This window comes from Cryptomeria japonica, chromosome 1, assembly GCF_030272615.1.
Source record: "Cryptomeria japonica chromosome 1, Sugi_1.0, whole genome shotgun sequence".
NCBI classification, from domain to species: Eukaryota; Viridiplantae; Streptophyta; class Pinopsida; order Cupressales; family Cupressaceae; genus Cryptomeria; species Cryptomeria japonica.
Genome location: NC_081405.1, coordinates 173,971,879 through 174,040,086, shown reverse-complemented (window position 1 = coordinate 174,040,086; position 68,208 = coordinate 173,971,879). Strand labels below are relative to the sequence as shown.

The 68,208-nt window shown below is 34.1% G+C and overlaps 1 protein-coding gene across 3 annotated transcripts; it reads right to left on the bottom strand.

Annotated features, from left to right (window-relative positions):
• Positions 1–27,326: 27,326 nt before the first annotated feature.
• On the bottom strand, positions 27,327–33,100 carry LOC131036083 (probable LRR receptor-like serine/threonine-protein kinase At5g48740). Of its 3 annotated transcripts, XM_057967884.2 has the most exons (15): positions 32,920–33,100; positions 32,274–32,814; positions 31,714–32,171; positions 31,481–31,607; positions 31,301–31,372; positions 30,296–30,364; positions 29,827–29,898; positions 29,661–29,729; positions 29,346–29,512; positions 29,035–29,243; positions 28,822–28,954; positions 28,660–28,731; positions 28,263–28,452; positions 28,039–28,171; positions 27,327–27,936 (listed from the first exon to the last, which is right to left on the bottom strand). In XM_057967884.2, the coding sequence occupies exons 1-15, from the start codon at positions 33,020–33,022 to the stop codon at positions 27,670–27,672; spliced, it is 2,682 nt and encodes an 893-aa protein (XP_057823867.2). In that variant the 5' UTR covers positions 33,023–33,100; the 3' UTR covers positions 27,327–27,669. The 3 variants fall into 3 exon arrangements, with proteins under 3 accessions (XP_057823867.2, XP_057823866.2, XP_057823868.2); XM_057967883.2 differs by having other exon boundaries at positions 29,035–29,512; XM_057967885.2 differs by lacking the exons at positions 29,661–29,729; positions 29,827–29,898 and having other exon boundaries at positions 29,035–29,512.
• Positions 33,101–68,208: the final 35,108 nt, after the last annotated feature.

The following is a 68,208-nucleotide window of genomic DNA, read 5'->3' as shown; positions in this document are numbered from 1 at the left end:
ATCTTGGATTTAAGATTAATGCTAAATTGAAGAATGTATAGGAGCATGTTTCAAAGGATGAGAGATAAGACATGCGAGGACGTGCAATGTGGCACGATTGTTGGAAGACGCAAAACAAAAAAGGGAGAGGCTTAAAAAGGCTTGCAATATATGGACATATGGAGAGTTGGTGCAAGCGTAAAAAGGAAATAGGAAGAGATCTTTGATTATGAGAAGAAGGAAAGTATAGGGTATGATGACAAATAAATCTTTTGAGATTTTATGACATCTTTTATTTTTGATGTTTTCTAATGATTGTGAGAATTTGCCAAGATCAAGGGCATAAAGAATAGCACAAATAAGAGAGACAGTAGTTTGACAAGAATGAACTGTATTCTCATCAATATGCAAATATGATCAACTGGATTAACCAATTCAAGGAAGATGAGCCTGTTTATAAAGGCAAGGCCAAATGGGTATGTGAGCACACAATCATGACATTGCTGGGATGTGAAGTCTGACTCTTCATTTCATCTTCTACATCTTTGTCCCTTCGTCTTCTAAGAGGTGCTTATACTTATGCATATTATGGATCGGGGTTGAATATTATTGTATGTATATGAGGGCAAGTCCTATGTATGTAAGTTAGAATACTAATAGAGATCTCTACCCTACTTTCTGTGGATGTAGCCAAATTAGTGAACCACGATAAATTCTTGTGTTTGTGTATAATTTCCAGTTTTCCAATTTGTGTAATTATTTTAAGAATTGGTATTAGATCTTGTGAGATCCAGGGAAGGGACAGGGCAGATGATAGTTGCATCCAAGGCAAAGAAGAAGCTTGTTAAAAAGAAGGTTGCAGAGAGGAAAACAATGGGGCAAGAGACTCCCACAACCATGACAGAAAATAAGGCCAAGAAGAAGGCCTTCACCAAGTATGTGAAGAAACATGAAGTTGAAGATTGAAAGAAAAATATTGAGGCCAAGCTTGAGAAGATGAAGAAGTATGCCTCTACACTCAATATCCCAAGATCGTGGGAAAAGAATCAATTCTAGCTCTTGTTGTCAGCTTAAATATGTTGTTGTTGTGGACATGTTAGTGGTAACTGATTTTAGATTTTTTGCCTACAAAATGAGCAAGGAGGAGTGCACTGGAAGAGACTATATGTGCTAGAAAGGACAAACTTGCTTTGATTATTACCAAATATTACCAAGCATGGCGTTATAAACCAAAAAGTCATAGTTAGTGATATATTTGATAGAGCATATGAATTGTTTGATAAAATTCCTTGAAGAAATAATAGAAATAGTGGGTCTATGGAGAAATTGGCTTGAAAGGTTTGAACGTTTAGTCGAAGCTAATTTTGGTCAAGATGTTAAAGACTATTATCATGAAATAAAGAAGTTGTAGTTGTAGTTGAAGAAGATGAAGCAACATTGCCAAAGCCAAATGATGGTTGAGATATAGTTGAGGACTGGGTTGTTGGGGTTCCAAAAGAAAGTGAAGTGTCAGGAGTATTCAAAGACATACTTGTATGAAAGATAGTTGGCGATGAAGTTGATGCCGAGGTTGCAAAAGAGAATGGTGAAGGGGTGCCAAAAAAATTGGAACTTGTTGTAGCCTTCACAACAAGATTTTTGGCAATTTCCCCTGAGAGAGAACATCGTGATGTTGATGAGCTCATGGCACCTATTTATTTCCCCACTGGGGCTTGTAGCACCCCTGGATATGGGTATGCAAGTGGTGAGATTGGTTATCATAGTAGAAATGTAATGGAGATACAAAGTACCTACACATGCCTCTTTAGGTTGGGATTGACTTCATTGGAGAAAAAGATACAGAGCAAGGGGTTCCACTACTCACCAACATTCCATTAGCTAGATGTTGCAAAGGTAATATTGATAATGGGGATGTGAAGTTTTTCTCGTGTCTTGATTGTGATGGTAGTCATACCCCTCGGTGATTTTACAGATTTTTGTTTATGATGTTTATGAACCTGACTACTCATTGTAGATTGGCAAATCGGATCGCAGATCTAGTGTTTGAGTTTTTAAGTCTACATATTATCTAAATGCATAATTAAGGTGTCTCCACTGGACTTGTAGCATGCTTAATATGATACCATGAGTAGTTGTGTGTCACACTGCAGTGGGATTTTTTGGTAGTAAGAGGTTTTTTTGTCAGGAGTTGGTTGTCTTCATGTGATTGGAGATGTTGGCATTTGTTATTGTGCCATGGTAGGCTCTTGATTCTAGATTAGAGCGTTGGCATGATACAATTTCTCTTGGCAGGTTATGCTCATTGGAGCATGTGGTCTTCATTTGTGAATATGTAAGATCAAGTTCTCATGTTGTGTTCCCAGGTAATGTAGACATGCAGTGGGAGTTTTGGTATTGCTTTTGTTAGTGCTCTTAGTATTGAGTATTGTAGACTACTAATTTTGCATTATACTGTAACAACCTTATGGGAAATTCAGTGATGGGGGACCTTTGTGCAAAGTTCACTGAATAACCTCTGAGTTTGAGAAGCCGACTCTTCATACTTTGTTGGGTGTACAACATGTTATTTGTAAATATTGGTTTTAGAGGAGTGTGTGCCAATTATCTAACTTATCAATCAGAATCATGCTTTGGTAGCTCATTCAACTATCTCAATGTACTACACAAAACTCAATTGTTCTCACCTATGATAAGGTATCAGCCAGGATAACATGAAAGTTAGGAACTTACCCACTAGAGAGAGGTTGAGTTCAATGATTGTTGCATTCAACAACACATCAGGAACCTCAACTTAGGTGAGAAAAATTAAGCTTCATGTAATCCTAAAAGAACAATTAAGGTATCGACCCACTAAGATAAAGTATGTACCATCACTTACCACGTCACTTCCACTATCTTTGAAAAATTCCATCTACTTTTCATCTATATTTCTCCATCAACCACTCATATCTACATATACTCCCATATATCACTCAGTATTATTATTTATGTAATGGTTTTCATCATTCAATATGGCTACAAATTGATATAATTTCAATAATGATATATTATTATATTTGTTTAGGATTTTATAAATAAGAAATATGAGATATTTCTTACAGATTTTGAGTTAATTTGTAGCATTTTCTAAGTTCCATTGTTTATTATTGAGAATTTATTAGATAGGATTTGCATGCTCCTTACATTAGTGGCATGAAAGTAGGAGTTCCTTGGTGTGTAGGCAGAAGCATCAATGGAGGCAATTTTGTACTAGGACTTGATGGTGTAGTGTGTGAATTGTGTTACATGTGTATTTGAAATTTACAAGAAAAGATACATAGAGAGTTTTTGAAATAGAAGTTCTTGAGTGTGTAAATGGATTTTTGAAGTGAGGTAGTTTGCACCAAAAATTGATGTTGTTAGTATAAGGATCTTCAAGAGGTTGAAGATGGAAAAAGGTGAAAAAGAGAACTTTTATTGGATGGATTCTACAAATTCCTAAACTTTAGGAAATTAGAAAAAGACTCAAAAAATTAGAGAGAGAGAGAGAGAGAGAGAGAGAGAGAGAGAGAGAGAGAGAGAGAGAGAGAGAGAGAGAGAGAGAGAGAGAGAGAGAGAGAGAGTAGTAGGTGGATGAAATAAGAGTAGAGATTGAAATGAGAAAAGAAAAGAAGAATAAAGGCGAGGGTAAAATAAATTATTTCTTGAATTATTTATTGAATTAAAAAAAAAACAAGGAATATGTATTAATGTAACTTGCATGAGGTACAAATGAAAATACTACAATAAAGGAGTTGGAAGGTTCAATATTTGAGGAAGGTGAAGATAGAGTTGCAACAAAAGATGAAGTTGCAATAGCATGTCAATATGAAGACACAAAGAGTATGGTGAGTGAGGTTGCAATGGGGACATGTCTTTGGGAAGGCATGAAAGAAAAAAAGAAAAATGAAGAAAGAGGTTGCAACTATGGGTCATGTTGCAGAAAAGATAGAAAAAACTAAAAATGAAGATGTGGAAAAAGTTGTGAAATGTGTCCTTTGGAGGGCACGAGGATGATGGAGACCATGAAGAAATAGAGTATAGACATATTGGTTATAGATGTTGTAAATAAGGATGTTGGAGAGATCTATGTTCAGGTGGAGAATGCAGAGGAGATTGTAGAATGGATTTGGTGGAGGTGGCTAGACTCGGGTGGGTTAAAACCCACAAAAAATAAAACAAGATTGTGCAGTGCTGAGATGAGGAGGAATATTTTGTGAAGTAAATTTTGGAGGAGGTTTTATTATGGTAGATTTTATTCCATGTTGTGAAAGATGATTGAAGAGAAAATTTGTTGGAGGAGAAGAATGCTCATTCTACCTTGGTGTGAAAAGAGGAGAAAGATGAAGCAATTAGAGATACCAAATTTAATGATGGAGTTTTTCTGAAGATTTCTTGCAATATAAAATGATATATTTACCATTCAACTGCATTTTGTGAATCTATATTCACAATTTTTTTTTATCTAGGTGTCTAATGTAAGAGCATCCATGGTGTAAGCACAATCCTGTATCACCAAAAAAATAAATTTATAGGTTTTCTATTGAATAATATTGTGGGATGAAAAAATTGCAATAAAGTGACAATATTTTATCAAATATTTGTGTTTATAGTTTTGGAGGCAAGTTTGACTAGGTGGTTCAATTTTGAATTTAGCATATTCTCTTTTAAACCTAAAATATCCCAGTCTGGGCATGATCTTTTTGGAGATACCATTTGTGACTACTCCTAATTTCTCTTATAAATTATAACTATTCAAATTAGATGTCAAGAATGAGTTATTGGCTTTGTTTCTATTTTGGGGGACCTATTAAGTGGAGTGGGTGGCCTAGTTGACTATCATTCTTAGCATGTTTGAGGGTGGAGTTGACAAAGCATCTAAACACATTTAATTCAATTTATAAAGAGATAAAATTATTCCCTCTTTTTTCTGGCAGCGAGAAATGGTTTAAAATATCCCATTGTTGATTGAAGAAGGGGTCTTTTGAAGAACTCCAGGTGGAGAAGCAAGTTTGTAGAGAAGAAGACCTATTTCAAGGAGAGATTTTTTGGTAGCTCTTGTTGGTGTAGCATCCTAAAATTGTGACACTTGCAATTTCTACTGCATTTCGGTCTTCACGATGGCGACGCAACACGCAACCTGAATGGAGACCCCGAAACCTGTTTTTGACACTAAAAACTACATTTTCTTGCACTCTGGCCTGAACCTCTTTTGCACCCTACTGTCCCGGGAGGTGGGACCAGAGCGCCCAGCGCCCTAGTCCCTGGGCCTATTTTGGGCCTGGTCTCCTATGGGGTCTCGGGTCTTTTCGTTTGCAAATTGGAAAATTAACTTTCCTGGTCGGCCTAAGGTCGAGAAAATCAGTCTTTTAACCCTAATTGGCAAGTATATAAACTACATTTTCCTCTCCCATTTGGGTAGATGAAAGAAGAAGGACATATGTGTACAAGCGTGGAAACTATACTCAAACATTCAAGCATTCCTTCTAAGTCTCCATTCAAGGCTAAGTGTTGCATTCAAGACAAGGATTCAACCATTGAAGAGGAGATCACTTACTACATGCTACATACAACATACAACAATACAACAAACAACAACATCTATACCTTCGCACATAAGGATACAAAAATCTTTACAACAAGGTATTAGTACTTGTTTTACATTACATACATTTACATTTTACAGCATTTCTCATTTCTTGGTTAATTCCAAAACCGGGGTTTGACCTAAAGGCAAACCCCTAATCCCTAACCCCCCAATCGTCTTCGCTTTTCTGTGTGTAGGTTGCAGGTACGTGGCTGAAATTGAAGATCTGGAATCCTTGTGCAGAGACGAACAGATCCCCCTTCGTTTCACAGATTTTTCGGAGGACCGTGGCGCTGGGCGCCATCGTCCTAACAACTTTTGCTCAAATTTGTAGGACAACACCGTATCGACATTTTACTGCTAATTCCAGGTCCGCAGCTTCATACTATATCCCTATCTCAGTTTATAAGCGAATCTTTGTCACTTTCTATGTATTCCTAGCTTAATTCTCCTATGCACATTCTTTACAAAAGAGGGTAGCCTTGCTGTCTTAACCCTTGAAACTCATTTAGCATCCAATCTTGCCTTGTGTGGGATTGGATCTTGTGGGTTTCAACCCGTTTTTTGAATGTAAAGTCTCCCCTAAGTGAAAACCATCAACCCTAGCAATCTCCCTTCTCTCTCCTTGGAGTTGGAAGAGGGGAGAGCAACTAGGGTTCGATCGCGATTTTCCGCTTTACATTTTGGTGAACTCGACGTGAACATCCTTTCTGATTATTCATGGTTAGATCTGAAAAATTTGATTCCTTGATTACATTTCCATGTTTGATCTTTTGCAAAATTTTAGAGGTTAATTGCATAAAAACCCTAAATTTTCTTTTTAGTAATTGAACTTGTGAAATATTTAATTGTTAATGCTTGTTTCAGATCTGCCCTTCTATTGCAAATTATCAAATCATATTTGTGCTTTAATTTTGAAAATTAAGTGGTTAAGTGTCAAAACCCTAATTTTTAAAACCCTCTTGATTCAACCTTTGTCCGACAATTTCACTGATCAAAACATCTCCAAATCAGCTGTAACTTTGGATTCTGCAATAAAATCACAATATCTTTCATCCCTGAAAATTTGGAAAAAAGTTGCGAGGACCGTGTGCACTCCGAGCGCCATCGTCCCCGACATTTTTTCCGAAATTTCGGGAGCAAGATCTTACTGTATTTTCCTGCTAAAATCCAGAATTTTGGCTGATTTTACCAAATCTAACACTTTCAAAATTACAGTCAAAGTTGGTCTTGTGATTGCTTGGTTTAGGGCTTCTAATTATTCAAAAATCATCGAAATTGAAATTTTGTGTCAAAATTGTGTTCTTACTGTCCTAAATCTGAAAAGTGTGTTTGCATTCATTCGAAATTTCAGTGCTTTATTCAAATTCTTGCAATTTGTGACTTTTGAAATTAAGTGCTTAATTACAACAACTTTGATTTCCGCTTTCAAAATTGAATTTTGCATGAAATTGAGTCAATTTTTAAATTTCAAAATTTGCATTGCTCTTGACATTCCCTCTAAAATCATAAAATTCAAAATTTCAGTTTCCCTCTCTTTTTCAAAATTCAAATTTTGCATTTTTCGACAATCTTGGTAGGGTTCAATTTTGAGATTGCAACTTTAATTTGGCCTATCTGCAGATCGTAAAATCACTCAATTTTTTCAGATTAGCTTTAAAATCATCATAACTTTCATCCCTGCAAATTTTGAAAAAAGTTGCAAGGACCGTGTGCACTCCGAGCACCACGGTCCCGGACATTTTTTCCGAAATTTCGGGAGACTGTCATGATTGCATTTAACACCTTAAATCTAGAAGATTGGCTGATTTTACTGAAAATTGCTACCTCTAAATTCAAAAATCTTCTCTCTCTTTCTAGTGCATGAGTTTTACAACAATAAGCCCTACTTACACTATTCCCGTTAGACGAAGCCTTAGAATTAAGTCTTTCCAAGGTTTAATTACTGAGGAGATGGAACCTAATTTGAATAGCCTTTTTAACGAGGACATGGGTAATTCCTCTAATCCTCCTAATGATGAAGAAGCTCTCCATGAGGTTTCTGTAGAAAAACTTTCGAAATTGGATAATCAATTTGATGATTTTCACCAATGGATGTCTCATGAGTATCCCGATAGTCAAGCTCTTCCTTTAATTGAGGGTCTAAAACATATGCTTCAAAGTGATAAGAATGGAATTGATAACTTTGCGTGGTATTGCACACATTGTGGATTCGAATGTGATGCCTATGAAGAGTTGTGCCGAAACTTTAGGTTATACACAACCTCCCACACAAGTTAATCATTCTATTCCTTCGACAACTTCTATTGCTAGCATACCTACCTTTACATCAAACATAATGACTACTTCTATACAAGATATTCCTCCTATGATCACCAGTCATGGGGGCAATCCTTCTTCTTCAATTAACTCTATTCCTTCATTCAATCCAACTTCTTCATTCATTCCTTCAATGAGTGTTCCTATTATATCTCCGCAAATGAACATGACGCAAGGGGGCAATTTGTTCAACCATTCCATTCCTCCTTGTAGTGTTCCTCCTGTCCAATCATCTCCTATGATTAACTATCATAGGGTCCTGCCACCTTACTCTCTACCTTCTTTCAATAACATAACACCTCCATCTCTATCTAACACACCCAATATGAACTCTTCGACTGAATCGACCATTAACAATCTTGCACAAACTGTCTCTTCTTTACAGCAACAAATTGCCTCTATGAATCAATCTAAGTTTAGTGTGCCCACATTTGATGTTGCGAGCCCACTTTCTCTTGACATTGTTCGAGCTATCCCTCCTAAACATGTTGAAATCCCGCATTTGGAGCTTTATAATGGTAAAGGTGATCCTCTAACACATGTTAAGAGTTTTCAAACAATATGTACCGATTTTGCTTATGACCAAAGGTTGCTTGCGAAACTATTCACTAGAACATTAAGAGACAAAGCCCTACAATGGTATTGCTCATTGCCTTCTTATTCTATTTCTTCTTTCGAACAACTTGCAAATGCTTTCATTCAACAATTTCAAAACAATATAAGTCCTAAAGTTACTTTGATTGATTTAATGCATTGTAAACAAGGTGTTAAAGAAAAAGTGACTAATTTCATTGGTAGATATAAGCATTTGTATGCTCAAATTTCTTTTCCAGTGCCTGACAATGATATTCAAAGAATCTTTATTTCTAATTTACAAAAAGATATTCGAGACAAACTTTTGTTTTCTGAGTTTACTTCTTTCCAACAGTTGTGTGCCACTCTTCACAATTATCAACTGACTGTGAGTGAAATGGAACAATCACATCCTTTGGCTTTGAGTGATAAGGGTGATAGCAGTCAGCAACCATTTGGGAAGTTTAAACCGAACAGAGATTCCATCAAATTCAATGAAAACATCATCAACAACAATGTGAATGCAGCATCAGGTGTGCCTCCTATTTCTAAGTTTTTCAAGAAAGAAAGAAAGTATACTCCTTTGAATGAATCATTGCATAGTATTATGAATAAGTTATTGGAACAAAATGTGCTTACTCTTCCTCCTATAAGGCAAATTGATCCTGCAAAGATTACTTCACCTTATTTTGATAACAAAGCTTTTTGTCAATTTCATCGTCAGCCTGGGCATGATACTGAAAAATGTTTTTCTTTAAAGGGAAAAATTCAAGATTTGATTGATAATAATACTATTTCTGTTTCTAGAGTGAATGATAAAGGCAACACATCTGTAGCTCCTCCTAACCAAAATCTTTAGATTTTTACTGATCCATTACCTTCCCATACCTCTAATGCGATTGAGACTAATGATTCTTCTTTATCATCTGATGGTCTTGTGTCTATGACTCCGAATGTGATTAACTTTGTAGAGCAGCAAGAAATCCCTAAAGAACCTTCCATCACATTTGATTCTAGTGAAACCATTAGAGCACCTGATGGTCCTTTATACATAGTTGCAAAAGTTAAGAATACACCTTGCCGTGGAGTGCTTATTGATCCCTCGTGCATGGTTAATGTTATTACTGAAGAATTTCTTTTTACTTTGCAATTGAATCAAGTGATCTATGACAAAACAGATGTGGTTGTGAAATTATTTGATGCATTTTCTTCTCCTGCAATTGGTTCTATTACATTGCCTATTGAGGTCCATAACAAATCCCTTGATGTGAACTTTTCTATTATTCCTTCATCCAAACAATTTCGTGTGAAGCTTGGTTATCCTTGGCTATCTTCCATGAAAGCTATTGCTTCTCCTATTCACAACTGTTTGAAATTTCCCCATAATGGTGAAGTTGTTACTATCAATCATAGTCTCTTTAAACCAGCTGAAAGAACTTCTAGCATTCCTATTGATTACTTTTGGCCTAAACAATTCCAATCCCTTCCTCCGCGAAGTGATCATCTTTTCAAATCTTATCAAAAGTGGAAAACAGATATGATCCTATCTTTAAGTGAACCTAGAACACCCAAACTTGATATTCCTATCATTCTTGAGAAGGAAGTTCTTCCTTTGAAAGATAAAACTAATGTCTTTCCTCAAGAAGATTCCCAACCCATTCCTATGGATGTGACTATGTCTATGCCTGATAAACCTTCTAAAAGTAGACCTATACCTCCTCGTCATGATGGACTTGGTCTTCTTCCTAAACCAAAAATTCCTCCTTTATATGGAGCAGTTCCTCCTCCTTCTTTTTATAGAGAGAAGAGACCTTCTTCTTCTCCTATTATCCAGCCTAAGAGACCACAACCTAAACACCCAAGTGATAAGGATGAGAACATTCCTCCTCCTCAATCTTCTTCACTTCCTACTAAGACTAGACGAAATCATTCTGCACGTGAACGCCGATGAAAGCGTCATCTTAGAGCTCAAACAGCTGCTTCTCAAACTTTACAATCTCCAAAAACACCTTCAACAAGCATTATTCCATTTTCTCCTCAGCCGAAAATTGAGCCAAAATCTCCTAAACATAAGATGAATGATGGTCTTGATCCTGTGTGAGTTAGAGATCCTATTTTTATAAATCTTGATGATGCTATAGATGAAAATGTTATTCATGATGAACATGTTACTCCTCTTGCTTCTGATAGTGAATATGAACTTGTTGATATTGATAACCATTTATCTAACGAATTTTCTAAAGCACTTATCCTGTCTCCTAGACAAGAACAACGTGGCTTGGAACATGAACATAGCCCTTGTTTGGATCTTGTGATAGCTCCATCTGCTGTGTTGGATGTTCCTCCTCTAGCGTGTTCCCTGCCTTCCCGAAACATTGATCAGCAAGATCGGGGGGTAGATGACATGCTAGACTAGTTACATTAGCATAGCAGATTCTCTCCCCCTCTCTTTTGTTACTTCTTCTATATGTTATTCTCATTCTTCTATTTGTTGTCCTTAGTGTTGTCTACTTGAGGACGATGCAAAGCATTGAGATCTCTTTTGGTCTCTCTCATGTTGACTCAAAAGACACATGTGTTCCCTTCTTCTAGGTGACCTTCCTTGATTGGGGAATGAAGAACAATTATGCATACATACATATGATATATATACATGAACTATCATATAGCATACTGACCCCGAGGAAAGTGAAGTCACCTCGTGCTTTGTGTCTATTATCCTTGGGTTTATCTCACACTTGGGGGCTAAATCTTTGCGATAACGTGCTCCTTTCCCTTCTCATTTCTTATGTGTATCACTACGTTAAAACGATCACCCCCGTTGAGGCATGTGCGATCGCTTTAACGTAGGGGGGCATACACCCTGTCTATCCCTTTAAGATACTTGAAAATTTCTTGGCAAACTTAGCTTTGCCTTGAAAATTTTCGGTATTTCTTTTGCATGACTCATAGTGAGGGAACCTTACTACTGACAGTCATGGTTCTCCATCGTGATCTTCTCTTTTACTTTGTCAATCGAAGTCGTAAGATCCTTAGTCCACTGGGGGCTTGGTGTATCTTGCCTCCTTGATGTGGTGAAAGTCTTTCAATGTTGTTTCCTTGTACTTTATCGGAAGTATGAGCATACATACTCCCGCTAAAGTGGGGGCTAAATGTAGCGTCCTAAAATTACGACACTTACAATTTTGACTGCATTTCGATCTTCACGATGGCGACGCAACACGCAACCTGAATGGAGACCCCGAAACCTATTTTTGACACTAAAAACTGCATTTTCTTGCACTCTGGCCTAAACCTCCTTTGCACCCTGCTGTCTCGAGAGGTGGGACCAGAGCGCCCAGCGCCCTAGTCCTTCAGGACCAGGGTGCCCAGCGCCCTGGTCCCCCAGGACCATGGTGCCCAGCGCCCTGGTCCCTGGGCTATTTTGGGCCCGGTCTCCTATGGGGTCTCGGGTCTTTTCGTTTGCAAATTGGAAAATTAACTTTCCTGGTCGGCCTAAGGTCGGGAAAATCAGTCTTTTAACCCTAATTGGCAAGTATATAAACTACATTTTCCTCTCCCATTTGGGTAGATGAAAGAAGAAGGACATATGTGTACAAGCGTGGAAACTATACTCAAACATTCAAGCATTCAAGCATTCAAGCATTCCTTCTAAGTCTCCATTCAAGGCTAAGTGTTGCATAATTCAAGACAAGGATTCAACCATTGAAGAGGAGATCACTTACTACATGCTACATACAACATACAACAATACAACAAACAACAACATCTATACCTTCGCACATAAGGATACAAACATCCTTACAACAAGGTATTAGTACTTGTTTTACATTACATACATTTACATTTTACAGCATTTCTAATTTCTTGGTTAATTCCAAAACCGGGGTTTGACCTAAAGGCAAACCCCTAATCCCTAACCCCCCAATCGTCTTTGCTTTTCTGTGTGTAGGTTGCAGGTACGCAGCTGAAATTGAAGATCTGGAATCCTTGTGCAGAGATGAACAGATCCCCCTTCGTTTCGCGGATTTTTCGGAGGACTGTGGTGCCGGGCACCATCGTCCTGACAACTTTTGCTCAAATTTGTAGGACAGCGCCGTATCGACATTTTACTACTAATTCCAGGTCTGCAGCTTCATACTATATCCCTATCTTAGTTTATAAGCGAATCTTTGTCACTTTCTATGTATTCCTAGCTTAATTCTCCTATGCACATTCTTTACAAAAGAGGGTAGCCTTGCTGTCTTAACCCTTGAAACTCATTTAGCATCCAATCTTGCCTTGTGTGGGATTGGATCTTGTGGGTTTCAACCCCTCTTTTGAATGTAAAGTCTCCCCTAAGTGAAAACCATCAACCCTAGCAATCTCCCTTCTCTCTCCTTGGAGTTGGAAGAGGGGAGAGCAACTAGGGTTCGATCGCAATTTTCCGCTTTACAGTTGGTTATTGTTTGTTTTTTTGGATCAATTTATTATCAATTTTTAAATATTTTTCATCAGCCCATATGGCTAGAAATCAATGTAATTTCAATTATTATGTGTTATTGTATCAATTAAGGAGCTTTTATATCAGAAGCATGAGTCATATCTTAATGTTTTCAAGTTAATTTCTAGTATATTCTAAATTGCATTGTTTTTGTTGAGAGTTTGTGGGTGAGAGTTCGAATATCTCATTCATAAGATTCTACCTTAGAAATTGTGTTGCACCAAAAAGTGGAACGAAGTTATTATATAATCTATTTTGATTAATTAATGTAACATGTGATAGAAAATAATTAATATTTAAAAATTTTGTGATGGAAATTTAATAGTATTTAATATCCATATTTATGTATGTAATGTGAAGGAATCTAATATCAATAATATAGGTTCTATTCTAGGTTGAAGGTCTAACACATGCAATTTCCTACATAAAGTCTTTGAAATTGATACAAATGTCAACTTCCTATTTTTTCATTTAAGGGATTTAAATCAAACCTTTGTGTTCTAGAGATGGAAGGCAATACTTGATGAAGATCATATTTTTTCATTTTATAAGACTTCAATATCAATTTTGTTGGTTCTGAAGAATTTAGAAGCACATTTATTTTAATTTTTGGGCTATGACAAAAATGTACTATGTAGTGTCTACAATCACTAGTGCTATGCTACATATGGCATATGCCAATTCAATAGGCACACTGTATGTTTAAATCATGCAATGAAGTGGGCATGTGGTCTTTTTATTCCCTCATGGAATTAGTTGGTTCTTTTCTAAGATGCATTTTTTTACTATATCAAGGTCAAGACCTTCTCCTCTACTCTGCTTAGGTTGGTTTAGGTTTTACTTCTATATTTTGTTATGTTTACTCTATATTTTTCTTTTTATTTATATTTATATATATATGCTTCATGGGTTTTGCTTAAAAACAATAATCTTTTCATCCAAGTTGGGTCTTTTTAGCCTCAAGGTATTTTCCACCATGTGGGGTGCACATAAACAAAGACTTGGGTAGGGAAGTGAAAAATACATGACATGATGGGTACAAACAAGCTACTTCTAGGATGTGAGTTGGTCAATGACAAGAGTAAAGTAGTTAAAGTCACAACATAAAGAATTGGTTATGGGTAATCACTAGTCACCAAATAAATAAAACAAAATGAAAAGGGCTTACAAGTCTAAGGAGAGAAATACTAAGGCAAAGATAGAACCATAGTTTATCTTGAATTAAAACTCTAGGAAAATGTATAGGTAAAAATATCCACTTCATTTTTTTATAAGTGAAATTATCAAGTATCATAGAGTTTATTCTTGTGAATTTATTCCAATTGTTTACAATAAAATTACATAGGAAAATAAAGCTCTAAATAAAGCATGGGGAAATTATACAAGCACACAAAATAATAATTTACTACAAATAAATAGCAAAAAACAATATGACCATTTATTTTATTAGTAATGAATTACAATGTTACATGATACATCCATTTTTAGTTTTTTTAATATGAGTAGAGCATGCAACATCAGGTATGAATGACATATCACTTTTACATTTGACATAATTGATACCAATCTACTATAGGAACTGTGGATTTTTTTGCATCACTACAAAGGTGATGAAACAAAGCAACAAAGACTTTGAGCTATGCCAATACCTTGATCTTTATTGTTGATGTGGAAAAAATAGAGCCTAAATCCATTGACTCCGTCATCAACACCCACATACCAATTTGATGTACTAATAGTGATCCTAGGATCTGCTAAGGTCTGATTTACAACCCTAAAATACCAACTAGAGGCATTAAGAAGTAACTTTAGTGATAAAATTTTTTCCACAATCTTTAGATAGGATGAAGCCACTGACAAGGAAAAGGATGGACTTGAAATGGATTTTCATATTTATTATATAGGAGATGAGGAAGACTAATGGAGCCTTTGAGGTGTGGAAATATCTTGTATTAATGTAGGTAGGAAAGTCAGCCTCGATATAGAAATTTCTACACCAAAACCAAGATACCAACTCGAGGACTTGACAGTGAACCAAGGATCTTGAAGTGGTCCATCAAAAAACCCAAAATATTAGCTAAATGTATTAATAAGTATTTTTAGTAATATAAAAACTGCTACTACTATCTTCAAGGATGACCAAGGCATTAGAAAAGAAAAATATGGCATAAAACTTCGTAGTTCATATTTTGGGGCCTCTATCCTACCTTATTCCACCCATCATATTCATCTCAATTCCACCCATCCTAACTCTAAGTGTAATTAGTTCTCTATTTTCCTTTGAAACTATATAACTAGAGACATGAGAATATATAGTACCCCCAATAATATGGTGATGTCATCCTTAGCAACCTATTGAAACACTAATTATAATTGAGAAGTGAGAACAATACATTCAAAACTCACCATCCCTTGGGCCCCTTTATAAAAGTGTTTTGTGACTAACTAAGCACTCCATCATTAATTAAAGGTGACCATTACATATCCAAAATATATCCAATATGAATTCTTGCATGTCCTTAAAAATTGGAAATGATAGTAATTACACTAAAAAATATGCAATCAACATTAGTAATAATATTTATACTTAACGGGAACTGAGGACAATAACCTAGCCTAGCCCACAAAGATGGCATATATCATTATGGGGAATTAGTGTGGGCTTCATTTGCACATATTACATGACACTTTTGTACAGAAAAGAAGAAAAGTAAACCTAGTTAATCTTCAAATACCAACCCTAAGAAAATGTAGAGGTAACAATGTTCACTTCAGGCTTTTACATAAACACAGAAAATAACTATTTACAACAAATAAATAATTAAGAACATCACAACTATTTATTGTATTTGTAATGAATAAAAATGTTAAATGGTACATGATACATGATACATTTCCTTTTAAAGATGAGTAGAGCGTGCAAGCTCATGTATAAATGACATATCACTTCCACATGGGACATAATTGATACGAGTAGACGCAAGTGTTATGGATTTTGTCTATTGTCATCACAAAGGTGTCGAAACTGATCAATGAAGACTTTGAATTATACCAATACCTTGTTCCTTGACTTGTTGTTGATGTGGATAGTGTTGAACATACCACAAGACTGAGAGGGGTGGGGTGAATAAATCTTGAGCAAATCTTTAAACAATGAGCTCAATGTCTATGGTACTAAGGTAAACCATGCTCAAAACAATGGCATCTATATGTTGTTTTGTCTTTGTTGTTTATTTCCATGCAGATGATTTTTTTATGAGAAAATGACTTCAAAAATTTTAATTGGATCATGTAAAATTTATTTTTACAATAATTTATTTATCACATTTATCATCATTTCTCTTTTCTATTTGATGATAGATCATATAATATGATTGAAATTTCAATTAATTTTTTTTAAATAATCAAATAAAAAAATAAAGCTATTATAAAGGATTTTGGCTCCTACTAACATGTTTTATATTGCATTTCTAACGACAATGGTGATAAATGATATTTAGAATGTTCAAAGAATATTTTTAATGGAATCACAAGTGATAGAATTGGGAGAATTCCATACTACAAAAGATATTTGGCTATGATTAGGGAAGTAAATCATTCACCTTATAACAAAGTATGCATGTTACTTGAACTATCAATATCTAGATGAATGGATGAAGTTTACAAATATAAAAATCATCTATCAATGATTTCACTACTTGTCAATTTGGTACACTAAAAAATCAAAACCTATTGACATACTATTTCACAAAAAAAGTGTAGAACTGCTAGTTTTAAATTAATAAATATAAAAATTAGTACCATTCATTATCAAATATGTACATTGTTAATATACACTTTTTAAAAATTATTTAAGCGACATTTAGGCAATATAAAGTATGGATTTTTTAGTTTTCATAACAATTAAATTTAATGAGAATTGAAAATAATCTAATCAAACAACCCAATGCCTAGACATAGTAGCAAAAGGCTAAGTTGCATGTACATGAAATCAAGTAATTTATGCTGTGGAGAAAAGGGATGTTGTCAATTGATACAAACTTGTTGAGTAGGTACATTTCACTCTTATTACTTTTACCGAGTTTCTTATAACAAGTTTATTACTAAAGATTCATAGTAGAGAAATTGATATAAAAAGGGAATTCAAAAATGGATTATTTTGGTTCATCTTGATCCTTTAGACCCTTGGGTCTTATGGATGTCATTAAAATTTCTTCATCCATTAGAGAAGATGTTTTAATTAGAAAAAAAAATTATATTGATCAAAGCTAGAAAAGAATACAATAGAAATAACTAGCAGTCCAAAAAAGGATTGCAAAGAAGAAAAAGAAAATTACAACATTGACTCACTAACTATAACACACCCTACCAAAATACTACATACAAAATTGCATACAAAGACTGATCCAATTATCTCACTAAATAAGACATGTGCATACATGAAGAAAAACATTTCTAATCAAATACAATCAGTCATAAGCATGGAAGCTATGGGTTATAAGGAAGTTATACAATATGCAATCAACACCATCAACCATATGCATGAACCTTTGATGCAGGAGCATCTGGTGGTGTAAGGCCAATCCTACATCACCCAAGAAAAACTATTTTGTTAAGTTTTTCATCAAGAATATTTTTGCATTTTTGGATGCCCATTTTGATGAATAAGAATTTCCAACTGATAGAATTGTCTAGCTACTTTTTCTAAACAACTTGCTATTTTTAGAAAGTTTTAATTTGAAGACAGATGGAGACAAATATTTGTGAGAATATTTAGAATAGAAAAATAAGTACTTTGGTGAAAGAATCGGGTTAAAATCATTTACGGTTTGAAAGTTATTCAAGTTTGAATTTCCCAAAAAACTGCTGAAAATTCTTCCAAGTCAGAATTGAGGCACTAAAAGGCCCCAAACAAACCTAAAAATGGTGGGATTTTATGAAGTAGGTTCTTAGCATAATCCTCACTTGGAGAGATTTTCGACGGTTCAAATGAAGCATCAATCTGATCACCAGATCAAAAGTTATGGTTGTCGGAAGTTGGACAACTTTTTAGAAAGTTTCTTGTTTCTGAATTTGGCTCAATTTTCAAATTTCCAATTTCAAGTTTTGGCCCTTTTTTGCCAAATTTTAAAAATTAAAATTGTAATTTTGGCTCCAATTCATAGGAAGGCTATTTAGGACCCATTTTGGGGAAAACTTGTAATAGTTTTTCGGTTGGAAAAATTGCATTGTAAGATAAAGGGTTTTCCACAAAATTGTATAAGTTGTAATTTGTTACAGCCTGTGAATATTTATTCCTCTTGTTTGCATTTTTCATGTATTGAATATAATTTTCACATAATAATAATATAATATTTTTTTGCAAATTGTTGTGTTTTTCTATGTCTCAAGTTTTGCCCTCATCAACCTTCTAGACAACTTGAGAACCAAATCAAATTTGAAATTTGAGGATGTGTTGAAGCTACTTGCCACATATAATCTCTCCTTCATGAAGCTGTAAGAACTAATATTTGATCTCAGCTAGCTATCTACTATATCTATCACCATCTCTTTGACAAATATAGTACTCCTTGTAAACTTACTTTAGATCTACAAGTAACTACTATGCAGTCTCTATCTCTGGGAGTTATCATTATTGTAGCTATTGTATTATCTCTTGTGAAGGAACTATCTATAACATATGTTGTGTTATCAAGGTTTATTTCATATCCCTCACTATAGTCATCATGTACAAGTCTGACATTTATGATATGTGCTATAAGTTCATCTTCAAACCATACCGAATAAAACAATTTTTCATGCCCCAATCCATAAGACAAAGATTCTTGTCTTCATCATATTTTGGTGCTTCTAACAACATGCAAATTTGGTTATCATCATTGTAAGTGGCTTGATATTTATCATCACTATCAAGTGTTTTGTGTGAATCACCCTTTACTACATCTCTTGAACTAATGGCATGAATAGTATAGTCGTATAAGACTTTTGTGTAGTTAGCTGTATTATCTTGTGTTCCTAATATAGATGTCTTCCCTTTGTCATGTTTGACGAATGGATCCTTAAAGATAGTATGATTCGTGTTTGCTGAAGTTTTATTGGTTTCAATCGTGATGTCACCTTGATCGATCATGTCTTGGATTAAGTTTTTCAATTTATAGAAACTTGCAGTTTTGTGACCTTAAGTACGATGATATTCACAGAAGTCGCTATCATTCAACCATGTAGGTTTGAAAGGGCCTAGTTCATAAACTCTTACTTCTAGCAAAGTGATCATGTTTGTCTGTATAAACTTTTTGAATGCTGACTCAATAGGTTCCCCAAGAGGTGTGTAATTCCTTTTTGGATCATTTACTCTTGAAAATTTTGTGTTCATAGTTTGTGTGGCATTTACATTGGTTGATAGAGTGTTATTCTCTGTGTGTGGACTAAATGATTGACTTGGACCTTGTAAATCCAAAATCGGCTGAGTTCTGTTCATTGTACGGGCATCTACAACACCATCATTGGTTTTTTGTTTTTCGAGCAAAATTTGGATTTATCATTGTTGTTGTTATTGCCATATTTTATGAGACCTTTCTCTACTAGAGTCCTTTCTCACACTTTAGGGATTTTTCATTGATTTTTTTAAATGTGGTCAAACATTGCATTTGTATCCAGTACTTGAATTTAGGGATTAAGTTTTTTGTAAACATGTCCACTTGCTCTGTTTCTGGAATAATAGTCTTGCATCTCCTATAGAGAGCTCTCCATCTTTGTATGAAGGACGTGAATGTCTCATTCTCATATTTCTTTGCCGTACATAAGTCCATCAAAGTCCATCACCTGGGAGACTCATTACAACACATGCTATGATTTTCTAGGATTATTATGCAAATGGCGATGGACTAAGATAGACGTATATGAGGACCAATTTTAAGGATGTATATGAGGATGATAATCAGGACGTAAATGAGGACTATGCAACTTCTAAGGATGATATGAGGATGATAATAAAGACGTGAATGAGGACTATGCAAGGACTTATGCAAGTTCTTAAAACGATAATAAGGACGTAAATGAGGAATAGGCAAGGAATTATGCAAGTTCTAAGGATGATAATAAGGACATAAATGAGGACTATGCAAGGACTTATGCAAGTTCTAAGGATGATAATAAGGACATAAATGAGGACTATGCAAGGACTTATGCAAGTTCTAAGGATGTATATGAGGACGATAATGAGGACTATGCAAGGACTTATGCAAGTTGTAAGGACGTATATGAGGACAATAATGAGGACAATAATAAGGACGTAAATGAGGACTATGCAAGGATTGCCTATGGTCACAAGTATATAAACATTTTGAGTTTGCAAGATTGTCTGACGTTTCAAGATGGACTAAGTTGTTTCCAGTAATTCTATGTGTAGGACAATTTTTTGTTTTCCAAGTTTGAGAATAGTTGTTTGAAGGTAGGTATACCTGACTGAACTTGTTCACAAACAAACTCTGAGAATTCAGAGATACACAGGGTAGGGCCTGAAATAGCCCAATACTGACTCAATACTGGTCTGACACAATGATACATATAAAAGCACATAAGACAATCTTAGGCTAGAAATTGGAAACAATTCAAATGAGGCCCTTACGAAATACCGAAACAAGATGAACAACTAGAGAGTCTGGCTCCACTCCACGACACACACTTCTCGGGCCTGCTAGTCTCTCTTACCTTGAAGATCCAAAGATCTTATCACTAAGGGATTTCTGTCTCATAATGCAAGGTACATGAAGGGAATCTATGGGGTATGATCTGCACTCCCAGAATCACTGAATGTAGGATTTGGGATACTAAGTTAGTTCTTATTTTTAAATTTTGAGGGGTCTCGATCCAATGATGGATTCTCAAAGAAATCCACTTAAGACTTTAGTTGAGCTTATCGGTGCATGGAAGGCCCCCACATATGTTGAATTCACTCAACACTCTAGTCGCCTGACTAGTATATTTATATAGCGGCTCAAAAAACACACTCGAGAGTATGCTTGGAGAGATGATAACCCCAATGCATCCCAACTTGAAGTACCTCTATGGGGTGATGAAATCCCCAATTAAAGATACCTCTCACTACTAAAATAAAATAAAATTAGGTGTTGTTATCACCTTCCCCCTTTCTCGCAAGGCCCCAATACGGGTGGAAAGGTAGTTAATGCAACAATAGGTCCACCCCAAACACGATAAAAAGTTCTTTCCCTTAAGAAAAATGAAATATGAGTTATTCTATTAAGAAGCCTGATTCATATATATTTTAAAACCCAAATTTAGGTGTGAGATATGCATGTGCATTTCAATTTTAAAACGCCAATCTAAAATGTGAATGCATGCATGCCAATTTTAACCATTGTTTATTTTAAGCCCAAAAATAAAGTGTGACTCTATATTTAGCTCGTATTGGACTCATATATAATGAGGTGTGTTTCTCTTTAATTGGCAGGCCAAGTTACTCAAACTATCGATGATTTCTCATTGACCATTGTTTGGCACTAGGTTAGGTTGCTCGAAGGGTAGAAAACCATCACCTGGGAGACCCATTACAATGCATGCTATTAATTTCTAGGATGATTATGAAAATGGCAATAGACTAAGACAAACGTATATGAGGACCAATTTTAAGGATGTATATGAGGATTGTAATCAGGACGTAAATGAGGACTATGCAGCTTCTAAGGACGATATGAGGATGATAATAAGGATGCAAATGAGGACTATGCAAGGACTTATGCAAGTTCTAAGAACGATAATAAGGACGTAAATGAGGAATATGCAAGGAATTATGTAAGTTCTAAGGATGATAATAAGGACATAAATGAGGACTATGCAAGGACTTATGCAAGTTCTAAGGATGATAATAAGGACATAGATGAGGACTATGCAAGGACGTATATGAGGACGATAATGAGGACTATGCAAGGACTTATGCAAGTTCTTAGGATGTATATGAGGATGATAATGATGACAATAATAAAGACATAAATGAGGATTATGCAAGGGCTGCCTATGTTCACAAGTATGTAAAAATTTTGAGTTTACAGTACTGTCCAACATTTCAAGATGGACTTTGTTTCTAGTAATTCTATGTGTAGGACAAGTCTTTTGTTTTCCAGGTCTGAGAATAGTTGTTTGAAGGTAGGTATACCTGACTGAACTTGTTCTCAAATGAACTTTGAGAATTCAGAGATACGTAGGGTAGGGCCTGAAATAGCCCAATACTGACTCAATACTGGTCTAACACAATGATACATATAAAAGCACATAAGACAATCTTAGGCTAGAAATTGGAAACAATTCAAATGAGGCCCTTACAAAATACCGAAACAAGACGAATAACTAGAGAGTCTCGCTCCACTCCACGACACACACTTCTCGGGCCTTCCAGTCTCTCTTACCCTGAAGATCCAAAGATCTTATCACTGAGGGATTTCTATCTCATAATGCAAGGTACATGAAGGGAATCTATGGGGTACGATCTGCACTCCCGGAATCACTGAATGTAGGATTTGGGCTACTAAGTTAGTTCTTATTGTTAAATTTTGAGGGGTCTCGATCGAACGATGGATTCTCAAAGCAAGCCACTTAAGACTCTAGTTGAGCTTATCGGTGCAGGGAAGGCCCCCACATATGTTAAATTCACTCAACACTCTAGCCGCTTGACTAGTATATTTATATAGCAGCTCAAAAAACCCACTCGAGATTATGCTGGGAGAGATGATATCCCCAATGCATACCAACTTGAAGTACCTCTATGGGGTGATGAAATCCCCAATTAAAGATACCTCTCACTACTGGAATAAAATAAAATTAGGTGTTGTTATCACCTTCCCCATTTCTCCCAAGGCCCTAAATGTGGGTGGAAAGGTAGTTAATGCAACAATAGGTCCACCCCAAACACGATAAAAAGTTCTTTCACTTAAGAAAAATGAAATATGAGTTATTTTATTGAGAAGCTTGATACACATTCTTGTTAAAACTGAAATTTAGGTGTGAGATATGCATGTGCATGTCAATTTTAAAAAACCAATCTAAAATGTAAATTCATGCATGCCAATTTTAACCATTGTTTATTTTAAGCCCAAAACTAAAGTGTGATAACATGCATGTCCATTTTAACCATTGTTTATTTTAAACCCAAAAATGAAGTGTGAAAGAATGAGTGTTTATGATCTAATAATAATCCGATCCTCTCTGTAAATTCACCACATGCTGCAAATAGATAATTAGTAACCCAATCAACCCCCATAAAATAGAAAACTAAACTATGAAAACATGAATGTGTGATGATACCTGAGCGATTGCATGATCCAGTATGATCGATTGTGTAATTCTGACAAGTCAATTGTGTAATTTTGATAGAGCGATTGCGTGATCCTAACAGAGCGATTGCGTTATACATAGACAAACTAAACAAAAAATAAAATAAAAAAAGAAGCTAATTATGATCTAGAACTAGCAAAACAGATTATGATGCCCTAGCAAGATCTCTCATCATCCATTCTATGTTAAGAAAATCATATTTTACTCGTAACGAGAGAACTAGGCTGTTGTTGGCTGGTTGATCCTCTAGATCTCGTATCTTCTTCTACCTTTAGGATTTGTTGATAGCGTCTGGCTTTTCTTCTTTGTTTCTTTGTCCTCCTGGCACCTAAAATTTTGAATTGTACCTTACGCGCCATACAATGTCATAATTAAGTATGTAATAAATGTAAACCATATTCAAATTTACCTAATTTCATACAAAATTTTAACAGAATAGTGAGCAGGAAATAAGAAATAGAAAATAAATAGACACAGAAATATCCTTGATGATTGCGTGATTATGTATGAGGGAATGCGTGACACTGTAAGAGCTTTTGCGTAATGGGTTCCGCACGAATGTGTGACCATGTTTGATCGATTGCATAATCACATAGATAGGATCACGCAATCGCATAGATAGGATCACGCAATCACAATCACACTATTTAATTATTTAGAAATTGAATTTAATTAAATAATAAAGATTATTTGAATTAAAGGAATTAAACGATGATTAATTAAATAATAAATATTTAATTAATATTTAGAAAAGTGTTAATGATTAAATGATTAGAGATAGACATTGAGAAAGAATTTATTTAAATAATAAAGATTATTTAAATTGAGGGATTAAATCATTATTAATTAAATAATAAATATTTAATTAATAATCAGAAAATGGTTTGAATGATTAAATGATGGTAGAATTAAAAATAGAATAACTAGTAAGATGATGAAGAAATATGAAATTAAAAGATTAAGATTAATTAAATAATTAAAGAATTATTTAATCAATTAGACGAATAATTAGTACATGATCAATGAGACATTTTTAGGTGTCTACAGATAGTTATATACCAACTTAAGTTAACTCTTCACAACTATGTGATGAATAACTATCAAGATTTTCATAATATTGACTCTAAGTGTATGCATATTCATTATACTCTACTATGAAATCGTAAAAGATTTAACATCCAAATTCGGCTATGGTATTTTTCTCAAGCTAGTAATCTTAATTTGGTCAACCATAGTTGTTTGATATACAAGATAATTAGTAGGTTTGGTGGTCATATTCAATGAAGACATGGCTCGATAAATAAATCCCCTATTGGTTGGTGATGGCTCCATGGCATTAATACAAGCAAAGGATGCTCACTATTGATAATTAGAAATGTGAATGATAGATGATAATATTCAAAGGGTTGATGAAGATTTATACATAGGATAAGTAGTTGTGATAACCAAAGATGCGATTACAATAACCACATAACTAGAAATAATGCATTACTACTTAGAACAATGTAATATAGCATAATTTATGCTAACATACCCCCCTTAATACATTGTTCCTAAAATCATCAAATTTACCTTGCCAAAGGACCCCATTAAGCCTTACACAACAAAATTTGCCAATTACATTTGTTTGAACTTGGAGAAAATATTTAACCAAGTGGGGCTCCATCAAGTTGTCTCTTGACCCTAGTAAAGGTGTAACTTTATGTTGTGTTCTTGAGTTCTTAATCCTGAACTCTCAAATCACAGAGCCTTGAATTATTTGACAACAATCCCTAGAGCTACAATGGAGCTCTATCATTGTCTACTGACCTCAAAAGGGTATATAATTCTCGATCATATACTCTAGAGCTCACTCGATAACATTTCATATTGATCTCAACACCTAATCTCAAACCTTTCTCTAAAACATAACCTTCACAATACATGTACTCATGAAATCTGTCACCATCAAAAAGGAAATCTAAAGAAAAGAAAGAAGGAAAAGTAAAAAATGCTTCTCTTGTAAATTATCATCTCAAAATGAGAAACTCACTTGAGATGATAGAAACTCCTCCATTTTCGGGTGCCTCCAATCTCCAAAAGTATGATTTTATCCTTTGCTTTTCAATGGTGAACACATATATAAGAGGCTTCTGAAATACACAAGAGTTCTCATGATAGTTGTTAAAGCTACAAACAAAGAAAACAATTGTGTTCAACAATTGAGCCCACCAATTTTCTTGGAGCACATTGTCATAGAGAAACATCTCATAATGGAGCAAGAAAAATAGAGTTGTCACATTGACTGTTCCTCTTCTTTGCTCATTGATTTTGGCAAAAGTGCATCGTAGAGACTTTATTACTCTATATTTTGATGCAATCACAACTGCCTCAAAACAGCTCTATCCCACCCACCCAACAGAAATATTTCTTCAAGAAAAGTGCAAGAGACAATTGCAGGTTTGATCCCTGCTCGAGAATCTTCTCATAGATAGCTGACTCAGCTACCTTCTTTAGAAAAATATGCATTTTTCTCATTATTTTGTCATATTTATCAAGGCTCTTTGTACCTAGTTGCATTGTTGTTCTTTTTTTCCTCCCCATTCCAACAGTCCATTCCATCCCTGCAGTGTTTGAAATCCACAGTTTCAATCACCCCTAAATCAGCAAATTCAAGAGATCTAGATACCTTCAATCATCGTTCCCTTGTTTCAGTTGATAAGATGCAAGAAAAGTTCAATGGTAAAAATGACTGCAAAATATATGATCTTGGAATCACCTCTACAAATCTGAAATACCTTCTATTGTCTCGTCCAACAATATACTGCACTAAATAGTAAATGCTTAAAGAACTTACAGAATTTAAATGACAAGTCACATCTCAAAACACATTCTCCAATACATGTTTACTGGCATCGATTCAATTATTTTCTCAACTTCAATGTGGCTTATAGATCCTCTCTCAGTACGTAAATAGAGGAAAGCCGAGCACAGGAATATACACAGATTTAATAGAGAAATATAAGTTACGCCTCCTGCAAAGTCAAACCTGTCATCACACTCAGCCCTGTCATCACACTCAGCCTGATGGCTTGCAGCCTTTATCATTTCCAAATGTATATCATTTGTATGTTGCTTATTGCAAATTTCAATACTCGGCAACAGGAATCTTTAAAAACTTTCAGGCCTTGTCTATCACTCCTCGTGCGAGAATAATAGGAACATCATACAAATTGCCTGGATACAAATCTTCATGGCATCGCCAGTAATTCATACCTTGAAAGTTTGGATTATATTTGTATGATTTTATATTTTGTTTATTAATGTTGAAACAAGTTAACTTAAACAAAAAAAATAAAAAAATAGTATAACTTTTGGAAGCTTAGTAGGGTATTACATGGTGTGTAAGCCAAAATCACATAGCCCATTCCATCATATATTTTTAAATAATTAAATATAAACCAATGAACTTTTCAAGAACTTGCATTAATGTTAAGCTAAAGTATCATGGTCTAAACCAAAAAAATATCTAACTAAAACACTTTCTATGTGAACATAAATTAAAAAATAAAATCAAAACTCTATAATCATAGTAACAATATCATAAATTAATTGTGATAAATCAAGTAGCATCGATGGTTTCAATAGAAACATTCATTAAGTTAATAAATAATATTCACAAAAATGAAATCTAAATGATGTTGACAAGAAACAATCAAATGATAATAAATGACATTGACAGGAAATGACTAAATGATTTTAATGATATCAATGCTAACTAAATGAATTAAATGACATTGATAGGAAACAACAAAATGATAAGAAATGATATTAACATGAAACCACCATATAAAGAACAATCCCCAAGAAAAAATATATTGATTAATTGTTTCAACCAAAAAAAATTAAAAAATTACAACTATAAATTAAACTTACAACAATACCAAACCAGCCATCAATATGTACATTATGCCTCTTTTCTAATTTCCAAACTAGCCATCAATATGTACATTATGCCTCTTTTCTAATTTTTAATGTATGTGTGACAATATCCTCTCCCGTAATGCTTTCTCTCACTAATAACTTAAACTTCAAATTAAATAAATGATCAAACATATATTATTCAATATTACATACAAAATTAGCATCATTTACAACCTATAAATATTAGACAATGAATATTAAATATTTCTATCAACTTTCTAATGTTAAATAAACATTAGACAATGAATATTAAATATATACAGATTGGGTTCCTGCACCTTCTACGATTTTAAAAACCCGTTACTTCAAAGTCGAAGAAATATGCTGTTACAATTTCAACACCATACTGAACTTGAGATTCTTATTTGTACGCTATTGTAGACTATCCCTATTAAACCAATTAGAAGGAACTAGAGAAACTGCTAGTGAACGTGACTGAGACTTCATCTGGAACTTGATAATATTCTTCCTCAAATGTGACTGCTTCTTTGATCTCCGCCACAACCTCACTAATAGTTGGTCTACTGGACGGCTGGTTTGCAATACATCTCCAGGCTAGATTGGTCAAATGAACGATGGATTTCATATTGTAACGCTTACCCAATCTCTTGTCAACCATTTCTTCAATGTTGGCGCCATCTTTATCTACTCCCGCATATGATGCAACCTGTTCAGTCAATCATAGAGTCACTGTTTTATGTTTTTGCCATAAAAATACACCATTGGCACATGTTTTTTTTCTTTATGGGAAATTAGTGGGATCTCTTACCCATTCAGTCAATAATATTTTCTCGGCAGAGACTTTTGTGTCTATGGGTTTCCTGCCACATATAAGCTCAAACAAAACGACTCCAAAACTGTACACATCACTCTTGTCCGTCAACATGTGAGTTTTGTAATATCTGCCATTATAAATGGGATAAAGATTAAATATTCGAATAAAAAGGTTCATGAGAATTAAAAGAACAACAAACGTGTAAGAATTAGAATTACGTTGGATCTAAATATCCAGGAGTTCCTTTTATAGTTGTATTGATCTGAGAAGTTTCCTCATTGCTAGTCATTCTTGACAGACCGAAGTCAGCCAGTTTGCCATTCAGATTACTATCTAGAAGAATGTTGGAGGTCTTAACATCCCTGTGAATTATTTTTGGAGTGCAACCTACATGTAGATATTCCAGTCCTGCAAATGTTTTTATTTAAAGAAAGTAAAAAAAGATTAATTCAAAGTAGAAATGTCTTATCTGGCATTTTGAAAACAACGACTTAAATCACAGAATTATTTTTTACTTTTTCTTATGCATTCTTTCATGCTAATGATAGATTCAAAATGTTTATGCATAGTTAATTGTTGAGTTGATAATGAAATTAGGAATGGCTTTAAAAAAACCTTGTGCTGCATCCATAGCTATTTTAAGCCTGGTTTTCCAATCTAGTTGGGGATATTTTGGCTCCTGTGGAACTGCAAACAGAAAGTACTACATGTTTTAGTAATTTCTCACGTCTAATGTCTTTTGTTTGAATAAAATAGGTAATTGGAGTAAATAGATACCGTAGAGATTATCACTCAGAGATCCTCCAGACATGTACTCGTAGACAAGCATTAGGTCTTTGGATTCATTGCATATACAAAAACCAAGATAGGACACCAACTTCTTATGATTGATTCTCGACAGAAGGTCAACCTGATCATAAAGTTGAAAGCACTAAGACTTATCAAATAAATGCAGAAGGAAATGAAGTGCTTTAGGAATCTAAGCATTACCTCATTTAAGAATTGTTCAATTCCATGCTTGGACAAAATGGAGAGCACTTTTACAGCTATTTGCTTCTCGTCCTGCAATTTGCCCAAGTAAACAATTCCAAACGACCCATGTCCAATTTTATGGGTAAAATTTTTTGTAGCCATCGTCATTTCCTCGAGAGTAAAGGCACGAGATTTTGATGAATTTGCTACATTAACCATTAAATAATCTGCATTTTGTTTGATTGTATCAGATGAAAAATTTAGACTCTTTTTAATTTCATTCGTGATTATGGTGTGTTGTATCGTTCTAGTAAATGTAAAAAACGTACCGAGAGAGGTTGGTTGAGTGCATGCATTTTTAAATTTGATTCGATAAATGATAATACCCACTAAAATGGCAATTGCAATTATGCCTCCTGCTACTCCAAGCGCAATTGAGGGGAAGTGATCATGACACTCACGCTTTGTTGGGCAAAGGTGTTTGTTGCCGCTGAAACTGGGCAAAATAAATCAAATTTCCTCATTGTATATTTGAAAAAAAAAAAAGAGGAAAATGGAAATATATAACACATATAAAAGTAAACTACAAAGAAATATGAAATTACTAGACATATAAAAGAAAACTACAAGAAATATGAAATTACTAGAATGCAAATTTCTTGTGGAGAATTTGTGGTGGAATGACACCCTCAAAATTATTGTTCGATACATCTCTGTCACAATCACAAAAAGTAATAAAAAATTTAAAAGTTATAATTGATTTTCTAATAAGACACTAACAAAGTGCAGTAGAAAATAGGACAGACATACAACTCTTTGAGGTGAGGGAGTTTAGATATCCAATCTGGAAGTTCACCAGATAAATGATTGTTTTGGAGATTCCTGCACATTAATTAAACATAGTAATTGTACATAAACTAATTAAATTCGCATTAATTAAACATAGTAATTGTACATTAACTTTCAAATATTTAATATTATTTCATATATTGTTTACAAACAAAAACTTGTATTTATAAGGATATTTATAACAAATAAAATTTAATGATTAAATTATACTAATTAAATTAATATTTTTTGTTCATTTTAAATATTGAGAAATGTTGTTGTGATTCTAATTATATACATTACTCTTACATGAGATAAGTGTATCTTGAGTACAACCTTTATGCATATGATAAGATCATGTACATTTTATAAATTTTATAGATGGGAAACTTATGATGAATAAACATGATGTAATTGAAAGACTTACTTATTGAAGGTTTGATATACTCACAGTTTCTCTAATTTGAAAAGATTGAGCAAATTAGGCAATGGTCCATTGAAATAGTTGTTGTCGAGTGATCTAATAACAATTCATATACAAACATTAATTATATTAATGTCTCGGAGTATTTCTTAAGGAAGCATGTGATGAGTATATTTGTTCAAATCATAGGATATATGACAATTAAAGGTTGATATATGTATAAAATATACTAATATAAATAACAAACTAAAGAAATTCTAGTAATTGTAAAAGGAAGCTTGAGAATAGATTATGCTAATTCATAATTCATCTATTTATATTGAAAACTTAAAAAGAATAATCCTTAGAAATTTATGAACTTTATTCTAAACCTTGAAAAATGTAGATCTTAGAGATGTCATATTGAAAACATAAAAATGACAACCCTTAAACATTTAGGAAACTTAATTCTAAACCTAAAAAAAAGATAGATCTTAAAGAAATAAGATTAGACAAATCTACCATCACATCAACCCTCAAATGTATGTTTTGAGAGCCAAGCAAATCCTCATCAAATTTAATGAACCCACGTACCTTTTCAATAAGCTTTTTTACATAAGCCCAAGATCGTACATAACCAAAGGGAATATACAGATGAATCCAAATTGGAGGACTGGTTAAAATACACAGTAGCTAGATCAAGAAAAGGAGTCTGGTGGGGGAACAAAGAGACCACGCTTTTCAAAAAACTAAGATGTATTGTTCCATGCATATCACTATTTTCTACAGTTTAAAATCCAACCAAGAAAAAATTATTTTCTCACAAAGAGATGGAAAGAACAACGATGTTCCTCCAAACCAAATCCGTCCATTGCGTTAATTCATTAAAAAAATGTGTCTCTTCTCTAAAAACCTATATAGTAAGAATCTATGAATAGATCAAGTACCTCCTAGGCCAGAATAAATAAATAAAGCAATTTCTTGATTTACTACTTACACTAAAGCAATTTCTTGATTTCCTACTTACACTAAAATAAATAATTTGAGGCTTACATGGAAACGAGTTCGGTTAGATGTCGAAAATTTGGAGGTATGAGTCCTCGCAGATGCTTTCCCGACAAGTTTCTGTATAAAAATTAAATACAGACTATTAGAAAAATAAAACAAAGTTATAATTCCTTCGTTTGACAGATATAAATTGAAAAGTTAAAGAATCTTAGAAACTCAACTTACATTTGGGAAATTCTGATAGTATTAGAGACATTTTTGCAGATGATTCCTTCCCACGGTAAACCAAAGCAAGGATCTGAAATCCAGTTGTTGAGGGATAACGCTTTCCCCACCTCTCTAAGAGCATTAACTGCAGCTTCGCCAGTTGGAAATTCGTTTAAGAGGCAGAGTTCAATATTTCTAAACTCTACATTTTATTTAGAAAATGAACAAAAGAAAGAAATCGGGCCCCTAACCGTCATCGCGAAAGGTTGTTTTCTGGGTGGGAACGAGACTGTACATCTCAACAGCATTGATTACAGGCTTGTGATAAGAGGTATCGGATTGTAGGCTCACCATTGCAGCTCTCGTTCCATCATATTGGAAGTCTAGCTCTATGGCAGAAAAAGCTTTCTTCATAACAACTGGTGACTTTTGGATGACGTTATTAATTCTCACTGAGAAAGATCCGGTTTCTGATGAATTAAGCTCTGCAAAATATAATAGCACAACGGCTTTTCCAGTAGTGGGTTTTCCGAGGCTGAGATATATGCCGTCAGAGTCGTCTGTGATGCCGACGACGGCCGTCCGCATAACACTAGGTGGAGGAAAGTTTTTGGTGTTGCTTATTGAAATTGACTTGGAAACATTCACCAAATTAGTTCCCGGAGGCCACCAAGGAGACCACAAGCGGTCGAATCGGTCTTGAGGATATCTAAGAAATTCAATGTAAAAAAGCGTCAAATTAAAAAATAATAATGGGTAACGTAAGGAATTTCCAGCCCAACATTAACGGGGTAAGTGAGACAAAGTTTACCTGGTTATATTGTCGACACCTCCCACATCATCTCTTTCTATCAAATTCAACATGGTTCCAGGTTTAGCCATATCATACATGCCTGCTTTCAGAAGTCTCAACTCTATAGCCGAGATAAGTGGGTCATCACATTCTGAGGTCCGGATCAAGCAAATATGCACCACTTTGTCTGCACTCACCAAAATATTCCCACTGCGGACTACCAGGTAATTGTCATAGTCGAACACCACTTTTTCCATGTATAGCATATCGAGGGTCTCCACAGAGTAATTGAAGCCTCGAGATGCACTGGAATTAGCCTTAACAAACGATAATCTCAAAAGGTGGGGCAAATTCGGGGTGATGGGCAATTCATAGCAAGCCTTATTAACAGGCTTGGGAAACACTCGGAGGCGTGTCAAATAAAACTTGACAGTGTACGAGTAGTATGATTCTGCTTTCTCGCCGAGATTGTGTATGAAGTCGTCATCAGGAACCCATGTTATAGTGGTGTTAGGATCAGTGTAACTTCCTTCTCCACCACAATCGATACTCAAAAATCCTGTCAGAGCAAACGCATATAAATCATTAAATCCCCCCCTCCAAAAAAAACAAAGAAACCAAAGTAACATTATTTCAAAGCAACACTGAAGGACGAATAGAGTACCTGGTTGAGCATTAGCAAAAAGTGTGCACCACGACAGGTAGAGGAAGACGAAGACGAAGACACTCACGATGCCAACATATTTACTGCAAGCAATAACTTCCATCTTTGCTTATTTTTCAAAGCAGTGCTTGCAATACCGTGCTATACTTAGAACCCAATAAAATAGATACTACTCAAATTCTACATTCATTTTATCCAAAATAAAGAATTTCCAAAATCTATCTCACATGTATGTTGCTATCTTGATTTAAGTAGTCAAAAGTGTTAATAATAATTTTCAACTTTATGTGAATTGCAGTCATAAGTCATAAAAAAGAGGACTGTGAGAAGAAATATAATGGAACAAAAGAATTAAACTGTCTAAACAAGGATTCTATGATTTCTATTATTCAATTTTTTTGTAAATGGTTTGACAAAGATGTTTCCTAATAATTCATATTAAGTTGATTATAGCAACAAGCTACTAAGAATAAAGACTGTTATAACTGCTTGGGACCCTTCCCCACTTATTTTTATGAAAAACAAGCTATCCAAAATATAAGACTGAACTAAAACTAATGATTTTTTTTTTATTGTTAAAGACAGTCAGAAAATTTATATTAATAAAAGTTGCTTTTACAAAATAAAACAAAGATGGGTCGTTGCTGGTTAGAGTAGTGGTTAAACCACCCCAAAAAACGAAACGTTACTGTCCAACATAATCATACTAAACTATTGATTTTTAATATTTCTTATATAGATTAAACACCCAACTCTAGTTTTATGAAATTCTAACATGAAGGCATCAAAGAAGTTACCACGAAGACATCACATGTAAGAAAGAAAAAGTCTATCTTTTTCTATCTTTTTCTATCTCAGGCTTACATGTATATTCCCTTCAGTATCTTTTTCTATAAGATTTGACTCTTTGAAACTTATTTCGTCTATTATTTTATTTTTACCCCTTGAATTGCCAATAATTTTCTGTCAGATGTAATTCTGATTTTCCATCAAGTCTAAATGGGACATTACTTGAGATTTCATATAACTATACTTCAAAAACCTGCACAAAGGTTAAATTTATCTACATGTTTGAAGGAAGAAGTTGCCAGGAAGGCAAATTTAAAAATCCATACGAACTTTCTTCCCATATTCCTCAACTTTCTTCCGTTTTCGTGTGGAAACATATTGAAATGAAAATTGACTAAAGCTAAAATGGAGTACGATGTATTCTGTCAATTAAGTGACCTGCGTAGACTTTGTTATGCAAAAACAAGATACTTTTGACCATTGCACATGGCATCGCAGATTTTTAATAGTGTTTAGAGAGCATACGTTCCTCCCATTTTCCACGACCTTTTGAAGGATACAATTTTCTGCAGAAGTCAACATTTTGCTGGAAATATGAGTTAAACTGGGTGTAATTTAGATATGGATGCTCTCACTGTCTAACAGTAACGCGGGTGACATCCAACTGCTCCTGAAGCTTCATCTGACTACGTGTCAATGGATTACATCTGTTTCGTACACACGAGTAAATTGTTTGTAATTTATCGCAAGTACATGCCACATCGTCCTTTGCTACTGTTTGCTGTAGCTGTGTGGAGGCTATGGGTAGTTTGATTTGATTATTTTTTCATTTGTCATAAATTTTAATTATGACAGATCCAATATCCTAATGAGATTAATTTTGTATTGATTTTTAGGGTTATAAAGTATACTTCAACGTAAATAAAAATTTAGAGCATTGGATAAAGACTAGTTGCATGGTAAAAAATAGACATTTTATATGTTAGATATGTTATGAAGATGAAAATGTATTAGGGGAAGAGCACCAGTAGTCATTATAGTTCCAAAAATTGTATACTTCTTGTGCACCGAGTCTCCTAGTTATTAATTTTAGGAACTAAAGAAATGACAAGTAAAAGTCCATTAATAAATTTCACATGTATCAATAGCCGCTCACTTTTTAGCTTTTTGGACAATAATTCGCCCATTTGTGCATGACTACTAGGCCATTTATTCGTAAGTATTGGTAATTTTAAGCTAATGCTTATTGGGGCATCTTTGAGTAGGTATCAGACAACATTGAAATATATACTTTTTGACCCTTCCATGCATAACAGAACCCACAACGTGCATCGTTACTACCTAGAAGCTAGAACATTAGCAATAAGCAGTTAAGTCGCATATCGAGAGAACCAATAAAAAATTTTCAAAATCCGATGTACCCTTTAGAATATGAGTGCGCGAAGTTAGTTATAACAGCTACTAGTATGCTTCCCCTAATGATGTCCATTATAAAAAAAAAATTTAAAATTTAGTTATTCCTCAAATAAAGAATATTTATATTTTATGTTAGTCACATTTCTTGTCACTTTAGCTATATGTTGCATGTGCTAATAGGTGTGAATAAGTGTGCAAGGAAAACCCATGGCTAATGGAAATTATGGAGGTTTGTTGGTAAATTGAATTGTGCTTAACCAATAAATCCAACTTTAGTCCATATTTGATGTAGATTAAATCTTTTGTCATGTGAAATTATTTTTTTATGCGATGTAGAACTATGGTATGTTCATGTGTGATATTAATAATCATGTTTCAATTGAGATAAGTGGGTCATTTGTTGGATGGAATGCATATTTAAGTGTTCAATTCTGAGTTTATTTTCTTGATGTTCTAAAGTGGCTTTAATGAGAATTTTCATTTTGAATTGGTCATTTTTAAAGCCCTAAGTCATATGACTAATAATTATGGTCATTTCAAATATGATAAAATTTATTTAAAACTAAATTTCTAACCTCTAAATCTGTCATCTCTTATAGGTGATGAAATTTAAAATTTGAGATGAGGTTGAGTGAGGTTTCACCACCCTATTCTATCCTCATTTTTTTGTTATATAGTTAAGATGAAGATATGATTTCGATAACTCATCCTTTTGGGTGGACACATGATAGTACCACTTGGTAGGGAATCTACGAAGTAGAGACACTTATGAGGTTTTCGTATGAGAGCTAGGTATTATTAGGCTATTGGTTTTCAAATGGTAGCTAGGTGTCATTAGGTTTGGTTCAAGATCTTATGAGGAGATGAGAAGTTTCATCCCCAGTTTCAAAGATGAAGAAATGAATTTTTATTTATTTATTCAAATCTTGAGAATATGAGAAGGTTCTTAGATGATTTTTTTTAGCTTTTTTGTAAATTAAGGAAAGAAAGTCGGTAGAAGATAAAAGTTTGAATAGAGAAGATCATAGGGAAAAGGTTTAGGTAGATTGTATGTTCAACTCTTCATCAAATTCTTAGGTGCTTGTAGAGGTAGGCTGTAAATTATTTGGAATGGTTAATCTATTATTCTCTTGTTTCTTAATATTATGTTGATAGTATTCTAATTGATATACCAATAGGGTGTTTTTGAGATGTGCAATTTTGAGATAAGTGAAGTATCATGATGTGTTTGTGAATTCTAATGTTGAGGTGATTGTGTGATTTTTCATATGTCAATGTGTTGCATATATTGTATGAGCTCATGAAAAAGAAAGAGACTCCTCCTCTCTCATTGTATTGAATCTTGAAAAAGATTCAGATATTGTGAACCCCCTTGGTTATATGGTGAATGAGTGGAATAAAATAAAAATGGTGTACTATGTTTTATTGTGTGGTGTCAATAGTACTTGGGTTCACCGAGGGTCCTCCTAGTTTGGTGGTGGACTAAATTATAGTCCTAAGGTTGGGAGGTGAGTTCACATTGGTCTATGGAAGGAGGTTTTGTTAAATTTTATGGTCACATTATAAAGAACCTTTAGGAAGGAACTAACCTTATGGAAGACCAACTTGTTCAACACACTAAATATGTGTTTTAGCTGAGTAAATACTGTGATGTAATGTGCAATCCTATTGTGAAAGTGATAAAAAAGAACTCTTTTCCAATATCAAAATGTTTCAATATCTTCTTCTTATTTTGTAATTGTTGTATCTATGGTATGATGTCGGAGTAATATTATTAGTAAGTTAATTATCACATAAAGGTAATGTTGTCATAGTCTTATGTTTATCCTACACTACTGTTAGTGGAAGAAGTCACATAAGAAAAAGCTTGTGTGGTAATACATCTATGTGCATGAAACAAATTGAGGAAAGAATGATCAATGCTTATTTTATATTTATAAGAGATATGAATGCTTTTGTTAGAAATGGAAAATGAATATCTAACTATACAAATATCATTACATAAATTTCTCTGTGCACTCTCTTATTGCTAGTGATAAATGATATATGCAATAATTTGAGTAAGGATGAGCAGTTAATACATAAATCTTATCATGATAGTAGTGCATCAAAGAATATGTGTGGTTACACTCTATCTCTACATAATAGAAAGTAAAGTAAAAAAAATGGTTGTATCTTGTATAGAGTTATAGCGTATGATTTACATGATTAAATTATATGTATAGTATTGATGGAAAGTGCAAAATTTAACTTATGAATATTTTATGCTTGTACCCTCATAGATAGAAAGCAACATGAATCTACCCTTCTTAATCAATAATACAATTGGTAGAGATGGGAGTATAGTAAGGAAGATCTTTTTTGGGTACATCTACTCTTGCTCCACCTATAGATTTAACTATATCTATATCAATGACAACATAAAGGGAATAAACCCCTCCCAATGTTGTGGGTTGCAACCAACACCATCTAGTTGCCAACTGATATTTTTCCATATCCTAGTGATTATTACTCTCAAATGTAATTCTAGAATTCTTCAATCAATGTTATATAACATTGACTTAAAGTTCACCAAAAACAAATGATAGTGCAAAGGAATGTCTTCATCAAAATAAGCTAAAACAAATAAAATAAAAAGAATCTCAAGCAGAGAGGAGGCATGCATTCACAATAATGTTGTCTCCTTTATGTTAGGAAATAAGGTTTACATTCAATTTAATTTAATTAGTTTGTAGTTAGACTAGTTAGAAATTTCATTCCTATAAGCCCATAATTTAGTTTTGTATGTGAAAATAATGGCTTTATAAAGCCAATACATTGGATTAAATAAATAAATGAATGATTATAATAAAATTCTACTTTACTATTATTCACATTTTAAATCTTTTGATTTTCTCCTTTTACTATTCTACATTGGTATCAAAGCTTTCATTAGATTTTGTGTCGTAAGAAGAGAAAAAGAGTCTAAAGAAGACGTTTGAAGAAGTTCCTAGCCATTAGAATCTGGCAACAAGTTAACGATAGAGAAGGGCGATTAGAATTTCTTTCTTAGAAATGTGTAGATGCTAGAAAGAAAATAGATAGGTGTAATAATATTTTCAATGATTTATGCGTGAATTGTCTAGATTGAAAGGAGGATGTACAAAGAATTTTAAGAAATGTCATAAAATTAAGGTGATGTCGTTCTAGAAGGAAATAAAATCTAACACACCGAAAAGGCTATCTATTCTTCGATCTTGTGCTGGGATTACTAATTATAAGTTTTTTCTGAACTTTTCTTGAGTAGAAACACAATTTTTACATTAAGGAAAAATTGCTCAAATTATAGAAATGGGTTTTGGCTTGTTCTTTTTTGTGAAGGAAAATGCTCGTAGTTTTGTAAGCCCTAATTTTTATAGTGGATTGAGACATTTTAGTAGAAGCAGTTCTATGTCTTCTTTTTGTCTAGAAGTTTTCAAAGTATATGTTTTCGAATGCTGGGATGATAATTTTTATTAAGGCAACGATTCTTGAATTTTAAGTTACGGATAATAAAAAGGTTTGAGGAAACAACAGTTTTTTCAAAATATTTGGAATTAATGGTTTCTATTATTGTCATAGGTAGTAAATTGCATTGGGTTGTTCCATAATATCTGGTTATTGTTGTATTTGATGACAACATTGTCACACGATTGTGTATTCATGGGAGAGTTGTAGATTAGAGTGGAGGTGCAGTTAGGAATAAACTATTTTGTTTCAATGTGACTCCATTTTTTTGTGTTATGAAAGATAGCCATGTTGAGTTTGATAAAGATTTTGAAAGATTCATGTGAGTGCTTTTGGAGAGTCTAAAAAATAGAATGTAAATAAGATCATATTGGAGATTGGAGGAAATGGAAGTAGGAGGATATCTATCATCTTGAGCTAGCTTCTCACTCATGGATGATTTATTGCATGAGAAGCAATAGTATTTTAATTTTTTGGATCCCTTCCTCAAGAAAGAGGGGGATAGCAATTGTTTTGGTTTGCCAATAGTTGAGTTTGTCTCGATCTACAGAGTAGTTGCTTTGGTTTGTAGATAGTTTATTTTATCTTGATCTGCATAGCAAGTGTTTTAGTTTGTAGATAATTGAGTTTGTCTCAATCTATATATATGGTGAGTGGTATCTATGGATCATTGAATTTGTCATGTTTTGGAGATGTGTTATTGCGGATGATAGAGTTTGTCTCAAGTGACAGGACTGATATGCTTGTAGATAATTTAGATGTGTCAATTCATAGGTATTGTTAGATAATTAGATATTTTCCTATATTGGAAAATTTAGGTTGATATTGATACAAATTTGAAATATTTACCAAGACCAAGAAGTTTATGCTAATGGTAATGAAGACTTGGAGATTCCAAACTTTTGCCTAGACCAGGAAGTTCATGCCAATTCTGATACAATTTTGTTCTTGTTTTTATTGATAATGTAAACCTGAATGGGGGTTGTTAGGAAATAAGGTTTACATTCAATAATTTAATTAGTTTTTAGTTAGCCTAGTTGGGATGTTCATTCCTATAAGCCCGTAAGTTAGTTTCATATGGGAATATAATGAGTTTATAAAGCCAATACATTGGATGTGATAGATAAATTGAATGATTATAATTAAATTCTACAGTAATTTTATTTGCAATGTGAATCATTTGATTTTATCCTTTAACTATTCCACACATTTACATTTCGATCCATGAAATACAATGCCTTGATCTGCATCAACAAAGAGAAATCAAATGAATAAATGCATAAAAGAAGAAAAAAATAAAGGCAAAATAAAATAATTTTTGCTTTATGTTGGAGCATGATCTGAAATAAGAAACTTGGGTTTGGAATGCATTAAGGATCAACCATGTTTGGTGTATTTGTATACTTATCCTTCTATTAGAGCTTGCAAGGAAAAAATGGCTCGAGACAAATGAGAACGAAAGAAACATTCTGAAATCTTAAGTACTATGAAATATCTACACAATAAAATCCAATATTAATGAATATTTTGAAACCACCATAAAACCTCATTTGTCATCTGAAACATATTAACAATAAAAAATCAAGAACAATTCACATATATACATTTGCATAATTTTCATTTAGGGTGCATCATTTAAGAATAAACCTTTCACATCATCATAATTCTACTTACATAATCAATTCCAAGAGATAAGTACAATAAGGAAATAACTTCTTTTCCATCTAAGAACATTAACTTAATTCCATCCAAGACTTATTCAATGATAACTTATTCAACCATAAATCTAAATCCTTATTTCCATACAATATAGAATCAATGAGGATTACAATAAGATATTCTATTACAAGAATCATGGTCTCATCCTAATACATCTTTCCCATTACATATGAATACAAGATCCTCTCACATAAAAGTACATGATACTTAATCTACAATTACAACTATCTCATGGATGACACATGAATCATAATACATCAATCTACTCGAAGAATCCACCCAAGAAGAAAAAACAAAGAATCCACATCCATGTTCAAGAGAATCCAAAAAATAACATCCCAATGGAAGAAGGAATCAAACCACCTGACCATGTGGAACCAAAGGAACCACCTCCTGTGCTAGGAGATGACACAAGGTCCCACACACACTCTAGACCTAGGTTGACACCTAACTTCCAAAGGACATGAACAACAACAATTTCATAAAAGAGCAACCACATAACAATAATCAAACCACATCACATGTATGACCAAAAGTAATACACTCCCAAAGGGAAGTAAACAATCATGGCAGAAGGAAAAATGACACATGTAGGGAAGAGTGTCATCACATGCTATCCTGACAAAGAAGGGAATAATGCATATATACATGGAGATCTCCACCTATCCCTTGATAGACCTGTGGAACCATCTCACCTATGAGAGAGTCAAGGGAGTTTGGTTTACTATCTCCACAGTCTTCCCAAGATCATTCCGAGTCTCCACTCAAGGGCTATGAGGTGGTGCAACAAAAAAAAAATTATTATCTTGTTTAGGGGAGTCCTAATTACCCAACCTAGCTAATTAATTACCAAAGTTATCACTTATTTACATCAAGAAAAACTTATAATGTGTTTCTAGTGATCTAGACTTCAAGCATCCTTAAAATAAACCTCTTGATAGCCCATTCTCTCTTGACCCCAACCATCACATGGAAGCCCACTACCCCTAACCATGTTCCAAGACCTTAGGGAAAATACAACAATAATATCAACAAGGATGCTCAACCATAAACACCATAAAATATCCACATATACATATGTAACAAGATCAATAGCCAAAATGCCATAATGCCTACATATAAACAAGAGCTTCATCAATAAATAAGGGCAAGGCATAAATACTCTTTCTCATCCAAATCAAAACATCCCTCTATGGTGAGGCACACATTGTTTCGCTAGAGCCATCATAATACAATCCTTGACAACAAGGAATTTACCATCTTACTGGAGCTATATCGATACAATCCTCAACAACAAGGCACAATCCATCTCGTTGGACCAATAAACATAGACAAATATCCAAATCTAGAAAAATGCAACTTTGAAAATCACAAGGATACAAAAAATGGCCTCTAGTACAAAGAAAAGATTTAGGAAAATCAACTCAGAAAGTCATAATATTCATAGAAAAAAAAAGGACAGTTTAGTGCTTTCATAAAATAGTACAACGCTTTTGATATTTAGTCTAGCACTTTTTCCCAACAATCTAGCACATTCAAAAAGAAAAAATAGCACCTTTACAAGCTTTTGTAGTACATTTGAGAGTTAAAACACCGCCTACACAAGTTACATTAGTGCATACACATGATACAATAGCACATATAATTAAAGGACTAGCACACATATAAGACATATTAGCACATTCATTATTTTAGCACAATCGATATAAGGTTTAGCACATTTGTAAGTTAGACTCAGAAAACATATATACAAATTATATTCCGATCTGGGAAAGCAATTAGTTGTCAATAATGTCGAGAACACATCAAATAGAGACACAATGATAAATGCAACCCAAGGGACTCAATAAATTTTTTTAAAAGTATATCAATGCATAAAAATCACTCCCATAATATCATAAGTGTGACTCCTGGTAGAACTCTATAAGACCATACACGAAGAATGACAATAAAATATTTCAAACATTGAAGATCAAGGTAAAACATCAAAGAAATCACAACCCAAATATAACACTCTCAGTACTATTATAGCCAAGAGGACCTAAACATTCATGACAAAAACAAAGAACGAAAACAAAGGCCATTTACAACAATACACCAACAAATTAAATCCACAAAATATAATAGTTCCTTGAATATTATGATGTTTATAAACTATACAATAATCTTATGACAAAATTAATCTCTCCCATTCCTGCAAGTAATCTTTTCATAGACATGATGCAGACATTCTTTAAAAAACTAAAACAATAGAAGGAATAATTTCTTCAACCTAGAAATCGAAGTTATGGCAATGCAATTTGAAGAAGAGCAATCCAATTCCAAAATCTAGCCAACAACCAAAGCCAACTCCAAAAAATTCAAATCTTAAAACATAGAAAATATTCCAAAAGACCAAGCCATGACAATGCTTAGAAAACCCCATAGATAATATTTCATTCAAAACTATACAAAAAATATCCACTAATTAAAATAATTGATAATATTATATTTCTTACTAGCCATACCCAAATTTGAGGTAAGAAACATAAAATAATATTATTTAACTTACCCAAATCTCTCAACCAATAATAAAATAAGGTAGGTAGAATAAATAATAATTTAATAATTCAAATGGGTAAAAAATAAAATAATAACAACCCAAGAGTAAAAGAGGGTAGGTAGGTAAAATAATTAAATAAATAAATAAAAATGGATAAATCGTAAAAATAAACCAAATACCAATAAATAAACAAACAAATAAATCATAAGCACAAATAAATATAAATACCTAATTAAATCCACAAAAATTAAAAAAAATAAAAATAAACAATTAAATAATATTATCTCACAAGCACAACTCCCAAAAAGGACAATCATAACAAAGGGTAAGTAAATAAATAATAAAAAATAAATAACCAATAAATAGATAAGCCAACAATAAATAAATAAATAAACGATAAACAAATAAATAAATGTACAAATAAATATAAATGCTCCAGCCAATATAATTTAAACTCAATACTACAAATATCTCCCACATACATATAAAATATAATAAATAAATAAATAATCTTTCATACATAATGATAAATGCCAAATATTATGATCCAGAAAATATCATTAATAAATAATAACCCTCAATAATTAAATTACACAATAATATCTAAATATTAATGCAATCTATTAATTTAATTAAATATTTAATAAATTATATGAATCAATTAATTATTAATTAATAAATAATCATAAATTCCACAAGGCAACCCGCCATAGGGTTGAACAAGATACTACACGACGCTTGCAAGACGACTCAAGCCAAGACACTAAACTGACAAGGTATCAACTTAAGACTAGAGTATGTAGAAGGAAATCATGTCACCTCCAATCAACTTGCCATTGGGATAAAGACATGCTCAAACCTGTGAACTAGGTGGATTTGATATCTAGTACCTACAAACCTACATCCACCAATATCTATGAGACAACATATACATTGCATATATCATAAATAATCAAACAAGTGAAGAGAATTGCAACATCATATCATGCTCACAATGAGCGATATGACATTGTCTCTATCATGAATATAGTAGTAAGACATGACAACCACATCGTCATCTCATCCAAAATAACCATGAAGTGGTGTTAGCACTAATAAGATACCATCATCACTAAAAGCAATATAAACTGCACTTGTATAATAAGTTATTTATTGATCACCAAATATAAGTCCATCCATCATAATAATCCAAGATGTATCATCATCCTCATAATTCATAATGTATCATCTGTCAATATGAAATGTCTAAGATAAATCATCATAGGAAATAAACATGAACTTTGTGTCTTAACCAGTGAAATAACCATGAAGCTAATCATTCATATATCTTCAATAATCAAACTAGAGCATAGAGTCAACATAGTCATCATAATGAATCCACCATTGTCAAGAAGAATATCAATATTAAGCATGAAACAAGAGGCATCATAAACATGAACTAATCTAAAAGTGTTTATCACATCCACTCATAAGGGATGAATCAGGGAGGGGCACTACAATATGGGTTGGGAAAATTTGAATTTGGTTTGTTAATACCAAACCAAAATAGATTTTCGTTAGTAACGGATAAATGGATATTTGTTTCCTAACATATTTTTTGTGATTTCATTTTTCCTAAAATAGATATCCATTTTGTTTGTTCTATATATGCAAAGAGAGTGCATTGTAGATTGACAAATTTCATGATAGATTATTGGCTATTGCATTATGCTTGATTCATTTGTGGAAGTCTTGAATTTTGCATTCATTTTTTTCTTCTCCAACATGGTATCAAAATATTGAATTGCAATTTTCTTCTTCTTTTTTGGTGAAGCAAAAACTCATCTCTATCAATAAAGAATTATGAAGGTGAATGAACATCACCATTACATCTTGAAGGTTCAAGAAATAAAAGATTACCTTTAATTTTGTTAAAAAGGATACCTATTTTACTAGACTTGTAGGTGTGTTTACCTTGACAATTCATCAAGAGTCAAAAATAAGCTTGGGCCTTGTTATGGATTACTACCCTAGAATTTTGAAATTCTCGACCCCCCTCCTTAAAACACAAGTTCTTGTTTTGAGCTTCCATTTTAATATGTCCTCGCCTTTGTCTGTTATTGAGTGGTGTCTCTTAGTCACCTCATTAGTCCAAATAAGATGCCAAGTTGGCCAATTTTGAACTTATGAACCTAGCACTTATGATACTAGAGTTCTAAACACCATCGACTACTTGGTCACTCCTCGCTTCAAGTCCTTGTTATCGGCGATGTATACAAAAAAGCTTCTACGCTGGTCAGTCGGGTCCACTCCAAACCCTTACCTTCTTTCATTTGTATGGTTCTCGAGTTATTAAGTCCAGAAACCATCTGACTTCCTTTTAGAATGCCTTAGCTTAAACCTTTTGCATCCCAAAAACAGCTTGCCCCGCACCGACCCAAGCCCCAAAAGAGAGTCCTCCACCTACGGTCTTACTTGGTAACATACTTTACTACCATACCACAACATATATGCGTAAGAATTATTTCTTCATTTCCTACGTGTATAATGACATGTAACCAGATTTAATAGATTCTAGACTCAGCGTTGCGTCTCTCATTCCTTTTTATTCGAAGGTTACCTCTTTGACAGAAAAAAACTTGGTTCAAAACAATTGAAAACTTTTGAATGACATTATTAATTCTATATTATATATTACAACGATATTTTCATATTTAAATTTTATATTACTACAATATTTTAATGTTTAAATTGAATAAATTAAAAATGCAATCTTTAATTTAAATCAAAATACTTTGTAAAATCACTATTTAATCTGACTAAAATGAAACATTCAGTTTTACTTTGTAAAATCAACTATTTAATCTGACTAAATTGAAACATTATGTATCACAAACTGATTCTCCCTCAACAAATGATGATGTATACATATTGTTTACAATGCCAAACCAAATTTTTTTTAAAATAAAAATAAAAGATAAAAAAATAAAAAATCTACACATTGTTTATTTTGAAATGTCAGTCTTTGCAAAATATAGATTCCAAGTGCTTTCTTATGGTATTAGACCACCCTGCTTTTTAGTTCCTGTTGACAGGCAGATAACTATCGCATCCGTTGGATGCAAAACTAATTTTTTGGCTATCCAATCATATTAAAGTATTTTTTAGCTTTCAATTTTTTTTCAAATGTTTCACTAATAAAAATATTTAATACTTAACAGTAAATTATTTTCTCTAATTATGATTGGATGATGCTCTTGATTTTTAAAAAAAAAAAAACTTTTTTTTTCCTATCCAATGGGATTACAGTATTTTTAGCGTTTTATGTTTCACAAATGTTTTGGCCAGAATGTTCCCAGAATGTTGGAAGGTATTTGAAACATAGCCAAATCTGAAGCATACTAAATCTTTGGAAGGGCTGCAATACAAATTGCCATTGCTTTGTTTGCAACCATCTATTAACAGAACTCCACGCTCAGAACTCCACGCTCACTGGCGTCCTTTTACTCTGGGAGGTGATGATAATCTCAATTTGGCAATTTGTTTTCTAGCTGAAGATCCCAAATCAAGTTTTCCTGCTGAAGATCCCACGCGAGATGAGTCTTAATCTACCCTTGATCCTTTTCAAAAGATGATGTCTGTACACTATTTTGGATGCAGTAACATTCACTTTGCCCCTTTCTCTGTTATTTTCAGATGCAGTAACATGCACTTATCATGCCACTTTCTTTATAATTTTTTGCCTGTTACCCAACAAGCCTGATAAAGGGAAAGCATAAAATTAGTTAAGAAAAAAATGACTCAATTCTATGTAGTTTTGAAGCCCTGTTAACAACAGAGGTCAAAGAGAGAATTATGATGAGCTCTCCAACATTCTGTCCTGGCACTCATTGCAACCAAAACAAAATAAAATCCTGTTTAAATTTATATTAAAACACCTAAAATTTTACAACTTCGATCAATGCTAAAGGCCATTCACAGGACATAAACAATGGCAATTGGTGGGGTTTATGAAACAGACTAAAAAAACCCATCTTCATCTGAAACAATTTTAGTTTTCCACCTCATCCAATGAGCCGTGAGACTTTTTAAAGCTTGAATGCTGGAGCAAATGTTAAGAAATTTAAATTGGAACAAGAAATAATATAATAGTATTTATGTTTAATATGATTGGTGAATACCATTAAAATATTTGATTAAATGCAATTAATAATAAGAAAATATGAATGCCCAAAAACTTTAGAAATTGAAATATTTTGGAAACTGTAGACATGACAATAGCTGTAACAAATGCTCAATTCGATATCTGTAAAAATCTTCATGCATTTAATGAATTAAATGACTTTGGCAGACTTCACTCAGTCCTTAACTTTACTTCCAAACATTCTCGATCTGTGCTTTGCATTGTGTTTGAGTACTATATTTGAGTACTTCTGCATCTGAGTGAATGCCTTCATTTTCCTGGAAGGCAAAGAACAATAGCCAAAAATAGGGGTCAAAAAGACTGTTAGGTAAGATCTTTATTTTTTTCCTGTGGCTTTTATTTATGTTTTGGATAAATTAATGCTATTGAATTGTGTTTCAAAGGTTAGCCAGTTATGAATTCCCCATGTTTTCATTTTGGTCACCAGCTTTGCACCTTACTCTCTGTAACTAATGTCTGCAAGCACGGTAAAAATGATTAAGCTACATTTATCTTTAACATTTTTATTGTGATATTGTGTTTTTCCAAGGATTATTGATACAACTAAGATTCGGAAGGTAGTACCTTCTATAACCGCTACAGGGTACTTTACTTCTGCACCAGAAGCCCTTCACAGGTCCAAGCTTCACTATTGTAGATCGGCCTTCACATAAATGTCATGCTACAACCCCCAGTAAACGTATAAGGAACAACACACTACTTGTTTATTGAAAGCTAAAATAAAGCATCTACAAATTTCGAAAAACAAAGAACCCAAAAAATGACATTTTATTAGAAATAAAAAGTGAAAAAAGAAGGGTTTATAAAATTTGTTATTAAAATCCAGAAATATGTCTGATAACATGAAATTGAATTTAGTTGAGCCAGGAATCTGTCATAATCAACATTTGTTTTAAAAGATAACAAGAAAATTTGAATAGTTACTTTTTAATCATTAATAATACCACAATCAGGTATTTGCATTTACCAATTTCATATTTGTATTTCAGTGTTCATACACTTTTTAGTTCATTGTTAAATGTTAAATATTAATTTTTAAATTTCATTTCTAGAGTATTAACACTTAAATTTTATTGGCCAATGCAATATTGAGAATTCAAACCTTTGGCACTTGAACTAGAAGTGGCAAATTTTAATCCACTGAGAATGGGATTAACTGTCCCAAAAGAAAAAATTATCACATAATTTATCTGGAGGAAAAATAAACCAAATAGAAACTTCACTAGTATGAAAGCACAAAGGAAACGTTGCTACAAGGATGTAAAAAATCTTTGCAACATCCACCCAAAGCGTTGTTCTGTATCCATGTCACTGGAGAAAAAATTCAACTCGCAATTTAGTGACCTTGCTCAATAAAAGATATTTGAAGAGAAATTCAACACAGTCATCTACTCCTGTTGCCCTTCTTTGCAACCCTAAACAAAGCATTGTCTTTAACAACATAGAGATAAATAGAGGATATGAGAGTCTCATTTCGTACCCACAAATGTTTGATAAAAACTGCCCAGGATTCTAAAAACAGAAAACCAAATTTTATTGCAAGTCAGTAGTTTAAGAGAGATTACCCGTATTTGAGCCTTGCGGACCACTGAATATTTCCCAATTTGGTACCTAACAATGGACAACAACAATGGCGATATTTCTGCAGCACTAAAAGCATGTACTTCAACTCGTCGCTTATTCAACTACCCCACCCCTCGATTCGGTAGACAGGGCTATTCCTATACTATATGGTAGATGGGGGTATACTGTCTCTTCCTTGCAAAAATAATGCGCCATAAGTCCTCATCCCACTTCAAGTCTTGACAAGTAGAGCTCCCATGTAGCTGGCACCCTGCATCTCTTTCCGTGGCTAGACACCTATATCTGTAGAGTTACCACATATTGAACCATGGTTGATAGTTATCTTTTAAATACCAAATGGCAAAATGGAAAAAGTAGTTGTACCAGATGTTAGCTTCTAATATTATAATATTGTCTATTTGTAATTAGTAAAAAATTAAATTAGATCAAATTATATATTAATTATATTTTTAATAATGAATTAATATTGTTCTAATAATTTTTTTATTAAATTTGTCAAGTTTGGTTTTATTTGTAATTTTTAATATAAAGGTTTAAATTTTAAACTAACAATGTGTGATTGCAAATTTGTTTTAAGAGAAAACAATAATATATTTTGTATATTAGTTTTTTATTCTAAATTATTTTATTTGTATTTTTAGTAATAAATTACTAATATGAATATGTTAAGGAATTGTTTTCATAAATAAATAATTTAATTTTAAAAATTAGTAATTTTAATAAGAAATCTTATTGTTGAAAAAAATTCAATTCTTATTAATGTTAAAACTAATATATAAAAGATTCAATTGTTTCAGGATTTCATATATAAATGTCTCCACATTAATTGGCAATATTGAAGTTTCATTTATGAAATTTTAAATTTATGTGCAAAATAGTATTTGTTTCACAAGTTAAATAGTGAAACTTTTTTGCATTCTCAAATTTTTGTTCATTTACATGCCATTGCCATGCATACGACATACTTGTAATTCTTACTTTGATAAATGTAATCTATATCACCTATTGATATGCTCCAAGTTGTTACTAAACTATATACCTACCTTTCATTTTGTTTGTTTTCTATTTGCATTCCATTGTTAGGCATAGAACATATTAATTGTTACATGGTTTCACATTTTTTGTTTTAGTTTTAGTTTGATTTTTATATAAATTTTTCTTAAAAAATATGCTATTCAAACTGATTATTCCCAATTTATACTGTGTTGTCCCCAACCTCCTTATTAAGAACCACCTGTAACAAAGATATGTTCAACCCTTCACATCTCTAACTCTCAGCAGGAACATGACGCTTCATGTCTCTTGTTTTTTTCAAAATATGGGAAAGTCCTCTTTTAATGAGGAGGAGGGTCCACAACTTTGAGAGATGTTTTTAATAGCAAAAAGGATTGTGTAAAGTTTTTGCACTTATACCATGTCATATTATAATGGTGCGAAGAAATGTTTTCAATTCAATTTGGTCATTTGTTTTTAACGTAATAATAACAATCTAGATTTTTATTATATTTATTTATTTTAATTTGTAATAATAGAAATCTAGATCTCTATTTTGTTATAATGTCTCTTTTTATATTTTTTGAGATTATTATTTTTTTAAAACATGAAAAAAGTGTGAAATATAATTTAATTTTTTTTAAGTTTATTTTTGAAAAAGTTTATATTATTTTTAATATTTTGAATAGAGGTTATTATTAGTCCCTTTTTTAAGTAGGGAACTAATATTTTCATCTCAACTAAAAAAGAGGATTAATTTGTTTTGATAATCGTATCATGGTGAAAAATATAAGTTTATTGTAATGTAAAAATGTAAATAACTACTTAATGTAAATTTTCTATGATAAATATGAAAATAATTATTTATTGTAATGTATATTTCTATGATAAATATGTAACTAATTATTTATTGTAATATAAAAATGTAAATAACTACTTATTGTAAACTTTAAGTTTTTTTTTTTTGCAATTTTTTAATATTATTTTGAATATTTATTATTATTAAAGTGTGAACAAAACTTGGTATTAAGTTAGAGGTATTCTACATATCTTAATAATTACATACATTTATTGTAAATTTAACGATATTTTTTATTGTAATTTTTAGCATTAATTTAAAGGTCTATTTTTATTGTAATATTTTTATTAAAACATAGCCAATATAGATTTAAAAGACAAAAGTTGTATAATGTTAGAGACCTTCCATAATAGAATCATTAGGAATAAAAAAGAAGAAGCATAATTGACATATATTTTAAAATAGTAAAATTATAAATTAATTCTTAAGTGAATAATAAGTATTAAATAAATAAAAGTAACTTTTTTCTAAATAATGTAAATAAAATAAAATGTTTGTTAAGTACATAATATAGATGAATAAAATAAAATAATTTAAAAATAATTCTATTTTAAGTAAGACTTATAGATTAGGCAAATAAACAAAATCTAAATGATGAAATGAATAGGTCAAGATTATATTTTTTAATGTTTTAGATAGATGTTTTCAAGACTTAATTATTAAGAAAATATTAAAATTTAAATGAAATGAATAAGTGAAGATTATATTTCTTAATGTTTTAGACAAATGTCTTTAAGACTTAATTATTTTTATATCTTCTAGTGTTTAATGGGCAAGATCATAACACTTGCTTGGTCCCACATTTAACCTAAGTTCAAATTGAGCCTTCACTTTGTTTAACCCAATTTTACATCAAATTGGAAATATTGGAGAAGCAACTAATTTTTAGTGCTTATATGTTTTGTATATGTGATAAAATGAATTTAACTTTCTTATTATAAAACATTTAATATTTTCAAAATCTCACCTCTAAAGAAGGGATAACTTTAAGAAACCAACCCCCCGGGAAATTATGTAAAATCCTAGCAAATCAGACATTATTTTCGGGGGAAAATTTTCATATATGGATGGCAAAATTTTTTTTCAAAATAGGGCAAAAATTTATTTTGTATTGCCGATTTTTTTCTAGGGTACAAAAATTCCATAAATTTCTAGTGAATTATACCTTGTTCTATGGGGAAAATATATATTGTAGGAGATGAATAATTTTTGTTAAAAGGAACAAATATATAATTGTATGGGCGAAAAATTTTACTCCAAAGGAAAAATTATTTAAATGTATTGGCGATTTTTTCCACCACTTGAAAATTATTGAATTTGTTTTGGTGAATATTTTGTTATTTATGGAAAAATATATAATTTATTGGTGATTTCACGAATTCATTGTCATTAATAGACAAGGCACATCACATCACATCAGTACATCACATTGAATCCAGACTCTGCACGATGTATCAATAAGTATGGCCTCTTTGACATGTGAAGGGTGACACATACCTAAAATCCATCAATGATTTTAAACCGTTCGATGATTGTAGATCAATGGCTGAAGTTTTATTTCGGCCCAATTTTGTGAAGGGAACATAGCTCACCAGAAAGTGCCTGGAATGGAATTGGATTCAATAGACACGTATCAAATCTCACAAATCATGATCGATAATTTTGGTCATTTAATATATATCTATTCACTTACGGCAATCCATGCTGTCCCCACGACTTCCAATGTGGTACTTGCCAACTTGGTACTAGTTTTGAGTTGTTTCCAAATTTAAAGCAATTAATATGGTTAGAGAAGTAATTATTACAATTAAGAGCTTTATTTAGATATGATCTTTGCTTCTTTCATTTTCAATTAGCCTTTGCCATTTGGTAGTTAAATCGTTAGAGCTCATGGTATTTAAATTATTCCTTTGGTTGAGGTTTATAGGCTTAGGTTGTTTAATTTGTTAATCTATTTTCTCAAGATGGACACTCCCATCTGCTTCAGAAGCATTTCTGCAGAGGACCAGAGGGCCTTTCTGGGCTTCGTCAAGGATGAAACCCTCTAATCAGTCTGCAAGGAGGTCAGGTCGTTCATCAATGAGGTTGTGCGGATGGTGTTGGGCAGAGAGTTTCTGCGAAACGAAAAATAGGTACCATGTTAACATGAACATTACATCCCACTTCTTAGCGTCTCTTCCGGACCTGGGAGGAGACAAGGTGGATATGTTGATGCTATTGAGGAAGGTTTTTAAGGAAGACTTCCTTGGAGATGACATTACTGTTGTCATCCTTGCAAAAGTAGGGGTGGGGATCCCTTGGGCGAGTGAATTATCCAAGCTTCTCCTCCCTGACCAAACAATGCCAGTGGCTAGGAAACCATTTCTCCTGAACCTAAATGCGGAGCACTTGACGCGTCATAGGAAATGGGTGCGGATTGCCAGGGACTTCCTCTAGAAATGGTTGCTCCTGGACAACTTTCCAAACTACAATTGGCTTGAAGAATTATCTCAGCTTATGTTGTTTGAAGAATTATGCATGGAAGGAGGGTCAGATTCTTAGTGCAAAGTTGTAAACCATCCACTACATGTGCCCTAGCCTCCCCCCTGGGCCCCTAGTAGTTTTTTTTCCCATGTCATCGAAACCTAACAGGCTTAGTGGCTCACTTAGTTTGGATTTTAAGTTTTCGAGGGAATAAAGCCTCAGACTTGAGACGGAAAAATTCTAAATTTCCAAAGCATAAATATTAATGATAATTTTTCAAATTCGACTTTGTTTCAGTTTGCCTCTTACAGTCTTATGGATATAAAAATGTTTTCTATAATTTTATTTCTTTTTTATTAATTAATTTCTTTCAAATGCTTTATGTATATGAGCTACGTTATTTCAATTATTTGGTAAACAATGGAGATAAATTTAATACTGTGATCTTTTTTATGTAATGCTATAAAAAATAAAAATGAGTTTGTTCCATTAATTATTTGTACATTGATTATGGTTGATTATAATTTTATAAATATATTGTCATTCAAAATACAAAATTTTAAAAGTTTCAAGATACAAAAGTTTATCGGTAATGTTTTTTTCATTCTATTAATTCAAAAGTTTCAAGATACAAAATTTGCAGTCATTCATGCATAAATGCAAACAAAGAGAAAACCATACTAACCACAGCTTATAGCAAGCAAACAGAAAACTAGTTCATTGCTGGATATCCATAACAAATGTTCTAACAGTAATAAATCATTTGGAAGCAAATTTAAAAACACTGGCTGATAGGCCGCTCACTCACTATCCCCGTGGGTTGCCTCCACCCAGTCCCTTCCCTCCTTCGAGGTTGATGCTTTCTCTGTTTCTGCTTCAGCTTTCATTTTTGGAATGTAGTTTAGGTACGCGAAGTTGGGGTTGCCCTGCAAGCTTGCCAGTAGCTGTATGGCCCTTCCTTCTTTAGCTGTATCTCTCAATTCCCCACCAAACTCCATCCTTGCCACCACATGCAAAGCCTTTAGGACTTCATCCACCCTAGTTAATTTCACAAAGAGTTTCATCGCTTCCCACCCCACTCGGGCACATTCATGACAGTGGTATTTGATTTCATCCTCTGGGCCACGAATAAAAGGAAGCAATTCCTCCTGGTCATCCCCTTCCTTAATTCTAATGCCAACTCCCGGCACCACCCACTCCAAGATTGAATCCAGGTTAATCAAACAATCCCCATCAATCAATTTAACCAATGTGAGTTTTATCTTTTCCACCTTCGGTTCAAATTCACAGGCCCATGCCAGAATCAGAGAGTAAACCTCCATGTTAGTCGATACCAGTGACTGATATGTGCCACCTCCTCTGCAAGCATCAGTCAAGTTATCGCCCACAACTTCTCCTCCTTAAACCTAAACAGTCCTTGCATTCGTTTATTAGATACTTTTCTCAAAAAAGGTAGCAAGTTCTTGTCTATTCGCAGTGTGAAATTGGCCTCCATGGTCACCTGCAATTTCAAAAGCACTTCCTACAAAAATGTCTTACAGAAGCTATGAACTATAGATTTGTTCTACTTCAAAGAAAAAAGTGGCACATAGATCAAAAGTTAATAAATTCTACCTCTGTTGTATAGGCTGGGTAATGAATGTGTATGATAAGGAATTATTGCCATGAGATTAAGAAAAAGATTTCCTGCCATCCTCCCCTTCCTCCGTTCATGCGACCTGTCGTAGATGACTCCTTCTACAATAATTAATTGCCACCTTGGCATTCGTAGTTTCCAAATTTGCTTGCCTTAATAGATTGAGGACTACACATTTTTTTAAATTAATACACTAAATTTTTGTTGACTTTTATATATATTTTTAAACTATTTTTTAAAATTATATATCGTAAATATATTTTCAAAGAATTTTGTTAAACTTTAAATTAATATTTTAGATTTAATATTGAATGTTTTCTTTTTTATTTTAAACTTTTACCTTTCAAATTGTATATCAAAATTTTAATTTTTATTTAGTTATTTGTTTTAATCTAGAAACTAAGTTTCATGTTTTATATTATTTTTGAATTTCAAACGTTTACAAAATAATATTAACATTATATTTAATAGTTATCTCAAACTATTGCACATTTTTAAAATTTAAATGTCTCTTATTATGGGACCGATGACATCTGACAACACTCAAGTTATCAATAGGTATCATTGTCTGTCAGATGAGCAAAGATCAATGACTTAGGGTGGATTTTGGGCAGCGAATACATTTGTGAGAACTTTGCTCAGAATTGAACATTTTAAATTTAATTAAATATAATTAATTCTATAGACTATAAATCTCTTTTTTGGGCAGAAGTTTAAAATGATTAAATAGACTTAAAAAATAGACCCAAAAAGTGACATGAGTATGGTGACGTGCTAGAAAAATGGCAGAAGTCGTGTGACCCACTACATCTGTAAATAGGTACCATCGTCCGTTGGATGAACAAAGATCAATGAATTAGGGTGGATTTCGGCCTGAATGTGGGAAGTGAACACATTTGTGAGAACTAAGCCCGGAATTGAACATTTTAAATTTAATTAAATATAATTAAGTCTATACTCTATAGACTATAAATCTCTTTTTCGAGCGCAAGTTTAAAATGATTAAATAGACTTAAAAACAGACCCAAAAAGTGACACGACTATGGTGATGTGCCAGAAAAATGGCAGAAGTCATGGGACCCACTACATCTGAAAACAGGTACCATCATCCAATGGATGAACAAAGATCAATGACTTAGGGTGGATTTCTACCCGAATGTGGAAAGTGAACACATTGGTGAGAACTTCACCCGAAATTGAACATTTTAAATTTAATTAAATATAATTAAGTCTATAGTCTATAGACTATAAATCTCTTTTTCAGGCGGAAGTTTAAAATGATTAAATAGACTTAAAAAATAGACCCAAAAAGTGACACGAGTATTGTGACATGCCAAAAAAATGGTAGAAGTCGTGGGACCCACTACATCTGTAAATAGGTACCATCATCCATTGAATGAACAAAGATCAACGGCTTAGGGTGCATTTCGGCCCGAATGTGGGAAGTGAACACATTTATGAGAACTTTGTCCGGAATTGAACATTTTAAATTTAATTAAATATAATTAAGTCTATAAATCTCTTTTTCAGCCGGAAGTTTAAAATTATTAAATAGACTTAAAAAATAGACCCGAAAAGTGACACAAGTATGGTGACGTTCCCGAAAACTGACAGAAGTCATGGGACCCACGACAACTGACAATAGGTACCATCGTCCGTTGGATGAGCAAAGATCAACGACTTAGGGTAGATTTTGGCCCGAATGTGGGAAGTGAACACATTTGTGAGAACTTCGCCTAAAATTGAAACATTTTGAATTTAATTAAATATAATTAAGTCTACAAAGCTCTTTTTCGGGTGGAAGTTTAAAATTATTAAGCAAACTTAAAAAATAGACCCGTAAAGTCACAATAGGTACCCTAGTCCCTCGTGTATTGGATGAACAAAGATCAATGACTCAGGGTGGATTTCAGCCTGAATGTGGGAAGTGAACTCATTTGTGAGAAATTCACCCAAAATTGAACGTATTATATTTAATGTCCTTAGAATTTATACTGAAGTAGTGAATGTTTTGTCCTTCGACATCGAATAGTTATTAATAATAATTAATAAAATTACAACATTATTGTTAATGTCCTCAAAATTTATATTGAAGTAATGAATGTTTTGTCCTTCGACATCGAATAGTTATTAATAGTAATTAATAAAATTACAACATAATTCTAGATATTTTACCCTTTAGGTATTACTTTTCAAAGTTTTCAAAATAAGAGACTCATAAATCACAATCGTATTTCATTTCATGGACAAAAATGTAAATCGAGGGAGATTCAAAAACAACTACTAGATTGAGGAATGCAAGTTGCAACAGAGACTATCTGTGCCAATCTAGTGAAATAGAAATTCTGGGTAAAATCTAGAACACCTACATCCTGCAAGTTGCAACAGAGACTGTCTGCGCCAATCTAGTGAAATAGAAATTCTGGGTAAAATCTAGAACACCTACATCCTGTCTTTTTTGTTTTTGGTAATCTCGTGGTCCAATTTGAGGGTTAGCATTTTCAGGTTTTTATCTAGCATTATTTTGAATTATTAACAATAATAGTGATGGGGAAAATGGGAAGTAGTAGTTCAACAAGAAGCCAAGTAAAAAACAAAATGTACCTAACTAAACTGGTTAAAACACCAGGTTTCACTGATGAATACCATGATATTTATGACCCTGCTATCCATGGTGAAAAGCGTATCATAAATATTAGATATACATTGTCTAGTAAGGTGGCAGATCCATGCAGGACAAAATTTATTGTTTTCAACCCAATGTTACAACAAAGAACATATAAAATCCCATCGTGGGATGTTGGATTGGGAAGCATGATGTTACCTGAAGTATTCCCTTGCCCTGATTTTGTCATGGTCTGCACCAAAAATTATGATGAAGATAAAAAAGAAATTGTCAATAAAAATACAAAAGAGGAAATTCTATTCATAAACGAGGGATAATTTGCTCATTTCTTGAACCTAGGATTTGAAGCCCAAAACTGAAATGTCCAAATTGACCTTGAAAAGCTAGTAGGGAATTATGAGAGTCTCAATCCAAGTCACAGAGATTCATTTATCAAAGCTCTAATAAACAGTGGTACTGGTATTGTTTTGGATCAAAATTATAAGCCTCCTTATGATTCTAACATTTTTGTTCCATGGGTTGGGGATACTATTTCCTTGCTGTCGTTTTGCCTAGGATTGGAAAATGATAGGGAAGTGGGTGAAAGCCTTCTTGAAATGATTTATAATATCTGATGCCTTGCAAAATGGACAAGGTTAGTCTAAGAGAAACAACACAAAACACACAAGAAACCGTTAGTGTTATTCAATCAAAAACTAATCTAAACAAGCATATCAAGAGAGACACTAAAATCATGCTAATATCTCTAACTAATGAAATAAAGATAATGAGGCATCTCCAAATGCCTCTTAGCATGCTCTTAGCTCCTTCTCCCTTGTTCCTCTCCTCTCCAAGTTCCAAAATAGTGTAGCTCTCAGCAGCTTTTTGCACTATGGATGCTTATGGAGGATTGAGATTAAAATGTTGCTCTAAATGTAAATAAAGAAGCAAATATTAAACTATTGATACTAAAATGATTGATTTTATCCAAAATGACAATATATTAGTTAATTATGCTAAAATGCTCTCTTAAAATGCCTATAGCTTAAATGCATACAAGTTTTCAGGATATGGATTATGAAGAAATGGGCTCTATTTATAGGAAAAATGGAGCAATGAATGGTTGAGATTGAGCAATCTCAACAAGGGTCAGGATTGAATGATTTCAAATCCATGTGATGGCTTTCAACCCAATCCCAGGATGACAAGTGTCAATGTGAGATAGGTTGAGAGGGGAGGGAATAAGCATTAAATGCTTGATATGACCTTGGGAGCTAAAGTCAAGGTTGGTTGAATGAATAAGCTCTTTATTCAAAGAATAAAGTTTTTATCCAATGGATAAATTCTTGTGCAAATGTGAAATGGATGAATATGGTCAAATAATAAATGTTTAAATAAATGTTTAAGGGGACAAGTTTGAAATAACCATAAATGGTTATGTAAGAGCCATAAATGGTCATGTAAGAGTCATTAGTGGTCTTCGAAGACTTTGGGGGTTATTTTGTTGAACACACAAAGCATTAAATGTTTTTCAAAGACTTTGGAGTCTTTGAGAAGTGACTTCATTTTGCTTAGGAATGTGACAATAATTAGGGGATGGATTAGGCTAATTAGGAAGGGGTTAGAAGAATCTAGAAGGAGATTAGATTTTTGTAAGTGGATTTGGTGGGTGAGGGAAAATAGGATTTTATTAAAATAAATTAATTTATCTCAATAAATGTGTGCAAATTGCATTTGTAGGAAAATGCAAGTGGGGTGGGGATAATGATTTAAATAAATGTTTTATTTAATTTATTTAAAAGAGGAAAAGGGGATTTTAATTAAATAAAATAGATTTTATTTATTTAATTGATTTGAATTTGATTTAATGACTTAATTAAAATAAATTGAATAATTTATTTAATTAATAAAAGAATATTTGGGGATGAATTAATTAAATATTAATTTAATTAACTGATGGCTAGTGAATTTTTAATCAAATAAATAGCATTTATTTATTTAATTAAGCTGGACAGATTTGTGTGACTACATTTGCCCTTCTTTAAGAAGGTGCGGTTTATCACGCCATTTCAAAGAAAGAAAAATTGGTGTGAAGAAATGCCCCATAAAATGTAAATTTAATGGGTGGTATGCCCCCTCAAGAGATGGGCCGAAATTTTTTGAAAAATCAGGCGATCTCTCGAAAAAGAAAGAAAATTGGTGAGGTGGTAGAAGAGAAGAAGTTAGTCATACGGGTGAAAAATAGAAGAAAACGGGGGGGAAATGGAGAAATGGGGGGCTCGGGAAGTTCACGGGGACCATGGCGGTGAGCGGGGGGAAGTTACGGTGATGGCGAAGGCGAAGGGTATAAATGGGGTGAAAGGGGTGAAAACAAGATCATTTGTGACTGCGACCAGTGTGAAACCAGAGCTTTGAGAGTGACATTTGGAGAAGGGAGCAACCATTAGGATGCCGATACCGATTGTAGAGCACAGATTGGAGCGAGTCCGACAGTTCCATCGCTCAGACGACTATGGATCAGTGGTACGCAAATTTTAAAATTTAATTTTTATGCATTTTTGATAGGTTTTTAGCTGAGTCCAAGTCAAGTTGGAGCGAGAGTGCTGGAACTATGGTTCTGGCACTGTTGTTTTTTTGTAGCGCTATTGTATGCAAGTTTAAGCGCTGTTGATGAATAAGCGCTATTGAACTTTATTAGTGCTACTGTGTAGTTGTTTGAGCACATTTGTAGTTTGAGCGCTATGGGATAGCTGATTGAGCGCTTTTGTTAGGGTTGTAGCGCTATTGTTGGGAAACTAGTGCTTGTGACGGTAAAATAGCGCTTTTGCTTTCAGATAAAGAGATGCCCCAGTTTGGATGAAGAAAATCTCCCGATGCTAATGATTGATGGATGGTGAGGTGAAGTGGGTGTTGTTTTGAACCACAGCAGCCTGATGAGACTTAGGTCATTTGTTAGGATAAATGCTCGTTGAAGTCTAGGTGGCTAGATTGCTTACCTGTTGAGACTCGAAGATACTTGATCAAAGTATCTGTTGATAGTCTAGGTTTAAACTTAAGAAAGTTTGAAAATAAAACAACTGATGGTGATTGATGAATGTCCATGTGCAGGAGGAGCTGGGCGTGTTGCAGTTACGTGAGCAACATCCTGTGACACAGGGGTTGCGGGATCGATTGACATAGGTGGAGATAGACTGTATTGCCATGACAGGACTATATGAGGTGATGCACATGCTCGTGATTCGTATGAATCACGGATTGATCACAGCGTTAGCGGAAAGGTGGCACAGCGAGACGTGCACCTTCCATTTGGCATAGGGGGAGATGACAGTGACCCTAGAGGATGTGTGGCACATCCTACAGATTCTGATTCAAGGGGAGCTAGTCACATATGATAGATCTTGGGGGACTCTTGCAGTGCAGAGGATTTTTGATGAGGACGTTTTCATTGATGATGGCTCCATTGCCTGGGAGGAGATAGTGGCATTATATGAGCCTCTTCCAACAGTTTTATCAGGTATCATGGGAGGTCTTCTTTGTCTTGACAGGCGATCACATGGTTTGGCCATGGGGTGGGGGCAGGTGATAGAGATGATGATGATCGAGGGGACCTGATTTGCATGGGGGCCGTGCATGTTGGCGCACTTATATCAGGAGCTCCATGAGGTTGTGTATCGGGAGAGAGGTTCCTTAGCAGTGGGCATGACGCTATTGCATATTTGGGCTTGGGAGCACCTACCAGTGACTCGACCGGTGAGTTTGAGATTCCCGAGCAGTAGATCAACCATACATGTTCATGTATAGCGGCATGATGAGTCAGCCCCACCTGAGGAAGTTATAGTGGTGGCGGTGGGCATTAGATGATCTGGATGTAGTTATATGGTGGCCATACTTGGAGTGTGAGCCATGGGATGATGATGCAGAGGCACTACCTTACATTCTTATGACCTGATTCCTTATTGGGAGGACTGCATATCATGTGGAGAGACAGGTGCTCGGGAGAGTGCTGAGACAGTTTGGACAGTAGCAGGGACTGCCTAGTGGATCAGGAGAGTATGCTCGAGTTATTTGGGAGAGGTACGCATGGGGGCCAGTGCTACCATATGATAAGGCACTGGCAGAGTTTCAGAAACTGCAGGTGAGATCGTGGGACATACGATCGAGGGTCATGCATGCAGGTGTTACAGATGAGTGCACGCAGTACCGGGCAGCGTACTCGATCTTACGGATCTCTGATCCAGTAGAGCCAATCCCAGATTTTGAGGATGAGAGGGGACGAAGACGGAGGAGGGCAGGAGGTTGAGGACCGAGGGCAGGTGGAGGAGATGGAGGAGGAGGAGGTGGAGGAGGAGGAGGGTTGGGGATGCGGAGTCAGCAGAGAGGGAGAGGTGGACTGACTCTACAGATATCATAGGGACCATTGATACAAGGAGGAGTTCAGCTGAGTGGGAGGGGGATGGAGAGGGAGATTCCGATGGATAGAGGGGAGGGGACTACTGGAGAGGGTAGTGCAGGTGAGGTGGCTATGGATACTGGGGAGGGAGCCACTGGAGATCTGTGAGATCATATGATAGTACGTTTGCAGACTCGGATAGAGGATTTGGAGGTGGAGGTGGCAGCTAGGGATGTGCAGCTATTTGCACGGGAGTCAGAGATGGCGGTGGTGCTGCGGGAGAGGGATAGTACAATGGAGAGATTGGCAGAGCTGTAGGAGAGAGTGCGGGTTGGAGTAGGAGCACAGGGGCCTACGGGGGAGGTGATGAGGGAGATGCGACGAGCACAGGCAGAGATAGACTACTGGCGGGGTTTATATGAGTAGGTGGTGCCAGTTAGTCAGCGAGCTCTTAGCTATTCACAGATGCGGTAGGCCAGATCAGAGCGATCGCAGAGGGTGTAGAGAAATGGGGGTGTGATGGGTCCGCTGCGGAGGGAGAGGTCAGGGGATGCAGGAGTGAGTGGTGGTTCGATGAGGCCTCCACGGAGAGATGGATCAGGTGGTGCAGGCACCAGTGGGAGAGCCGGTGGTGATGGTGGTGGGACAGCATCTGGCCAGAGTGGCATTTGAGAGAGCAATTTTTTGCATATATGTTTTGTATCATTGTTTATTTTTTTGGACTGTATCTTGGATGGCTCTTGGTAGCTGATTTTGTAGACTTCATTGTACTCTGATATATGAGATGATATATATGAGAAGATCCCATATTTGGATGATATACAGTTGATTATGTATGGATGTTTATGCAGGATGATGAGTGATTGCTTAGATGGATGTGTGTATATGTATGCATTTGATGAGATGTTTCTTGTATGCATCTATTTTTATGACGATGTATGATGCTGGATATTGACATATGAATGCAGGTTTTATATATGTATGATTTGTTTGATTTTTTTTTGATGTAATGCTTTATGTATGTAATGCCATGATGATGATGTATGCTTATGATGATTTATGAATAGGATTTTGGTGTTTCCTATTTTGATATAATGATGAGATGATTTATGTGGTGATGTTAATGCAATGGACGAATGAATGATGTTATGTATGAATATGCATCTAGATGTTTGTTAAATGAATGCAATATGGATAAACAAAATGTAAAGTACAATATGTTTATATGATAATACCTTTAAACGAATGCATATGTAAAATGGATATTTATAAATTGGTATGAACCAATGTGTTGTAAACAAATGGATTTATGATTCTAAATGCTTAAATATGATTTTAAGTACAAATGATAATGTGATGATACTATAACTTATGGTTTTAATAACTGCACCTTAATGCAATTAAAAAGGGGATAATGAATGCAATGTGAATGAATCTTAAAATGAGCATAATAAGATACTTAGTTAATGGATGAATGAATGCACTTTTTCACTAAATGAATGGATAAATGAATGTATACAATAATAAATGATAAAGGATAATAAAATGATAATGGATAACTGACACTAAAGGAATGCATATTAAATGATTTAAAAATAATTAAAAGACAATTTAATCCCACGAATGAATCTAATTATTTATGATTGATGCAAAGATGCCAACGTTTTAATGAAAACTAATTTCCAAAATGAACTATATGCAATGTTAAGTTAAAAAAATGACATGAATGTTTCTTAATGCAAGATGCAACTAAATGTAATGATGATATGATCATGAGGAATGCAAGGTTTTTGAGACTTTGTATGATGCATTGATGATGTATCAGAGTACTCGGTCGTGATTGTATCCAAGACCAGTTTTAATGGTCACTTTTTGCATAAAAAGCCTACATATGAATAAATGAATGGATGGGTGATATGCAACAGAATGCAATATATAAACAGATGAGATGAAATGACTATCCATAGTGCTCTATTTTCATCATTGAGCTTTAAAATGTTGGAAGAGAATACAAGCATCTTGACATAATAATTCAAGATGACCTGAGTATTCCTTACATGGATTTTATGTAGCAAGTTAATACAAACGACTTGATATAAGGGTCAAGTCGACCAGAGTATTGCTTGTGGAACAGACAAGGATTATCTCCATTCATACATGACTTGGATCGTCCTCCTTGATCTTAGGTTGATCATATCCTGAGACAAGTGCATACCGTAATAAGAGATAAAACCTTTATCCAATTTGGATGAGGAGGAACCAAAGAATGAGCATTGCATCTGCAAACAAATAGTATATACATAAAGAATAAAGAATATGGATCCTTCGTAATGGTTCATGCTCATATGGTCGAGGTATACGTTGTAGTCAGCAAGCCATAGTGATCTATGACTGTATTTTTGCCTATGATCACGTAACTTAGTGAACTTCCCACATAGACACCATTAGGACATGCCCCAGAACTTCATCAGAAAATAATGCGCAAACAATACAAAACAATGCTGAAAGATCCCGATACAGATAAACGAATGATTGTACTCACAAATCAACCAAGTATTTGATAGCTAACATAATTTTCTTGTCAAAGAAAATGTCACTTTTGTCTTTGTTTTGGTAAGGAAGGATGCATCCTTGTTGAAGACAATTTTTGAGTGTTGATGTTGATTGTGTGGTTTGATTGATAAATGGTCATTGTGTGAGTATTATGTCAATGTTTGTTTTGTATCTGCGCGGGTGAGTATGTACAAAGTGTTGCCATGTTTTTGTGTGATTTTTCAATGGTTTTTCGATGTTTTTGGATTTTGAATTGTTTTGAATGTTTTTGGATTTTGGTTGAGACATTTTCCAATGTTTTTGGTATTTTGATGATTGTCTAAATGAAGAACTTAATGAATCATAAGACAATGTAGAATCCACTTCCATCAATAGGTTAAGGGCATTGCCCCCAATTTTAGACATGACTATGAAAAAGAAGGATGCAAGATGTATGGAGTACTATCATAATTGCAGATGAATAACAAGCCATGGTTTTGGATGGATGGATGTATGTATGAAGTAGATGTGATCACAACAAGTTTGAAAGACAATGGAGCCATAGCCTTTACGAGTGGCGCCTGTTTGCCAAGTTTTCACCATCGTACTTACCCAAGGTGCCACCGGAGTGGTTGTTCACCGTTTGGATGCATGATTTTTCTTTACTTTTTTGAATGTTTTTGTATTTTCTTCATGACATTTTTCTGAATGTTTTTGGTATTTTCTGGTATGCAGGGGAGCCTGATGCTCTATACAGCTTAGGTATAAAACCGTTTTAGGTACATGCTGTTGATTGGATATGCAAGCGGTTCTCCTTCTAATGTAGCCAACTGATATGCCCCGGACCTGAACACAGCAGTGACAACATATGGGCCTAGCCAGTTTGATTCAAACTTGCCCTGATGTTCTCTATTTGGTTGGTTGCAAGGATTCTCTCGTAGAACAAGATCACCTACCTCAAATGTACGAGATCTAACTCGGTGATTATAGCTTCTGCTCATGCACTGCTGATAAACTTTGAGATGATTGTATGCAGCTTGTCGCTTCTCATCAAGTAATTCTAAGTCTTGGAGGCGTGAGACTCTGTATGCTTCATCATCGATGAGATTGTGCAAGGAAACCCGTAATGATGGTATCTCAACCTCAATAGGCAAGATAGCTTCTGCACCATAGACCAACGAATAAGGAGTTGCACTTGTAGGGGTTTGAATGGTAGTTCGATATGCCCATAGTGCTAGATTTAGTTGAACATGCCAATCATGGCCAACATCATTGACTGTCTTCTTTAGGATCCTCAATATGTTTTTATTGGATGCTTCGGCCTGACCATTGCCTTGTGGGTAATAGGGAGTGGAAAAACAGTGTTGGATATGAAATTTGTCACAAAGTTCATGGACATCCTGATTTTTGAAAGGAAGACCGTTATCTGTGATGATGGACATGGGTACACCATACCGGCAGATGAGGTAGTTGAGGATGAATGAGGCAATCTACTTGCCAGTGACTTGGGTAAGTGGAACAGCTTTGATCCACTTTGTTAAATATTCGGTGGCGGTAATAATGAATTTATGGCCATTGGATGAAGATGGATGGATCTTACCCACAAGGTCAAGACCCCATTGACAAAAAGGCCATGGTGTCGTGATTGGTTGTAGTTCCTGGGCTGGTGCATGTATCAGGTCACCATGAATTTGACATTTCTTGCATTTTCTGGTAAAGTAGTAGGAATCCTTTTCCATAGATGGCCAATAGTATCCATTGTGCAGGAGTTTCTTGGCTAGTGATGGGCCACTTGAATGAGTCCCACAAATGCCTTTATGGACTTCTTCCAAAGCCTTTGTTATCTCATCTTGTTCTAGACATTGAAGGAGAGTACCATCAAGACTACGGTGGTATAAGGTTTCAGCAATAATGGTATATCGAGCAGTTTGGTAAATGAAGGTTTTACGTTGGTTATTTGATTGGTTGGGAGGAAGGGTGTGATCACGGAGATAGGTGTAAAATTCACCATACCATGGGGATTTAGAACTGACAAGGCAACATATCATTTTGGATTCGGGGATATCATAAGCGGGAATCCAAAGCTGTTTGACCAAGAACTCGTAGCGTGTTGAATTCTGTGGAAGATCTAGTAGAGATGCGATGGTAGCCATGGCATCAGCAGCTCGATTCTGATCTCTTAGTATCTGCTCAAAAGTGATAGTAGTAAATGTTGTCTTTAGAGTGTCCACCATTTTCTTATATGGTAGGAGTTTATCATCTTTGGTCTGATATTCATCTATTGCTTGTTTGAATGACCAATTGGGAGTCGCCATATACTTGTAGTTCTTGTAATTTCCATTGTATGGCTAGCTTGAGTCCTGTGATCAAGGCCTCATACTCTATTATGTTGTTGGTGAATGGAAATGTGAGCCTGTAAGACTTCGGGATGCTGTCACCTTGAGGTGTGATAAACAGAATGCCTGCCCCCGAGCCATGCCTAGTGTATGAGCCATCAAAGTATAGTTTCCATGGTTGTGTTGTTGTGATCATGAATATCTCTTCGTCTGGAAAATTGGAAATGAGAGGATGATCGCCTATGAGAGGTGCATCGGCCAACTGATCTGCAATAACTTTACCTTTGAAAGATTTACAGTCTACATACTCAATGTCAAATTCACTTAGAATCATCACCCATTTGGCCAAGCGACCTATTAATGCTGCTTTGCTGAGTAAATACTTGAGTGGATCAATCTTTGCAATGAGTTGTACCTTATGTGTTAACAGATAGTGCCTTAGTTTAGTGGCTGCTAAGATTACTGCTAAGCAAGCTCGCTCAATAGGTGTGTAATTGAGTTCATAGCCCACCAGTATGCAAGAGATGTAGTAAACAACACACTCTTTTCCTTCTGCATTATGTTGTGCCAGTAGTACACCCAATGCTGTACTTGTTGCCAGGATATAGAGTAACAACGACCTGCTTGGATCTGGTGGCATCAGCAATGGTGGATTCATGAGATAGTCTTTAAGCGTCTGAAATGCATGCTGGCATCAGGCATCCCACTGAAAGCAGATGTTCTTGTGTAGCAGGTGTGTAAATGTGTAACACTTATCAGCCAGTTGTGCAATGAATCTTCGGATGGATTGAAGTCGCCCTTGTAATGTCCTTAGCTGACTGATATTCTTTGGTGGTGGCATGTCCATGATTGCCTTAACCTTTGCTAGATCGACCTCAATGCCTTTGCTTTAGACAATGTATCCTAGAAGTTTCTTGGAGGTTACTCCAAAGACACATTTCTTTGGGTTGAGTCGAACATGGTATTATTCCAGTCTATCAAAGATTTTATCTAAGATGCAGAGATGCCCTTCTCTGGTGAGTGATTTTGCTAGTAAGTCATCAACATAATCTTCCATCATAGTATGCATCATGTCATGGAAGATGGTGGTCATTGCTCGTTGATAGGTCGCTCTTGCATTCTTTAGACCGAAAGGCATTACATTCCAACAATATGTGCCCCATGGACAGGTGAAGGTTGTCTTATGTTGATCTTCTCGTGCGATATTTATTTGATTGTATCCTGAAAAGCCATCCATGAGTGAAAGCATGGCATGTCCTGTTGTCAGGTCTACTATGATGTCAATATTTGGAAGAGGGAAGTCATCCTTAGGACAGGCCTTATTTAGATCCCTAAAGTCAGTACAAATGTGGATGCCCCCTTTTGGTTTGCCGACAGGCACAATGTTGGAGATCCATTCTGCATAATCAATTGGTCTAATGAAACCAACATTGAGGAGTTTCTTGAGTTCTATTTTGACTAGCACTGCAATCTGAGTATGCATCTTGCAAAGCTTCTGCTTGACAGGTTTGGCTCCTTCTACGATGGTGAGGTGATGCATGACTAAATCAAGATCAAGCCCAGGCATGTCTGCATATGACCATGCAAAGTTGATCTGACGCTTCTAGAAGAACTCTATAAACTTAGGTTGTTCCTCTGGAGTGAGAAGAGATGCTAGATGTATGAGATGAAGATTTTCATGAGTCCCCACATTGTATTCTTTGGTTTCCTCAATGAGAATCATTGATCATTCCTGTTGTGTATTAGCAGGGAGAAT

Coding starts and splice junctions, on each gene's coding strand:
- LOC131036083 (XM_057967883.2), bottom strand. CDS start 33,022: ATGGAAGTTATTGCTTGCAGTAAATATGTTGGCATCGTGAGTGTCTTC. Junction 30,365..31,300: donor CTAACCGAACTCGTTTCCAT/GTAAGCCTCAAA, acceptor AATTGTTATTAG/ATCACTCGACAACAACTATT. Junction 28,453..28,659: donor AGCTATGGATGCAGCACAAG/GTTTTTTTAAAG, acceptor AAACATTTGCAG/GACTGGAATATCTACATGTA.